The sequence below is a fragment of the Heloderma suspectum genome, chromosome 2 (genome assembly GCF_057233095.1).
Source record: "Heloderma suspectum isolate Gila_16-S chromosome 2, 16-S_ref, whole genome shotgun sequence".
Classification (NCBI taxonomy): Eukaryota; Metazoa; Chordata; class Lepidosauria; order Squamata; family Helodermatidae; genus Heloderma; species Heloderma suspectum.
In genome coordinates this window covers 85172095-85233042 of record NC_139459.1, presented here as the reverse complement: position 1 = coordinate 85233042, position 60948 = coordinate 85172095, and the positions used below count along the sequence as shown (strand labels likewise).

At 43.5% G+C, this 60948-nt stretch overlaps 2 protein-coding genes and 1 long non-coding RNA gene across 12 annotated transcripts; 2 read left to right on the top strand and 1 right to left on the bottom strand.

Annotated features, from left to right (window-relative positions):
- Positions 1-1678: 1678 nt before the first annotated feature.
- LYRM7 (LYR motif containing 7) lies at positions 1679-42472 on the bottom strand. Of its 10 annotated transcripts, none has more exons than XM_084834013.1 (6): positions 42417-42472; positions 41119-41191; positions 37859-37929; positions 34880-34961; positions 29590-29743; positions 1679-3309 (listed from the first exon to the last, which is right to left on the bottom strand). In XM_084834013.1, exons 1-5 carry the CDS (start codon positions 42429-42431, stop codon positions 29679-29681), a joined length of 306 nt encoding a protein of 101 aa, XP_084690139.1. In that variant the 5' UTR covers positions 42432-42472; the 3' UTR covers positions 1679-3309; positions 29590-29678. The 10 variants fall into 10 exon arrangements, with proteins under 10 accessions (XP_084690139.1, XP_084690133.1, XP_084690137.1 ...); XM_084834007.1 differs by having other exon boundaries at positions 42133-42440; XM_084834011.1 differs by lacking the exon at positions 1679-3309 and adding an exon at positions 7517-9274 and having other exon boundaries at positions 29590-32001.
- Positions 42473-42606: 134 nt separating this feature from the next.
- On the top strand, positions 42607-46137 carry LOC146352431 (uncharacterized). The gene is made up of 3 exons (XR_014787724.1): positions 42607-42795; positions 43952-44082; positions 45129-46137. It is a non-coding gene; the product is annotated as an uncharacterized LOC146352431 (long non-coding RNA).
- A 3768-nt stretch (positions 46138-49905) lies between these two features.
- On the top strand, positions 49906-58833 carry HINT1 (histidine triad nucleotide binding protein 1). The gene is made up of 3 exons (XM_084834016.1): positions 49906-50028; positions 53348-53452; positions 56223-58833. Exons 1-3 carry the CDS (start codon positions 49918-49920, stop codon positions 56385-56387), a joined length of 381 nt encoding a protein of 126 aa, XP_084690142.1. The 5' UTR covers positions 49906-49917; the 3' UTR covers positions 56388-58833.
- Positions 58834-60948: the final 2115 nt, after the last annotated feature.

The window sequence follows — 60948 nt, the reverse complement described above, 5'->3', positions numbered from 1 at the left end:
ATTAAATAAATGACTGTAACTCCCATCTCTTACAGATGAGGTGGGCATGGCAGCAAATGTAATTTGAAAAAATCTCTTCAGTTTTTACTGTACTCTCTTTATTGTATCAGCGAGCAAGCTGCAAATCCTGGCGTAAACTTGATTTACTGCCAAGGCTGCTATCAAGAGAGAAATAACTAAAAGGGTGATAGAGAGATCTCTCTCTTTATAAGGCCACAAGCTGCTAGTGGTTTAAGGCTTTACATTCCAAAAACCAGCTTTCATTTCATGCTTCCTTTGTCCAAGGAATAATAAATGGCAAAATTGTAGGCAACTGTATGCTGATGGAAGGCAGAAGTTACTGTGTTTTGGTGGCACTATCAGCTACATTCTTTATATTATTTCTTGCAGGGGTCCAGCTACAGCTGGCAGCCAGGTGCGCCAGGGAGACAACTGTGGATAAATGGTTTGTAATGATTTTTACAGCCATAAAAGCCATATTTCTTTCTAAAGTCCAGTTCCTACCCAGAGTAGAATATCTAAAAACGCAAGATACATAAAAGGTAGAGTATTAACTGAAAACTGGATTGTTCTTTAATAGAATGCTTGGATGTTAGAACTTAGAAGGGTTGGATGATCAAGAGGTGAGTCTGTATTGGCATTTTACTAGCAATTCCTCATTCCAACTGGTCCATACTATGCACCTTTTGGAGCTCAATTTTCAGTTTTGACATCCACCTCTCTGACATTGGAGCAGTTGGCCTATTTGCCATCCTCCACCTTCATCTGTTCTAGCATTAAGGATGCATAAGATTTGTCCTATCCACTACCATAAATCTAGGGAACTTTGTGTTTGTATCAAAAGCTAAAACTTGTGCATGCCCACAGATCACTAGCAGATACATCTTGCCACAGTCTGGAAGAGCTGGAAGCAAGGAAAAGCAAGGCTTTCCCATAAGTCCTGTATGATAAAATAGTTCTGTGAAGTGACCCTTTGGTTTGAACCATAAGTTAAGAGCAAAACCCGGAGCTTCTTCACACGGAGCATTTATCCTGCTGTTAAGATTGGTTACTCACAGAAGTTTGTAGGCCCTTTAGATGCCGTTGTCAACCTCCAAGGCATCTCCCACACTAAATGACCTTTATTCTGTTTTTTAAAAGATCGGAGATAATGAACTATCAAATTACAACGCTTGAGTTCCCTCATGAAAAGGGAAAAGCTGCAATAAAAGGAGCTAGACCACAGCACCATCTAGAGGCTGTATAATGAAACATATGGAAGACTCAGATAAGGGGGGAAAGGAGCGGGGAAAGGAAGCACATGGAAAGGGAGTCTGTTGCGATCCTGCATTTAGAACAGAAGCAGAAAGCCCCGTTTTAAATGTGGGATTTTAGGCTGGTGTAGAGATGCTCCCAAAATTAGCTGCTCCATGTTTTTGCTCTTAAGGAGATGTAGACACGGGGAGATGTTTGCAGGGTAAAATTAGGAGATGAGAGGGAATGCTTAAACATTCCTGTTACAATTTTCCCCTGCAAATGTCTCAGTTTTAATGTCCCACCACCAGTAGCAGCCATGCTTCAAAACCAGCAGTAAGCTCAGCTGGGTGGGGAAATGCGCCTTCTGCCCCATTGTTCATGTTAACTCAGCAAATGTAGATTTGAGAACATGCATTGACCATAAAGTGGTTTGTTTTGTTTTGCGTTGTTTATTTGTACATGCATTGACCATAAAGTGGTTTGTTTTGTTTTGCGTTGTTTATTTGTACATGCATTCATTTCTGAATTGCTTTTCAAAGGTCTCCCAAGGTGATGTTTTAAAAGTTTAAAATACCATAACACAGTGCAATTAAGAACAGGCAAAAGCAATATTTGAAAAACAGAGTGTAGTCAATACATTTATAAATACTCAAAAGCCTTGCTTGCAGAACAAAAAGGGTTTAATGGCCCACCTTAAAAACGGGTCAGTCTAATCTCCTTAGGCAGAGAGTTACACAGTTGGAGTGCCACCACAGAGAGCTGGTTCATATGACGTTGCCAGCTCACCATGGGTTATTTAGCCCACAATAGCCATTGCACATGTTGGGCAACATTTTGAATACACAACCCTGAGCGAGAGTTGTTTTGTTGTGCGAACACGGCCGCCAAGGGTTATTTGAGGGTTAAACAAAGTTTGCATAACCCTACAACAAACTGAGAGTTATGCAAGGGTTGTTTAACCCTAAAATAATCCTCAGTGGCCAGGTTCACATGGCACAACAACCCCCAAGTAGGTGTTGCATATTCAGAATGTTACCCACATGTGCCAGAGGACCCTGCAGTGTCATGCAAACCAGGTCAGAAAAGGCTCTATCCTGTGCTCCCATCAACCTATCCTTTCTTGGTGGTGTGGAATATACATACAGAAGGGCCTCCAGAATGGATTTTAAGTACTAGTTCCACTTAAACTTGTAGGCCTTTTGCTTGCCTTTCTAGCAGCTGTCAATCTCTTCGTTTTGACCCCATGTTGCATCCCATAGCAGTACTTCCCTCTTCACTCCAGTTTGACTCCTGACTCGCCTTATGTACTCCAACACTGATTCTTTGTCTAACAGCGCCCCTTATACTAGGCTGTTTAACACACGGCCTGAATCTGAGAAGTCAATTTGACACAAAGACAATCCATATTCTATTAAATATAAAGTCTGTGCCATGTCCAAGGAAGTCTTGTAGTCAATTTTGCCAAACCTTCTAGCATGTGATTAGATTTAAGCATCTATCATTTCACTTAGGGGCTTATGTAGACATTTATCAGGCAGCAAGGACCCAAAAGAACTGCTTCTCAGAATTTCTGAAAAGCAAGAACAGAAACAGAGTTGTTCTATTGTTCTTGCTGGGGCTTTCCTGCCACTTCCCTTGGTAGAACACTGAAAAAGAGAGGGTTCCGAAAGGAATTAAGCCCACTTAGAATAAACATGGATTGCTTTCGGCTATCATGTGTAAGTAATCAACAAGAGAGGCACTTCTTTTCTTCTTCATTGCAACAGAAACCCAAAAATGCAATAGGACCAGGAGAAAGTTTGTTTGCACAATATCCTTCCAGATGAGTTTAATCAAAATAAACAAATAAAGAAAATACTGAATTTGCTGAAGAACATTTTGACCTGCTTAAATGATGGAAGATTCTGATCATAGGTCTCCCACAGCACGTCTAGTTACGCCCCTAGGTTATGTCCAGTCCAGCAATTTTCTTCATTGCTGCCCAGCAGTAGTTTCTGTTTCTTCTTCTGTTTCCTATTCATACATGTGTCTTCTTTCCAGAAGCCTTTGGGTTCTTATTCCTTTCCTGCAATGCTGAATTTGTACAATTACAGTTATATGCCAACACATTTGATGCACTGTGCCAAAAATTGTGCCCTCGTGTGTGTGCGCGGGGGCGGTGGGGGGACTGATAAGGGATCATGAAGTAGCTCTTCAGCAATAGGTTTGGTTTCTCAGCTCGAAATGAGAACAAAATTGACTGAAGAAACTAGCAGGAGTTTTTTTTTTAATGGGTTACCACTGTGATGGCACAAATACATCTTTTAAAATAAATAAAAAGATACATGATGAAGGGGAGGGCTGGGCTAATGGATGAAAAGGGGACAGCGTGGGACTTTTGTCCAGAACAATCACAGGAAATGGTCAAGAAGCAACAGTAAGAATCGGACATGGAACAACCGATTGGTTCAAAATTGGGAAAGGAGTACGACAAGGCTGCATATTGTCGCCCTGTTTATTTAACTTTGCATATAAGCAAAGTCATGAGTACATCATGGGAAACGCCAGGTTGGATGAATCACAGGTCGGAATTAAGATTGCCGGGAGAATTATTAACAACCTCAGATACGCAGATGATACCACCCTAATGGCAGAAAGCAAAGAGGATCTAAAGAGCCTCTTGTTGAGGGTGAAAGAGGAGAGTGCAAAAGCTGGTTTGAAACTCAACATTACAAAAACGAAGATCATGGCATCTGGCCCCATCACTTCCTGGCATATAGAAGGGGAAGAAATGGAAGCAGTGACAGATTTTATTTTCTTGGGCTCCAAGATCACCGCAGACAGTGACTGTAGCCATGAAATTAAAAGACACGTGCTCCTTGGGAGGAAAGCTATGGCAAACCTAGACAGCATAGTAAGAAGCAGAGACATCACCTTGCCGACAAAGGTCCGTATAATCAAAGCTATGGTTTTCCCAGTAGCAACATATGGCTGTGAGAGCTGGGCTGTAAGGAAGGCTGAGCACCGAAGAATTGATGCCTTCAAACTATGGTGCTGGAGAAGACATGAATCCCCTGGACTGCAAAGAGGTCAAATCAGTCAATCCTAAAGGAAATCAACCCTGAGTGCTCATTGGAAGGACAGATACTGAAGCTGAAGCTCAAATATTTTGGCCACCTAATGTGAAAACTCACTGGAAAAGACCCTGATGCTGGGAAAGACTGAAGGCAAAAGAAGAAGGGGACGGCAGAGGATGAGATGGCTAGATAGCATCACCGATGCAATGAATATGAACTTGAGCACGCTCCGGGAGTGAGCGGAGGACAGGAAGGCCTGGTGTGCTATGGTCCATGGGGTCACGAAGAGTCGGACACGACTTAACGACTGAACAACAACAACAACACCCCAATTCTCTGTGTGGTGAGAAGTGCCAGGGGTGCAATGCTTACTTGGGTTTTGGTTTTCTTTGGAATGAGGTTACTGGCAGCTTACTGGCATTTTGTTATACTTGCATCTATTTACAAATATACAGATTGAGCATGGGTAGAGGTAGAGCATTAAACAGTCTGACACATGTATCAAAGTTCATTGCTTCCACATCTGATGTATAAGGGAACAGTCAGCATCCTAAGATGCTTTCAGAGCCATCTCAGCACTCTCTGCCGCTCAATCTGTATTTTTCAAAAAATGCCAGCCTAAGTTTTTATATGCACACAACTTGATATCATCCCCAGTGAAAGGTGTGGGGAAGTTAAGCCGTTTTCCATAACAGTCCCTGGCTATTTCCTTGTCATTCAAAGGAAGATGGTCTAACACTTAGTCTCCATGGGCCAAACTAAACGTTTTGCTAATCACACATAGTGTAGCGTTTCCCTTACTCTTGTGTGTGTGGCCCTGATATAGATCAGGACCATGATGCTGGGGGGGGGACACCTTCCCCCACAGACTCATTTCTCCCCTGAAATTCCCCCTCCCCCATGGAAGGGTTTAAAAAGGAAAAAGAATCCACTGATTCAATGACAATCTATCACCTTTGTTTACCTAATAATACAATGTTCCTGGCAGACTTGTTCAACCAGTTTTGACTGCTTTAGCCAGCTCTTTTTACAAACGTGGAGTTGGAAGGGATCTCTGGAAAGATCATCCAGCTCAACCCCCAATCTTTTAAGATTATGTTGGGCTTTTAAGAAATTATGGGTGTGGAATGCTAAACAGGAAGAAAAGGTGCCCTATGATAGGATACAGCGTGGATCGTATCTCCTACTTGTGCCATTTTTAGTAGCAGATGGTGCAGAAAATTGCGAGGGTTATTAGTATATGAAAGCATCTCTTTATACTAGGTAGCTATAGCCAGTAAGAAAGAGTATTCCTTGTACCATCAACCTTATACTAGCCAACATGCGTTTCCGTAAGTGTACACTGATTCAAGATTACTGAATATTTTTACAGTATACCTTGAGCCTATTCTCCCACTTTTACCAGTGATTTCACCATGTTTCTAATGACACAAGAGTGCAATAGAAATCACTAGTACATGGGGATAATCAGCTATCACAGCTCACAAAGTTTGCAGGAGACAGCCAGCACAGATAAAAGATAGAGAAATGCACTAGGGCTGGGTGACTCAAGGTATGTAGACCACATCCAGCCCACTGGGAACCCTCTTCCCAGTCCCAACTCTTCTCAGTTGCTGGTTGTCTGTGAGGGGGTTGTTGCACACCGGCAGCTCAGGACTGTATGGGTTGGGCTACACTACATGAAAATAGTGCAAGACATCACCAGATAGCCATCATGCTAGGCAGATGGTCCTTTTGAGCATGATGTGCCACTTACGAATTGCTGCCCCCCCCCCCCCAGGAAGTGTATCACCAGAACAAAGACAAAGGGGGGCACTGATTTGCATAAAATGTGCATATGCTAATTTGTATGTATAAGATACACATTTAGAAATAAATATAATTTAAGTAGAAATACTGTACACCTTGCTATAGTGTGGAAGACTGTGATCAGGTGACCTGTGTGCCTTGCTCAGTCTGCTGTCCAAGTGCTGTTGAGAGGCAACTTCAGGGCCCAGCTATTCCTCCTGATGGTTCTTTATCTTTGTACCAGACTTGGACTGGACAGCCCTTCAAATAAACACCTTCAAAACGAGAACAGTCCTCTGGCAACCCTTCTAAAAGAGGACTCATGGTCAACCTAGATGGGTTGTAGTCTGCTAATCTGTGACTAGAAGTCTGATATCAGCTTGGGAACAGATTCATAGCTTGGGGACAGATTCATATACATATAGACCAGTGGATCGTGGAGGCACAGAAGGTGAAGTAATAAAAATAGCAGATGAAAAGGGGGCAGGGGACTGAGGTAGGTGGAAGAAGCTTGGCTGGGTAGAGATCTGATGGCTTCACAGGTGGAAGGAAACTGGGTAAGCAGGAAGAGTTGGAGTAGTAGAACTATGAACACCAACTAAGTTTTGGAAAAAGGCATGCCACCTGCATAAACAGATCAGTAGAACTGTGAAGGAGGCCACTATATAAACAAAGTATCTAGCAGACAAACTAGATGTTATCTTGGTGAGTAAGCTCCCAATCCCATGTTTGCAGGTAATGAGGAATGGGGGGAGGGGGATTTCTAGAGGAGAATCAGTGGACAGGAGAACAGATTCCAACCACCACCACCAATGTCAGCTGCTGTTCTCCTGCAATGGTTTCTCATCTGCTCTGATTATTTTCTCATTTGACCTCAGTTCTGTTTCAAAGCTCAACATTTTAAAATGGTGGGGGCGGCGGTGGGGGCACTGCAGAAAATAATTGCTGGACAGGAGAAGAGTCATGAACTCCCTCTCAGTCACTGGTTTTCCCTTGCAAATCCCAACCCACCTACCCTATATGAGGAAAAGTGGGATTGGGGTATATCCCTTATAATGTCTAGTTTAGTCCCAAGACCAAATTTGCCAGAGAAGTAAATTAAGAAGCCCCAAAAAAAGAAAAAGCTTGTCACACCCTCTGCTGAAGCTGAGCAAGTCAGACTAGTGCAGCCTTTCCCAACCTGGTGCCCTCCAGATGTGTTGGACTATAACTCCCATCATCCTCAGCCAGCTGGCTGGGGTGATGGGCATTGTAGACCAACACATCTGGAGGATGCCATGTTAGGAAAGGCTGGACAAGAAAGTTGAAAGAGAATACAGCCTCTTTTCTATGCATTATACCTCATCACTTGCCAGAAACTTTTTATTATGTAAAAATACCTTCTCTGCCACATATAATCTGAAATTGTTGAATAAAAGACTAACAAAGCTATTTTTAATGTTACATTCATATGGTTTAATAGTATGAATGCATTCAGGACTGCCTTAGGAAAAATAAACCCATATCCGGAAACACAGCGGCTAATCGTTCGTGCCAGTTGCTGACTGAGCAAAGTTGGCTTGGAGGAGTCAAAGCTAATCAGCTAATCACATACATGCCTAAAGCTTTCCAACATTTGTATCTTTAGTACTGGAGCATATACTCTACTATATCATTATGATGAAGGCGGAAGATTAATTGTGGCAGTCCTCTAGGGGAAATCCTTTGTAGCTGTAACATGGAAATTCATCCTTAATGCTGGGTTTCAGTGGATCAGCATGTGCGCCCTTGGGCAAGCCATACAGCCCTCCTGACCTTTTATCTGGAGGGTGGGCGATCTTGTAGCCCTCCATATGTCATTGCACTGCACCTCCCATCATTCCTGACCATTGGTCATGCTGGCTGGGGCTGATGGGGGTTGGCAGTCCAGCAACATCTGGAGGGCCATAGCATGTAGTGTTAGAAGGCCCAGCTTCTGCCTCCTACTGTAAAGCAACAGAATGGTTCTCCTGCTTACAGACATTGGGCAGGATCTAGGCTTAGGATTTATTAATTTATTATTTAGTTACTTCATTTGTGCCCTGCCTTGCACTCAAGGTGGCTTACAGAAACACTTAAAATTGATTGAAACAATAAATACATTAAAAATACAATTAAAAAACATAACAATTGCAGAAAACAAATATTAAAAACAGCACCCAACCCAACAAATCCACTTACAGGCTAAAGTCCATCTTAAATAAAATGGTCTTTGCCTGCTGGCAGAAGGACGAGAGAGAGAGAGCGCAAACCCAGCCTCCCTTGGGAGGGAATTTCACAGCCTGGGAGCAGCCACTGAAAAGGCCCTCTCTTGGGTCACCAGCAAACACGCCTCCGAAGGTGGTGGTCTCAGAGGAAGGGTATCTCCAGAATATCTTAAGAACTGGGAAGGCTCATATAGTAGAAGGCAGTCTTTCATGTAGCCAGATCCCAAGCTGTTGTAACAAGGGAGTTGCACGCTCTCTGCAGCCAGTCCCAGTCAACAGTCTGGATGCATCTTTCTGGACCAGCTGAAGTTTCTGAACAGTGCTTGAAGGCAGCCCCATGTAGAGCATGTTACTGTAGTCCAAATGGGATGTAACTAAGGCATGTGTGACTGTGGCCAGATCAGAGGTCTCTAGGACCGGTCACAGTTGGCCTGCTAGCTCAGCTCTGCAAACACACTCCTGGCCGCTGCTGAAACCTGGGCATTCAGATTCAGAGCCAAGTCCAAGAGTACACACCCAGACTGCAATCCTGCATCTTCAGGGTTGTATTAAATGTTAGACCTACATAGAGTAGACCCATTGAAATGAAAAAGACATAAAATTAGACTAACATTGGATACAATCCTTAGTCATAGAACAAGTCATGATTATCTTAAGTCCAGTTCATTTGAATGTGTCTGTTCTAAGTATGGCTACATCTTGAACTGACCCTATGGGCAGATGGCTCTGGCCCACTCACCTCTGGCTTCAGCTCCACCCAAAGGCTGCATGCGGCCCCCAAGAAATTATTCCCAAGGGAATGAGGGCCTTGACAGAAAAAAGTTTTCCCACTCCAGTATACAAGGTCAAATCAATAGTCCATCTAGCTTTGCATTCTGACAGAGTCCAAATTCCTCAGGGAAACAGAAGGTGAGCATCCCAAGTAGTCTCAAATCTGACTTTGACGATATTACATCAACGTGGACACATCTGACAGTAAGAAAAAATGGACTAAATGAGTATAAGATTAAGATTCGAGAAATATTTTTTTCCAGTCACCAGTAGACATAGGAGACAATCTTTTGCTGAAAAAAATCTGCAGGCTTTTTTCTTTAGTAAGTATGTATTTATATGTTATTTTTAGGAATAAAATAGGTTTTATATGTTTTTTAAAAAATAATGGTATGCATGTATTAGCCCTTATGGCAATTGGTATTGCAGTAATGTTTTAACTATGTGCTGTGCTATTTGTAAATTTTATTATCATTTATGTTACAGCTCCCTGAAGAAGGCCAAAATTAAAAAAGGCCAAAACATGTTGGGCTTTGTACAATAAATTTTATGTTGCATCCTGAGAACCCGTTTCACTTCTTTGTCATCAAATTCCTCAGGGAACTCTAATTTTTACTATATAGTTTGAATTGTCTCATTTTCCCAGCAAAGTTACCTAGAGATTTAAAACCATAATTTTAGTTTTAATTTCCCCCCTTTCCTTACCTTGAAGAGGAGCACTGATAATGGTCACAATAATAATAATGAATATCTAAGCAACCATGTCTGTTTAATTACACTGGCATTAAAACTAAATTACTTATTAGCACCTACATGTGGGGACTATGGTTCCATAAACAAACACACAAAACAGGCTTATTAAATTTGCAGCCAGCTGCTTTCTTTACGTCAAGGAAGCCATCCTTGCAGTATTGTTTCTGACTCATCGTATGCATACAGCTCCAAATACAGCTTTTATGTGCCCATGAAAGGGCCTTCATTGGGTGTGTGGGTGAGCATTTCATGTAAGGAGAAAAGCTGTGACATTCAAAGAGTATGTTTTTACAGATTTGGTTGTTAAGAGAATCGAAGGCCTTGTGACAGGGCAGCCAGGATTGCTCCACAAAGGCAGGGGACTGGTTCCTGTGTGATTGAAATGAAGGTGAAGGCAAGTGGAGGTCCTATCAGGCAGGGTGGAATTTGCTTGTTTGTTTGTTTAATCTATGTTTAAACTGCCTTTCCGGATAACATCATCATCCAAAGGTATTTTGCAAGAGTCAATAAAACAGCAAACACCACAAAAACAACAGCATTAAACAATTAAAGAACCAATATATCAGATTAAACAATCAGAAAAAATAATGGCAGCAAATAAAAGCAACATTAAGATAGTGGTAGTGCAGCAGTTCAATCAGTTACAGCAGTCTTGCTTAATGAGGTTACCTCCAGATGTTTTGAACGTCAACTCCCCTAAGCCCCTTCCAAATTGGCCAATAGCCAGGAATTCTGGGAGTTGTAGTCCAAAACGTTTGGCAGGCACTAGGCTAAAGATGGCTGAATTACAGCAACACAAAGCATACAAAAGCTGACTGAAACAGAAAGGTCTTTAGACCCCATTTAACCATGAGGATCTTCTAAGGGCATCTCTACACCGGCCTAAATCCTGTATTTAAAGCGGGGCTTTCTGCTTCTGTTTTAAATGCAGGATCACAATGACTCCCTTTTTCACCCGCTTCCTTTTCCCCTTCCTTTTCTCCCCTCCTCCTTCCCATATCTGACTCTTCCATGATCTTTCATTGATCTCACTCCTCTTCTTGCCGCTTTTACCCTTTTCTTGCCACTTTTACGCTTTTCACAGAGGAAACTGAAGTGGAACACAACAGGATAATTTGATAGCTCATTATCTGCAATCTGTTTAAACACCCAACGAAGGGCATTTAGTGCAGGAGACGCCCTGGAGAGCGTCATGTAAAGAGCCCACAAACTTCCGTGAAGGAGCAATCTCAATTGCAGGATAAAAGCTCAGTGTGAAGAAGCCCTAAGAGGCTGTCCAGACTGGAATTGGAGACATGCTGGCTGGGACTGCTGGTAGCTAGACTCTGCAGCATCTGCAGGACACCAGGTTGGGGAAGGCTGGTGTATGCGATCAATTTTCATATAACTGTCGCAGTACACATCACTGGTAGCTGGAACTCAATGTGGGTAGTAAGTCCAACCTGAGTGTTTTTTGTTGTGGCTATGGGATTTTAAAAAACTGTTTTCATAAGACTTAAAATTTCTCTCCTGAGTCTTAATGTACACTGAGCAGGATAACAGTAGCACATGAAATGATTAAGAGTCAACTAGGATCCTATGTTCTTTTCATTTTTAATTCCAGTAACTTCATTATCACACTGTTGTGGTCCATGTTAGTTAATCTTGTCTCAATATTATCCTCACTTAGTCTGGAACTAACATTAAAATATACTAGTAGAAGCCCAATATCACCTATAACAGGCCCATGTGCCAAATCCAGCCTTCTGGGGGTCACAGTCTGGCCCTCTGGGGTTCCTCAGATGGCCTTGCCCCCTTTCCCCTGCCTGTCAATCATTTGGCGGTTCCTCTCCCCCCTGCCCCATCCTAAGACATTGAGATGCCTTTCCTAAGGCGTAGTTACTGTCAGTAAGAGCTTTAAACTGAAACATGCTGGTGATTTTTGTATTCTGGCCCTCCCCCTTTTCCTTTGGCTCCACCCACCATCGGAATGCAGCCTCTGAGAGCTTCTCAGAAATTGAATTCGGCCCTCAGGCTGAAAGAGGTTCAACGCTCCTAACCTACAAGCATACACTGAAAAAGAGTATACATTTTAAAAAGGCAGGGGTGGCACTCTCCCCAAGGCAGTCACATAGTGGCCTGCTTCATCTCTGTGGCTGGGTGGCTGCTGGTGTGCAGCCAGGCATGTGTGCATCTCCTATCAGCCTTAAATTGTGCAGAACTGGGGCCTGTGCTACATTTCAGATGAGCACAACTACAAAAAAGCATTTCTTTCATCCAAAGGACCTTACAGAAATGGAACAAAATGGAAGTACGACAGTGAAATAATTTGTACAGAACTTGCCAACCAATTTTATATATCTGGAGGTAAGTAGACCGTATTATTACAGCATCATCTTATGCATGTTTACTTTGAGGTCCTTCTATGTTCAGTGGGGCTTTCTCCCAGGCAACCGTGGATGGCTGCTGCTTTGAAATCCAATCCTATGCACACCGAAGCAGCGCCGGCCCGAGACATTTTGCAGTCTGAGGCAGAGGTCAAGATGGCACTCCCACCCCCGCCACACACACACACTGTATTCCACATACAAAAGCTGAATGGAATGGCAGGTGAATCTTACTTCAACACTGCCAGTGGGATAGGGCTCTCCTCTACCACCTCACCTGAGGGCCACATGCTAGTTTCGATGGTGCAGGACAGGCTGTGTGGGTAGTAAGAGAGGGGAAAGGCCAGGGAGCTCAGGAAGAATGTGGTGGTGGTGGTGGGGTCTGCACTTCAGCTCCTTCCATACATTCAAGAACTTCAGACTTTCCGCCAAATGTATGGATGTCAGAAGGGCAGAGCCAGTGTGGGTGGTGACACTGTGGACTGGGCCAGTGGTGCAGCTCTGCTGCTCCCCCCTCTGAACTTTTATGAATGTGAGGGCTTTCCTTGCGCAGGGAGCTTTACATGATAATAAAGCCATTGGGTCATATCCAACAGGGGCTGTGTGCACAGCACCAGCACAAGCGAAAATGTTTGTTTCTGGACGGGGCAGGTTGCGCTGCTTCCAGAAATGAGCGTTTTCACTCATGTCGGCACTTGCACATGGAACCGCTATATCTTGGTTGCGTGTGGTAGGGCCCGTGCAGACCAGGGCTGGCAGGTTGGCCGTGTGTGCATGGCCCCTACTGTATACTACCCATTGAAATCAGAGAGCCTTCGTATTTGCCAGCCTGTGGTAACTAGAAAACATTGTTCTATGCATGTTTACTAGGATGTTTAGGATTGCACAGCATGTTTTGATTGTGTGTGATATGATGCTCATAACTACTAAAGGTATATTCCAAGATTAATTTGTAACCTAAGACCGTTAACATCTCTATGTAATTTGCTGGAGTATGATGATTCTGCTGAGCACCTAATTGCAGCAGCTTTTAGCGAGCAATTTATATATCAAGAGTTCCTACTGTGCAGTGCAAAAAGATTAACACAGTATGCAGTCCCCACAGGCAAATCCTTCCCCATCAATATGGGTAAGCATTGAACATGCTGCTGCTTGTCTATGAAGGGCTTTGTAAAATGACCATGGCAGCTCTTGTTAACGTGTGACAAGAGGAACGTATCTGCAAAGGGTGTCTTTTTCTTCTTACAGCAGTAATGCCTTTTGTAAAAGAAAAAGATGGCACCAAGGCCATGGAAACAAAACACAAGAAAAAATATAGCCATTAGAACCAAATAAAAGTAATTCTGGTGCTAAGGATTCTCTCTCCCTGCCCCGCCCCCACTCCAAATTAAGCAGTTTTGTGAGATGCTGTGGGGTGGGGGATTCTACCGCAAGATTTAGAGAATCATTCAGCCCCCCTGCCCTCAAGGCAGTCTGAGAGAACGAAGACCTGAAATTAATCTAGTACACAAAGCAATGGGTTTTGGGTTTTTTTGGACAAACAACAACATTATCAGGTGAAATCTGAATTTCATCTGCCTTCCCAAGCCAAGCATGAGATACATTTTTAAAAAATGCAATACAATTTCCAGTTTATACTTAACTATTAAGCCAGAGATAAAAGGACATTAAATAATACAATAACCGATGACAGTATCATTTTCTGTTTCACTGTTTAAAAGAGGAACAACATCTCCAGTTTTTGGTGCATGGTCTAATAAATTGGTATTCATTAATGAGTCCCCTTGCATTTTTATCTTGGGTTCAATGATCACAGATGGATTTCATTTTGCAATAGAATGTGTCTTCCCTTGAGGCTGAATCACACAAGGTTCAGGCTACAATCTCCTACTTAAGTATATCATATAAACTAATAACTAAGTTAGTTCTCCAAGGGTCAATCCTTATGTCACCAAAACACTGATGCATAAAGAATAAGAGAGAAATGTCAGCAGGCTTGGCGGAACTCCAAGGTATATAGGAGTACCAACAAAAACCAACCCTTTAGGGGGAAAAAAAGCCCTAAATACCCCAATGAGGACTGAGCATGGTCAATACACACAGAATGTTGGCTGGCTATTGGAGGGGGAAACCTAAAATGATGGGCAGAGGGGAAATGGAGTCTCCTGGAAGAGGGCATTGCTTTCTGGCTGAAAACCTGAACAGAAGAGCTCTGCACCGCAACAGCTTGTTGCAGATCCAAATCGAATATATCAGACACCTCTTCATTTAGATATGTTAATTTATATATTTTTAAAATCCCTATATGCCTGCATTTAAATTGGCTCCTATATGGCAAACTTGATGGGCAAAACGCCGCTTGAGTTTCGTATCATTAAATAGCAGAAGAGAAGCTCCAGCCTGGATATTTATTCTGAAGACTTATTACCTGCCTTTTGCTTAACTCAAAACAGAATTTCTCCCTTAACTTGCCGTGTTGGTTTTCCAGAGTCTGAGGGCAGAATTTGCCACTGAACAGCTGTCAAGTGGATTGGGGCATGTCAGTGTGATGACTGCAAGTGAAGATATAGCAATGGGAGGGGATGCTGAACAAGACTAGCCACTTTGTTGTTGTTGTTCAGTCGTTAAGTCATGTCCGACTCTTTCTGACCCCATGGACCATAGCACGCCAGGCCTTCCTGTCCTCCGCTCTCTCCCGGAGTGTGCTCAAGTTCATATTCACTAGCCACTTAGGCATGGCTGAAAAAAGGACACAGATTTGCATATGCTAATTATACGTGAAGACGTAAATGTAGAAACAATTATTATAATTTAAACAAATATAATACATCAGACCATGGGGGGAAGACTGTGACCTGGTGACCTGTGTGTTTGTTATCCAGCTGCTAACTGTTGATAGGCAACTTCAGGGCACCTATTCTTCATCTTTAAACTGGAGTTGGACTGGCCAGCCTTTCAAAATAGATGACACCTTCAAACAGAGGACTGTCCTCTTCAAAGTAGGCCTCCAGGATCATGCTCAGATATTAGTTGGCTGTGCATGCACACACATGTGCAACATCGCATGCCTCAGTCTCTGAAAATGATCACTATGTCTTAGTCTACATGTGGCATAAATTTGGTGGCTCTAAAGCAGGGGTCCCCAACCCCCGGGCCATGGACTGGTACCAGTCCGTGGCCTGTTAGGGATCGGGCCGCAGTAGGGGTGTGGGAACTCCCCCTTACCTTGGGTCCACGGGGGGGGGAGGCGATCCATCCCTCCCCCCCCCGCCGGCTCCAGCCCTGTTTTTTGCAGTAATAGCCTATTACTGCAAAGAACAGGGACGTAAACGGCGTCCACTACGCGGACACCATTTGTGTCCTAGCGGCCAGAAGTCCTCCCCCGGCTGGAGCTGTCCAGCAGCTCTGCGGCAAGTCCAGGGCCAGCGAGGATTCCGGGGGGGGGGGGGGGAGGACGGATCGCCCTCCCCCCCACGGACCCAAGGTAAGGGGGGTTCCCACACCCCTACTGCGGTCCGGTCCCATCCCCCCCCCCAGTCTGTGGAAAAATGGTCTTCCACGGACCGGTCCCTCGTCCCAAAAAGGTTGGGGACCGCTGCTCTAAAGTAATGGAGGTTTGCAAGATCGGGACCAAACTTCATACCAACCCTCCCCTAGTAAGAAGGCACCCAATCCACCATCAAAACCCTGCATGACTACTCACCAAGGAGCAAAATCCCAACTGCACCCCAAAGGGGGTAGTGGCTATAAAGCCTTGGAGGTTGTAGTGCACAAGTGCTGTAGCACCTTTTCATTATAGCACTATAGCAAATGAGTGCTACAGCTCTGTATGACGTTTGGTCCCGATCCTGCAGACTTTGGGCATTTCTAAGCCTAAAATCCTGCATTTAAAACGGGGCTCTGCTTCCATTTTTAATGCAGGATCCTGACTGCCTTTACATGCGCTCCCCTTCCCCCCTCCCCTTCCCCCCGCCTTCTCCCCGTATCTGAGTCTTCCATTATCTTTCACTGATCTTGCTCCTTTTCTTCCTGCTTTAACTCTTTTGACAGAGGAAACTGAAGAGGAACATAACAGGGTAAGTTGATAGGTCATTATGTGATCTATTTAAAAACGGAACAAAGGGCCAGAGGGTCAAGGCAAGGTCACTGTGTCATGTGAAGAGCCCACAAACTTCTGTGAAGGAGCAATCTCAATCTTAAGATAAAAGCCTGGTGTAAAGGAGCCCTTAAGGTGTTCCCAACTTGCATTTCCCCCCATAAACACTACTGAAATAGCCCGTGTAGGCTATTTCCTTCAACACAGAGAACATCTGCAGGAGCAGAGACGCAGCAAGCTGAACCACTCTTGCAGCATAACTCTGTAGGTGATCAAAATAACTCATGGTGCCCGCCAGACGACACGATAACCCACAGTGGGTTAAATAACCCCTACTACAGACCGTGGGTTATTTTGGACAAATAAGCCATAGTGGATTTTAAAACTCCCGACAGATGACACAATAACCCACAATGGTTTAAATAAACTGAACCCAGTCACAGACTGCTAAAATTCTCCTCCATATTATTTTCTGAAGTGGAAAGATGGGTTTTCTGGTCAAGTACCTTTTTAAAGGTTCCTTTAAAAAACAAAACAAACCCACATTCTACAATGTGAGAAAACGTTATGCAAACTTCACTTTTTTGAATTTGCATCCGGTCTAATTAATGCCTAAAATGCCCTCCCATCAGGTTTTTGTTGAACTGTACCCTATAGTACGCCCTTCATGGATCACTGCCTTGTTGTGGCGAAGGGGCTTGCGTAACTCAGTGAAGCCATAAGCTATGCCGTGCAGGGCCACCCAAGACGGACAGCTCATGGCAGAGAGTTCTGACAAAATGTGGTCCACTGGAGAAGGAAATGGCAACCCACTCCAGTATTCTTGCCAAGAAAACCCCATGGAACGTATCACAAGGCTAAAAGAGATGACGCCGGAAGATGAGCCCCTCGGGTCAGAAGGTGTCCAATATACTACTGGGGAAGAGCAGAGGGAATTTCCAAGTAGCGCCAGAAAGAGTGAAGTGGCTGGGCCAAAGCCAAAAGGACACTCAGCTGTGGATGTGTCTGGTGGTGAAAAGAAAGTCCGATGCTGTAAAGAACAATATTGTTTAGGAACCTGGAATGTAAGATCAATGAATCAAGGTAAGCTGGAGGTGGTCAAACATGAGATGGCAAGATTGAACATCGACATCTTGGGAATCAGCTAACTAAAATGGACAAGCATGGGTTAATTTAATTCAGGTGACCATTATATCTACTACTGTGGGCAAGAATCCCTTAGAAGAAATGGAGTAGCACTCATAGTCAACAAAAGGGTGGGAAAAGCAGTACTGGGATACAATCTAAAAAACGATAGAATGATCTCAGTACGAATCCAAGGCACCATTCAACATCACAGTAATTCAAGTCTATGCCCCAACCACTGATGCCGAAGAAGCTGAGGTTGATCGGTTCTATGAAGACCTGCAACACCTTCTAGAACTAACACCAAAAAAAGATGTCCTTTTCATCATAGGGGATTGGAATGCTAAAGTAGGAAGTCAAGAAATCACCGGGATAACAGGCAAGCATGGCCTTGGTGTACAAAATGAAGCAGGACAAAAGCTAATAGAGTTTTGCCAAGAGAACACGCTGATCATAGCAAACACTCTTTTCCAACAGCACAAGAGGCGACTCTACACATGGACATCACCACATGGTCAATATTGAAATCAGATTGATTATGTACTTTGCAGCCAAAGATGGAGAAGCTCCATACAGTCAGTAAAAACAAGACCTGGAGCTGACTGTGGCTCAGATCATGAGCTGCTTCTTGCAAAATTCTGGCTTAAATTGAAGAACGTAGGGAAAACCACTAAACCATTCAGGTATGACCTAAATCATATCCCTGATGAATATACAGTGGAGGTGAGGAATAGATTTCAGGGATTAGACCTGATAGACAGAGTGCCTGAGGAACTATGGACGGAGGTCCGTAACATTGTTCAGGAGGCAGCAAAGAAATCCATCCCAAAGAAAAAGAAATGCAAGAAAGCAAAGTGGCTGTCTGATGAAGCTTTACAAGTAGCTGAGGAAAGAAGGGAAGCGAAAAGCAAGGGAGAAAGGGGAAGATATACCCAACTGAATGCAGATTTCCAGAGAATAGCAAGGAGAGACAAGGCCTTCTTAAATGAACAATGCAAAGAAATCGAGGAAAACAGTAGAATGGGAAAGACTAGAGATCTTTTCAAGAAAATCGGAGATCTCAAGGGAACATTTTGTGCAAAGACGGGCATGATAAAGGACAAAGAAGGCAGGGACCTAACAGAAGCAAATGAGATTAAGAAGAGGTGGAAAGAATACACAGAAGAACTATACAGGAAAGATCTTAACGTCCCTGACAGCCATGATAGTGCGGTCACTGAACTTGAGCCGGACATCCTAGAGAGTGAAGTCAAGTGGGTCTTAGGAAGCATTACTAACAACAAAGCTAGTGGAGATGACAGTCTTCCAGCTGAGCTATTTAAGATCCTAAAAGATGATGCTCTTAAAGTGCTGCATTCAATATGCCAACAAATTTGGAACACTCAGCAATGGCCGCAGGACTGGAAAAGGTCAGTCTACATTCCAATTGCAAAGAAGGGCAATGCCAAAGAGTGTTCGAGCTACCGTACAATTGCGCTCATTTCACATGCCAGCAAGGTGATGCTCAAAATCCTACAAGCTAGGCTTCAGCAGCATGTGAACCAAGAACTACTGGAAGTACAAGCTGGGTTTCGAAGAGGCAGAGGAACTAGAGATCAAATCGCCAACATTCGCTGGATCATGGAGAAAGCAAGAGAATTCCAGAAAAACATCTATTTCTGCTTCACTGACTACGCTAAAGCCTTTGGTTGTGCGGATCACAACACAACCCTGGCAAATTCTTAAAGAGACGGGAGTACCAGACCACCTTACCTGTCTCCTGAGAAACCTGTACGAGGGTCAAGAAGCAACAGTAAGAACCAGACATGGAACAACCGAGTGGTTCAAAATTGGGAAAGGAGTACAACAAGGCTGCATATTGTCACCCTGCTTATTTAACTTATATGCAGAGTACATCATGAGAAATGCCAGGTTGGATGAATCACAGGTCGGAATTAAGATTGCCAGGGGAATTATCAACAACCTCAGATACGCAGACGATACCACCCTAATGGCAGAAAGCAAAGAGGATCTAAAGAGCCTCTTGTTGAGGGTGAATGTGGAGAGTGCAAAAGCTGGTTTGAAACTCAACATTAGAAAAACTAAGATCATGGCATCTGGCCCCATCACTTCCTGGCATATAGAAGGGGATGAAATGGAAGCAGTGACAGATTTTATTTTCTTGGGCTCCAAGATCACCGCAGACAGTGACTGTAGCCATGAAATTAAAGGACGCTTGCTCCTTGGGAGGAAAGCTATGGCAAACCTAGACAGCATAGTAAGAAGCAGAGACATCACCTTGCCGACAAAGGTTCATATAATCAAAGCTATGGTTTTCCCAGTAGTAACGTATGGCTGTGAGAGCTGGACTGTAAGGAAGGCCGAGCACCGAAGAATTGATGCCTTCGAACTGTGGTGCTGGAGAAGACTCTTACGAGTCCCCTGGACTGCAAGGAGGTCAAATCAGTCAATCCTAAAGAAGATCAACCCTGACTGCTCATTGGAAGGACAGATACTGAAGCCGAAGCTCAAATATTTTGGCCACCTAATGCGAAGAGAAAACTCCCTGGAAAAGACCTTGATGCTGGGAAAGATTGAAGGCAAAAGAAGAAGGGGACGACAGAGGATGACATGGCTAGATAGCATCACTGATGCAATAAATATGAATTTGAACACACTCCGGGAGAGAGCGGAGGACAGGAAGGCCTGGTGTGCTATGGTCCATGGGGTCACGAAGAGTCGGACACGACTTAACGACTGAACAACAACAACCCTGTAGTACAGAAAGACATGCACATAATGGTTAGGAGAGAGTAGGAAGGGTTTAGGTATGCATACATGCCAAAACATTCAGTTTAAGGAGCTGCTGCTTTCGCTACAATTATTTCTCTAGAACTATCTCTCAGAGAATATAACTTCATCAGTTTTAGTCCACTGTACAAAACAAGCAAAATATTCTTCTGAACTGATTCACTGAGAAACAAAAGGTGGGTGCATTCTCTTGGTACAGGAAGCAATTAAAACCTCCTCCATTTCCTTTAGTTGTTTTTCTCTGTCAGCTGGCCTTGTGTAAGTTTCATACAGCCAACTACCCTGGATCCCAACTTTACCTCAGATGGACCCTGGGAAAATTGTGGAAAGGCCACTTGCCAGAAAAGATGAAACAAGGACAGATAATGTAGTTTGCATACTGAAGGCAAGACAGAAAGCTTTCTGGAAAAAAAGGGGTGTGGTAAAATACTTAAGGTCAGGAATTGAGAAAACAGGATCAGCCCAAGGTTTCTGGCTGCCCTTGTTTAACGTCTTGTACCCTCCTGCATCTCACTGTAAGATGATCAACTTAACAAAAACACATTGCATGATCAATAGTTGACTTGTGTTACTATTTTTTCCTTATTTTTAATGTCTGTTGCTGCTTTATTTCCTCCTCTTTACAACTTTGTCTATGTCCTGGTATTTGGAGTGGGGTGGGGTCATAAAGCTTTTAATCACATCTCCTGGAATACGGGGATATTGCCAAAGCTTGCTCAGTGTGTCTCCTCCAAAGGTGCAGGAAACAAATCTTTCTCCAAGAGATTTACATAGCTGAAACAGCTGCCCCTGGAATTCGGGCAAACTAGGCAGTTGCTAGACTTATCTACTAATAATGAACTCATTCACCCAATTTGCATGATTAAACAGCCCATGGTCTGTTAAGCATGAGTTGTTTGGGAGTGTGTGGGAGTGAGCGAGCATGCTGGTTCCTGTGCGTTCACCACTTCTGGTGTGTTACCTCATCCCTGTGTTGTTCTCTGTGATGTGTAAACCCACAACCCTGGGTTGTTGAGGGAAAAAAGACAACCCAGAATTAGAATCCATGGTTTGTCATTGTGTTATAATTCTGCGTTAAGAACATAAGAAGAGCCATGCTGGATCAGAGCAGGGTCCATCTAGCCCAGTATTCTGTTCACACAGTGGCCAACCAACTGCCTGTGGGAAACCCACAAGCAGTTTCTTTCTCAGCAACCCAGTTCCAGGTTTGCACGGCACAGAGTGCAACCTAAGAATGGGGCATCTATATGTTGTTTAGTGCACCAGAAGCAGGCGAGTGGGTGGGAGCCAGCATGCTCACTTGCTCCAGCATGTTCCCAAACAAACCATGGTTAACAACCCATTGCATGTTTAGTCGTGCGAACCAGTGGATTCGCTGAGTGTGGATCTTTATGTAGCCCAAATTGCACCATCCATGCACAAGAGGGAGGTATAAGCGGGAGAATGGCAGTTTGCAGAAGTACAAAAAACCTTTAGGGGGAAAACCCTAAGGTGGAAACACCTTTTTAAGGTTTTTTCCCTAAAGTCGTCCCCCCCCCCCGACAGTTGAGCATGCTCAGTAAAATTGGGTCATGGTGGTGGTGTGGAATATCCTGAAAGAAGGCATGGCAGGCTAGAACTCTGAACAGGAGAACTCTACATTGCAACATTTTGTTGCTGGTCCAGCTTGTTTGCTTCTGTGGCTAGACCAGTCTTGGGAGATGTTATCCGACTCCTCTTTAAAATACTAAAAGAAACCATTTCCATCTAACTTATTTCGACTAATTTGGAGACCGAGGACGACCACCAATACAAAAACATGCAAAATAAACTCTGAGTGTGTTTGAACACTGTCTACAGTTCCTGAAGCAATTTCATCTGGCCCTTGACAAGCCAATGTTAATGCAGCACAGTGCAAAGTTTATCAGTAGTTTAGCTTAGAAAGAAAACAAGTTGGTTTGCAAAAGTTGTAAAAGGCAGAGATGTTCAATCCCTTTGGGCTTTTGTGGTCCCACAGAGATGCCTGCAAGTATGCACTACATAATCACAAATCTCTTACTGCTATGTGGTGTTGACTATTATATGGCTTGACCATCCGTGAAGGGATCAGTAGTTTAAGTAGCAAAATACATATGTAACCTTAGACCGTTGTCTGAAAAACTGAGTAGCCCCTGGGAATTGGTCTCCTATGAGTATGTTAAGAATCATTCTAGTTGCATTGTAAGTCTCTACCATACTTATGGCTACCTAAAGAGTTAAGCTATTTTTATGGCAGCATCCAGCTCCATTGTATGCATGAAGTGTGTGTACATACACACACACACACACACACACACAGGTGTGGGTGTATAATAAACAGGGGAGGATATGCCCAGTTAACTGGGTGTGAACTAGAGCACAGCAATACAAAACACACCCTGATTGCTGGGGCGCTGATCTGATCATGAGAACAATTCATAACCAAATAGGAGACCATTAATGTTTTGCAATGAGATCCAGTCACAATCCCTGTCCAGTCCTTGAGAAATATAATCAAGGTTGCTTATCAGTTCCAATTTTGTGAGATCTTGCTACAATTGTGTTTGACATTTGTCTGTTTCTTTCAACAGCCATAAATCAGAATCCAATCAACTTTTGTTATCAGCTCATGACAGATGGTAGGCAATTCAAAATAAAAATTTATCATTATTGGGCTAGGTAGGCATGCGTTTTTATTACATTGCTAGAGATGTAAGTACAGTCTAGGATTCAGTATTATGGGTTGTTGCTGTGCTCTCAGATACTGCTGAATGACATAAGAGGAAGCTTGTTCTTGCTGGCATGTTTTGAAGTCAGTCAGAGGTTACAGATGAACATTCACCGCCGAACACAATGATGGTCCATTGAAGGCTAGAAGTGTATAATTAATCCTTACTCTGATTTTTCTCTTGCCTCCAAAATCCTTTCCATTTTCCCTTTTAGTTAATGAAGGTAGTTAGTTCAATCATTTAGTATTATTATTAACAAATGTTTATATAGCAATATAAAAAGGAATCTTAAGGTGATATTGATATTAAATATTTGTACGTCTGCTTAGTTATAGTAAAACCATTCCTACTGTAAGCAAAGCATCTGCCTGAGCTCTCTCATGCAAGCTACAATGTTGCTTTCTTGATCAAAACCCTCAAGCCTAGTCAATAGTTGTTTTTGCAATCAGTGGCCCTTTCAACACTTTCTTTTGTTCTGATCCTAGTAAACTACACTATAGAAAAGCTAACTTAGACACTCCAAAGTCCATTATCATATGTTGGGAAGGGTCCCTTCTGTACTGTAGCCCAATCTCTGGTGTACCCTTACTCCAGCCCTCCAGATGTGCTGGGAGTTGTCATTCAATAGATCTGGAGGGCACCTGGTTGGGGAAAGCTGCCTTACTCTAAGACAGTTTCTCTTACACCTAGCACCCAGTGAACGGTATTTTTGCCGGATTAAAGTTGGAAGCAAACCTTATGTTTGCAAGACACATACACAGGCCAGTCCTCCTCCTTGGAATGGCAGGACAGCCCAGTTAATAGAAGTAGCCCCATTTTAGACTGACAAGCAAGGTACAATGAACTTGTGGAGCAAGGGGAAGGCTCATATCAAGAGGCCATCCTTATGTTCAGCCAAATTTCCGCACAGAATATCCATGTGACAACTTCTCCATGTACAAGTTCTTTTGCGCAAGCAGAGATCCTGTTCCGGAGGGTTCACGATCACATACACAGAGCCTAATCACGTACAAGCTGTACACACAGAGGCTCAGTGCTAAGTTCAGCTGGCTGGAGGTCAGGGCAGAGTAGGGCCTGTCACCATGATCCTGCCCCCTGACCACAATCAGGGTTAGTTGTAGGCAAACGGGTGCCCCCCAGACATTTTTGGACTACAACTCACATCAGCCCCAACCAACATGGCCAATGGGTATTATGGGAACTGTCATCCAAAATGACTGGAGGGCACCAGGTTGCCTACCACTCTGTAGCATTTATTATTATTTCATTTCTATACCGCCCAACAGCCGAAGCTCTCTGGGTGGTTCACAAAAATTAAAACCAAAGAGCGCACAATAAAACAATACAAAGTATATAAGACATTAAAACCACAGTAAACAATACAACCAACAGGATGATTGTCTCCAGTAGTGGTGTGGATGGGGCCATGCTTTTTTGATAGCAGATATGCTTCTGGAATTTCCCCATGGACCAAAACAGACATTATTTTAAATGTGTGACTAGCAGCTATGCCTTTCCCATTTTTATTCTAGAGTAGACAGAGGGCTCCCAGTTCAGACTGGGACCCTAGCATGAAAGGGGGGGTAGCAGGCCTTTTAAGATTTGCACTAGGCCCTTTGCACCTAGTCTAGAGTAAAAATGAAAAGGCAACATCACTGCTAGAAACACATTTAAAGTCTGTTTGGCCCTATGTCTCTCATCTGTAGTGTAAACTGCATCAGGGAATCCCATGTTTCCTTATTTACTCCATCCCTTGGGATGTCACTGCCCATATATTAGCAAAGCAGGGGTCAACGGGACAAATCAATGCTGCCTAAGGTCTCCTAACTCCAAGGGGAACCACAGTGGCTTCACTTTTCAAGGCACACTTCAGCCCTCTTGTTGCGCATTAACAGGCAACACTGCTGTTTTGGGGACTAGGAGCCATCACGTGTCATATCACGTGAGACTGCTGTCACCAGCCCTGCTGTTACCAGCCCTGCTGTTAGACGTACATGGGTACACAGTTGCAAAAGACCACAAGCAGCTACCCTTCCACTTGCGAGACCCAAAAGGGAGGGTCGGAGAGGAGTTTGGGGTGAAGCTTCCATAGAATTATCCACACTCAGCAATGTTAGGAAGGAAGGGGACAGATACCCTCTGAAAATTAAGAAGCAGCATGATGACAATGCTTTATTTTGTGGTCTCTGGTTTGGTCTTGTTTTCCTGTTCTCTGAATGTTAATGTTCTCATCCTCATTCATGTTCTCATTTGTTTTGCATTACTGTGAGTGTCACAGCTCTGTTTTCTTTGGTCAACTGCCCACTTTGAAGCAATGACTGCAGAGAGGCTCACACATACTTAACCTCAGCCTTCCCCAACCCATAGCTCTCCAGATGTGTTGACTGGCTGCGAGATGTTGGGAGCTGTAGTCCAACACATCTGGAGGGTACCAAGTTAGGTAATGCAAGGCACTCTTCTCTTTGGGCTTCTAAAATCAAGCTTGAAATCTTGAGGAAGAACTCCATAGAGGATTAGATACTAGAACTAAACACCCAACCATTTTATGCCAGTAAAAAAGGGAACACTTGCAAGAGCCTCTCCAGATGAGAACAAGACTTGTTTTTCCTTCTCCAAGTATATTCTTGCTCAGGACATCATTTAACCCCGGCTTTAGTCAGATGGTAGCTGCATAACACAGTCAGCATTTGAAATTGTGCAAGGGGAAACGACCGTCTGACAAGGTTTCTGTTTGTCTCAGACATTCTCTGCTATGTGGAAGGGTGCTGCTTTTTCTTCTTTCCAATTCATTCGAATTTCATGCACCATATATGAACCACAAGAATTGACTCCAGGCTACAGATTGGCCAGCAAGATGCAAATGAAACAAGATGAAATGCAGAAAATATCCATGAGAACAAAAATAAAGCGATCAAAAACAGTGCTGTCTTATTAGATTTGCTCTCTCCTTTATTTATTTATTTCATTTCTATACCGCCCAATAGCCGAAGCTCTCTGGGCGGTTCACAAAGAGGTTCTCCTCTGTGTGTGCACACGCGTGCAATATGAATGTCTTGACTATAGTATTTAACACCCCAGATTATGCCTGTTAAAGGGGACCTCAAAACCTCTTCCCCACCACTGCAGGTCTAGTATACAAAGAGCATGTAAGAGAAGGTACAGGAGTCACTGAAGCAAGGCTGCTTCCGAGGACCATCTTCCACCAAGAAGAATTTCCTTTCACAGTACATCAGTGAGTCCACCCATTTATAGCACAATCCTATGCCTGTCTAAGAAGCAAGTCCCGCAGAGTTCAATGGGCCTTCCTTCCAGGTGAGTATAGAATTGCAGCCTTTGTGACTGTTCCTTCTGGGCTGATTTCAAGGTCACATTTCCTGATTTTGGTTGTGAAAATGCATGTAGGGAAATGGCCACTGTAATCTCAGAAAAGCCAGAAGTGAAGATGAGAGTGAACTGCAGTGAAGGTCTCAAGAATTTTGGAAGACACACACTGGGCTTAAACTAGCACTCAACTAGTGGCGCTTTTCCGGTCAGTCCTACCAATGCTGCCTTCAGCCTAGCGAGCCAGTGTGGTATAGTAGTTATGTTGGACATGGAGTGGGGAACCCCAGGTTCAAATCCCCACTTGGCCATGAAGCTCACTGACCGACCTTGGGCCAGTCACCAACCCTCAACCCAACCTACCTCACAGGGTTGTTGTGAGGATGAAAATAGAGATGACCATGTATGGTGAAAAGATGGGATGTGAATGGAATAGGAATATATTTTCCCTCCAATTGCTTCTAGTGCAGATTTTAGAGTGGGAAATATTCCCGAGCCATTTCCACAACATATCCAGTTCTAAATGAGTGTTAGAAAATGGATCTAACTAGTGCTGGAAGATCCAGTGTGAAGCATATGCCTATCCAGGGTGCTTTAGCAGCACGACATCAGTGCTGGTAACTCCACTGGGCCACAGGAAGTATTGTAGCTCAGTGGTAAAGCACAAGCTTTGCCTGCAGACACCCCAGACTCAATCCCCAGCACCTTCAGATAGGGCCGGGAGAGACTCTGGACTGAAATGCTGGAGGCAATACTGAGCAAGATGGACCAATGGTTTGACTCAGTGTAAGACAGCTAATGTGGAACATTGGCCGTTACGACACATTCATGGCTAGACCAGTTCTGACCATTTCCTACTTTTGTAGGCTTGCAGGTTACAATCCTAAAGCTCAGCGTACAGAGAGGAGAGAACAAGTTCAGAAAGGAAACGGCATACAGCCAAATGGTGAATCAATTTGATTTCAAGACACTAATTGCTTCAAGCTTGAGGGGCATCATAATCCACACCCCAGTACAGGGGTGGGCAACTTGTGACTTCCCAGACGTTTTGGCCTAAAATTCCCATCAGCCCTAGCCAATGGTGAGGGGAGTTGTAGGCAAAAACATGTGGAGGGACACAGTCGGACACGACTGAACAACAACAACTGTTAAGTGCTTTGAGAGCACTTTGGGGTCAAAAAGCAAGATATAAATATAACTTCAGAAATACAGTTAATAAAAAATGATGGTCTATTTCCCCTATTTACTAAAAATATATAGATCCCAATTACTATCGGATGCAAGGACTACTATACATGGGTCACAAGCCTCAGAAATTCTCCTGAGTGTCTCCCACTGAAATACATGTCATCTGTGCAAAAGTGTATTCATGCATGTGTACAGTTTCCATTCTTTTTAATGGGATTTTTGCAGGAGAAATTTCCTATGTATTGTGGCCATAGCAGATAAAGGTTACACAAATATTTAATTGCAATCATGACATTGCATTTCCCATTCATCATAACAGAGTGAACTGTTTTTATGCTAAGAACCAGGAAACCTTTTGGAAAGAGTTGTCTCATGCAGGGAAAGGCAAGGACTCTGCTCTTCCTGTAAAGGTTGGTTGGCCTTTTTTTAGTTTTCCAGTGTCAATATTTTTCCCATTTTTTTACAAAGGAAGTGTAAGGAACTGCCAGTACTTGAAATTAAATTGCCTTATTTACAGATCTAATATGATGCAAACCATTACAGTTAAGCTCTGTGAGGCTGACGCCAATTCAGCATTTTAGAGGCGGGAAATTGCAGGAATGAAAACATATACCTGTAGGAGTCATATTTTAAAAGGTGTAGCAATATTCATCCTCTGAACCAAGACAAAAGGGAAGTCTAAGGCTGCAATCCTATACACACTTACCTGGGAGTAAGTCTCTTTCAGCTCAGTGGGACTTACCTCTGAGTAGACATGCATAGGATTGCATTGTTCATTGATATTAAATCAGAATTGGGTAACCTGTGGCTTATCAAAGAAAAAAACATATTTGGCAGGTGCTATTAACGGATAAGACTCCATTAAATTTGCTTGAAAGCATAAGCAAAGATGGTAATTGTTTTTTAAGTTTATATTCCCTCTTTTAAAAGAATCAAGAGAATGGAATGGAGAGAACTTCATTAAAGCTGCATTCTTATTTGCACTTACTTGGGAGTAAGCTTTAGTGAACACAGATGGAGTAAATTCTATTTAATAAAGCATGTATAAAACACCTTTTGAATTAAAGGCAGCTTATTTCTGAATACAAAATACATATAGGATGCAGTTGTGAACTCATTTTAAAGCCTGCTTCCTTAATTTAAATAAAGAGCACCATCTGCTGTGGGCATCTCTAGGTTTTGTAAACAATTCTTGCTCAAACACCTTTGTGGACAGATACTAAAACTTTCAATCCAAAGAGCGTATTAAAGGGAAAAAGTAGGTTTAGGCTGCAATGCTATACATACTTACCTGGGCGTTAGCCACATTAAACTTAATGGCACCTTACACAGAATTGTACTGTTAGTAAAAATAATTGAGCAACGTCATCAACTCAGGGTCAAAACTAAATTTTAAAAGGTAGTACGAATACAGACGGTTTTAAAGTGGGGCAGGCCAGTGGTAGATCGGAGTGCACAGGTAGATCTGAGTGACTGGTAGAATATCTCAAAGGGTTTCTGACTCTCAATAGCTTAAAAATTGCAAGTAAAAAATGAAAAAATATATCTGCCATGGCTGACCTTGAGTATCAGCTGGTTGCTTTTGACCACGTCTTTGCGCAGCTCTACTGTCCAGTTTTAGAGTTTGGTATTAGAATCCCTGATCTGTAGTAATGCAGATATAGATTTGTACTTGTATATGCAGTGGTGGTAGGTAAGTAGATGCCACAAGCTTGAGGTTTTTGCCCACCTCTGTTTTAAAGTTCCGGCAGCACCTTAACTATAAAGAAAGGCATTTTTCTGAGGAAGGATGCAGGTTGGTAGCCCTATATTCCTGATGTGAATGGATGAAATTAATGCAATCAAATTATTCAACAGAATTAGGAGTCAGACAAAAATATATATTGTTTAATATACACTGGAATCAGAAGTCCTGCTTGCAGTTTCCTGGTCAACAGCTCTTTGGCCACTGTGCGAACAGAATGCTGGACTAGATAGACCCTTGGTCTGATCCAGCATGGCTCTTCTTATGTTCTTACAAGTACACATGCTAGATCAGCCTTCACTCTCTGATAGGTATTTTTCATTTCTATAGCATGGTCTCGTTCTTCTCTCATTCTCACAACCAACATGTGAACAGGTCAAACACTCCATTTTACAGAAAGATACCTGAAGCTGGCAAGAAGTTAATTGCTCAAAGGCCATCACCGGGTAATCAGAGTAGTTTCAGTCCCAAACACTGACCAGAAGCAATGGATCTAGAATATCAATTTCCTCCAGGAGGGCTTGAAGCTGCCAGCCACCACCTGCTCTAGAACCTGACCTAGGAAAAACACATTAGAAACTTACTCCTAGTTATGTCATTCACAAGGATCTAGTGAGGGCTTCTTTAACAGAGCTCTAAACAGAACTTCATTTACTATTCAAGGGCATTTGGAAATGCCAGATCCAGTACAGAATGCAAGGGCAAACATTTTGAGCTGGTTTCATGGATCATGTGGCTCCTGTTTTATAGCATCTTCACCGGCCACTAGTCCATTTCTGGGTATAATTCAAAGGCATGCCTAAAGGACTGCCTCCTCCTGCCCATCCACTGAGTTCGGTGGGATAAGCCCTTCTGTGTGTCTACTCACTATCTGAAGCAGCCTTCCTCAGCCTGGTGCCCTCCAGATCTTTTGGGCTTTAACTTCCAGAATTCCTGACTATGGGCCATGCTGGCTGGAGGTAATGTGAGTTAAAGTCCCAAACATTTGGAAGGCACCAGGTTGGGGAAGATTAATCTGAAGTATGGTTGGAAAAAGCCTTCTACATTGCAGCACATAGCAGGTGGGACTCCCTGCCCAGGGAAATCCATCTGGCTTGCCCAAGATCAGTCTTCCAATGCTGGCTAAAGACATTGTTTTGGCCTGACCATTGACAATTTGCATTTAAACACAACAACTAAGTTTTATCCTTTGGGTTATTTTTAATTAACTGTAGCTGCCTTAAGCACCCTGTGGTTAAGTGAAAGGCAGGAGAGAAAGCCCTATAATAAATAAACACCTATGGAGAAAGTGCCCTCATTTAAGGAAGCAGGAATAATCTTCTGGACCTGGGCCAATCCCCTGCAGCAGACAACCACAAGCCAAGGCTAGCATTAATAAAGCAGGCACAAAATGGCACAGGCATCACCAAGAAGCACCCTGTCCACATTCTCAGATACAATAAATAAATAAATAATTTTATTCATACCCCATGCTTCTGCTCATTGGGAACTCAGCGCAGCTTCACAACACAGGAAATACGGAACAAACATATATTAAAACGCAAAAACATGCACACATTAAAAACACCTGCCAACAATTTAAATACTTCCCAAGAAACCTGGTAAGAATAGGACCTGGATGCTTCTAATATAGACAACCTAAAATACGGATATGAGATATTTTATCCACAAAAAACCAAAACAAACCCCACCACCCTTGCAACTGGCACCAAATGTACCAGCCTCTCCATCATGAAGGGACCCAGATATTCACAACCGTCACACAGTTCTAAATACCTCAGTGTGCCTCCCAGGCTCCAGCACACTGTTGTTGTTTGCCTTAGGAGTGGAACTGACTAAACCAGAATTTTCTTGAGACGTGGTTCAGTCAGTCAATCAACTGCACCATTCTAGTCACTGTATTAGGAATAAAGGTTTTTCATCCTGCTCTAAGGATCTCTCCTTCTCCATTATATTTACACAGTTATCAAGACACTGTTGCATGATAAGCATTAATACCACAGGGACAAGTCACTCTTGTACCTATACAGAAAATATCAAATATACTCAGGCTTAGCTTCAATGTTATGATGAGACGGGCGGGGGGGGGGGGGGAGAAACTGACATAGCAATCCTATACCCATTTACCTGTGAGGAAGTCCCATTGAATTAAATGGAATTTACTTCTGAGTAAACATGTATGTTACATACTTCTAACAACAGTCCATTCCTCAAGCATAAAGCCTTAAAATAATGTATATAAACCTGGTTTTAATTATATGACTTTGTGTACCTTTTAATATTGACAGAAAAACCCAAAGTTTGATAATTTATTTGGACGTTTCTGCCACTCTTTTCCCAAACCCCCAGGCCCAATTATATTTTAAAATCCAACCCCCACTCCCAAATATTGAAATATTTTTAAACTCTGAACTAAAGGTTACCAATTGATTGGCATGTTTTGGTGATGGTGGGGAAAGTATATATGTTTGTTGCACATATGAAAAATGTATCTTTTCCAATGGAGTAATGAAAGTTATGGAAAGGCTTGAAAGTAGTTTTGACTCACTCAAAATACATAAAACCAAATTAACTTCCAGTATCCACCAACAATACTGAGTATTTTCTGCTTTTAGTCTGAAGACGAATACAATAAATATTTGTTTTTAAAAGGCTTTGTTTAGGGTGATATTACAGGAAATCTTAGTTTGCAAAGGAATCACATGGCATCGTTAACAATTGACATGGCATTTTATTGCCTCCAATTCATGACTTCTGTTTTGGTGTGTCGCAGAAAGACATGTTCTCCAGCAGCATCTCTTTTCTTGGGATAAGCACTGGAAGAGAGGAACACTTCCTGTAAGATTTTACATGATTTTTATAAAGAGAGATCAGCTGTTTTTCTACACATCTTTTAAAATTTCCTGTCCACTGGAAAGAGCAGTTCTTTACATTTTGGACACTGTAATAGTGAGTGTTTTTGGGCAAGACTTTTTATTGTGCAATCACCCTGCCTCGAGGGAGGGGCCATAGCTCAGTGGTAGAGCCCATGCTTGGCATGCAGAAGGTCCCAGGTTCAATCCCCAGCATCTCCAGGTAGGGCTAGGAAAGAATCCTGCCTGAAACCCTGGAGAGCCACTGCTGCCAGTCAGTGCTGCCAATACTGAACTAGATGGACCAAAGTTCTGCTGTAATACAGCAGTTTCCTGTGTTCCATTTACAGGTCCAGATGTTCTTGACTTCCACTTGTAACCCTGCAGTGTTTCCCACAACTTCTTTTGTCTTTCTTCTTATGACAGAAAATCCACAAAGGAGGGAAAGGCAGAATTGTTGCACAATGTCTTTTAATTGATAGTGTTAGGAGTCCTCCATCTGGAAGTACCCAACATAATTAGCAAGGACTTTAGCAATTTGTTACTGTTGCGGCACTATGCTATTTCTTGCTGTCCAGTGAGAGAAAAACAATTTTTAATATTAGTGAACAACTGCCTTCAATTAATATAGCTTCATTCTATAGTGAGGGTTACTGCCTTACTTACCTGTCTGTGTAAGTTTTCTTAACTTATACAGCCAGTATCAGAGCAGCCAGTTAGGTTCTGTTTGACTGTGCTGTTCCTTATCAGTCTTTCTCTCTACCCAAGTTCTGACCATCTGGCATCTTAAGCAACCAATGCTCCTCAAGGCTGTCAGATTAGTTTCTGTAGCCCTACTTAAAAGCCTAGAGACAAAACCTGCAATCCTATCATACACTCTCTGTATTAGCACTAGTCTTGGAGTGGAAGGGCAGCTTGTACAAATCAAAAGGCCCAGAAATCTGTTAAGCTCAAGGTATCAGGAGATGGGACCACAGAGCGGATACCTTGCATGCAGATGGTTGCAGCTGGAATCCCAGCTATCACTAGGTAAGAAAGGATCAGTTAGCAGATGATGGAGGAAAACGTCAGCCTGATGCCAATTCTATATGACACACACTCTACATTTGCTCTTCACATGGTGGGTTGTAACACATGCTGAGCTGAGATGCACCAGGGATTCCACCACTACTCTCCATCTACTTAAAAAAAAAAGTTTAGGGTGGTGGTGTGCTTAAAAAAAGAAGGGAAGGAAGAAAACAGAGAAAGATATAGGGAAGGAAAAAGATGGCATATTTGGTACAGTGGAGGAGTAGCCAGTTGAGAGGGGGATGGCCCTTACATCTGATTAAACACATGTAGGATTGTGCTGCACATCTCCAACAGCAATGCTGACAATTCATTTTAAGCAAACACTGCTGGATGACAACTTGAATGGGTAAATCCTGACAATTTACTTGTAGAACTAGAGTCACGTTGTGCCCACTGGGACCAGGCCAAGGACAAGATTACTTGCAGTGCTGCCAAGCTTCATGGGCCCCTAAGCACACAAAAAAATCTTCCGCTCTGTTGCTTCTTTTCCTTCCTCTTTCCAGCTGCCAGAAGAAGCCAATGTTGTCATTTCTGCCTAAGAAGGAAGCAGCTTAAAAATAAGTATATTTCTTGCAAAAAGGGATGGGAGGAATGGGACACAGGCCATAGTTCAGTGTTAAGAGCATAGTCTTTGCATGCAACAAGTCCCAGGAGCCCAGGCTCAATTCCTAGCATCTCCAGGCAGGGCTGGGAAAAACTCCTGCCTGAAACCCTGGAAAGCTGCTGCCCGTCAGCGTAGAGTACTGAGCTAACAAGTGGTGTAGCTTTCTATGTATCAAGGCTACGTACACAACCCATGTACTGGTGCAATGCTGCCCTTCTCTTTAAGCACACTTGCTTCTACTCAGCAAGACTTGCAACCTCAGAACTGGAGTTTGAGATATGGGTGGCTCAGTTTTGTCCTATTTGCCAGAATTAATTTGAAATACTATTGGAAGTCTCCAAGTGAGCAACTACAATCTGAATCGATGCTCATTTAGGATGAAGTGGATTGTTTAATGTCAACCATGGTAATACCTTATACTTTAAAATATGGATTGTTACATATCCCACATGGCTCAGAAAGTATAGGCTACAGATGTACGTATAGCAAATATGCACATACTTCTTTTATTGGGCAACTTTCAGATTCATATATCTAATGAACCCATGAGATACAATATTACAGAAAAGATATTCATGGGAATAGTAGAACTGCCAAAATTAAGAAGACTAGAAATATCCTACCCTCAAAAACAAAAAATAAGTTTTGAGGTGTGCATATAGAAGGAATACTAATTACAGATGGAACTAGAGATAATGAAACAAATTTTGTGGAAGTGAAACAACAAAACTGAGTTATATTGGCACATCTCCCATGAATTTCAAATCTATTCAGTACTGTCCAAAACTAGATGGACTACCAAACCAGTATTGCTTTTCTGAGCCACTGATGGCTCAGCTCGCTGGTCCCAAATTAACCTGGCACCTGGAAGAGCACCTAATAATCAGAACCAAAAACAAAGATGAAGGAAAACACTATAAATCTGAAATCTGGTTTACACTGCAATCCTATGCGTCTCTACTCAGAAGTAAATCTCACTGAGTTCAATGGGATTCACTCCATGGTAAGAGTGTTTAGGACTGCTGCCCTAATGCCATAGTTATAAATGCATGTACCTGTATGTACCAATGACTCACAAGTAGCATATGGTGAACAAACCTTGCATTATTCAGTGTTAAGCAGATATGTAGCATTTACAACTTTCCAAAATGAAGTTTCTTTACTTACAGAGTCTGTTGGAGTCCACATGAACACCCTGAATGACAGATTTTCTGAGTATAACTTCTACATCTGAACCTATTTTTATAAGCTGTACAGAAAAAAATAAAACAAAATTGACTGAATGGCACAGAATTATTCTTGAAGACATTCTCTGTGTTTGTTGAATATCATGAAAGTACCAGTTACCTTAACAATTCTATAGGACCCTTCATCTTTGAAATATTCAAAGGGTGTTACTTTCGGTACTGAAAGGACTACGGTTAGATCCCACATGTCAAAATACAGAATATTGCTTTTCCAGAATTGGAAAGAGAAATTCAGGCAGCTCCTTAGGGGCAAAGCTTTGACTATAGACCATAACATTCATTCCAGGGCAGACAAATCCCAGCTATTCATCTATTTCAGTTCAATCCCTTCATAATCTACTGGAATTCCCAAAGTGCCAACAGATTTTTTTTTAATGGCAGCTCTCTCTTTCTTTCTTGTGAAAGTAGGCCTGACTAGCCATTGTAAGTAGTTTGGTTCAGGCGAGGTGCCTGATGGGATTGAGAGAGAGAGAGCGTGTGTGTGATCATGGGAAGGTAATTGTAACTTGCTCATAAGCAAGAAATTCTTATCCACCAAAGTAACTCATCCCTAAAGATAAGAAGGCCGCTGTGCTGATAAGACTGTTACTGAGTAGTAATTGGTTTCTGAGCATGTGTAGTGTATTTTCTTTGTTCTTCAATTTTCAGTCTGAATAAATACATCCTGTTTCTTTTATTAGGGAGAGACACAGTTTCGTCTGTCTCTGTAATGACTATGTGATATATAATTTTATATTCTTGGTATACATTTTTATCCATGACTCTGTAGCCATAAAGGGAGATCTGCTATGTTTCATCAGGCACCGATGACCATGTACTTTCGATGTTTATTAAAAACTTACTTGTTTACCCTGGTTTTTCCCAACCATTAACTTGTTTCTAATGTTGTTGTGCTTTTATAACTGTGTAATTGTTTTGTGTTATGTTGTAAACCGCTTCAGGATTTTTAAAATGGGAAGTGGTATATAAATATTCTAAATAAAGGAAGACGTTCATGCCTCACTCACTGCTAGAAAAGTAAGCCAACCACCACACTATGGGCAGGATGCAATTCCAAAGCTACTGCCCACTTGCCTGACAGAAAGTCCTCATAAACTGCTGGCCAGCATATTCAATACTGAGGTCGGTGACAGAAATATGCAATTTGGTACAGGGCCACAGTATAATTGGCTTACTTTAACACAATAAAATTGAGTTATTTTAATTTCAGATGGCCAGTTTTAATTTTATTAAGCTTGTGAAAATTATAGATTTAGTAGACATGTTGTCCTTCTAGTGTGAATAGCTACCTGTAAATATGGGGGGAGGGGAAACAGATTTGGCTAATATATTGACTGAAATAATTCACAAAATAATTCCTTGAAAAGACTAGCGAGAGTTTTCTTTTTACCATTTTCCAATCTTTTAACCCTTTTTCAAAGCCTATATGGAGTAGAGGCTTAACTTATTTTAAAAAAAATTAAAAACAGATTTTAAGACTCAAATGCACCCTCAGAGGCTGAATTTGAGCCAAGTTGCACCCACCAGGCTGGAAAGAACAAACATCAGTGCTTAAGCAAGAGCGAGAGGAAGTTACAATATAAGTAACATGATCTTCTCTACTGTGCCAGTTTCTGCAAGCAGACTCTTACACCAAAGATTTGTCCAATGAAAGAGATTACTTTACCTATCTTGTGTGTGTGTGTGTGCTTGTCCTAGTGCTTGTCCTAGTTTTACATGCAAATTACTGCAGAGGCAGATTTAGGTTACTTTATTCTCCTCAATAGACCCTTTAGAAATGCCATTCTGCCTAAGCCCTCTCCTTTCTGAACTCCCAGAATTGGTGTACATTTATGAACAGCAGCATTTGTAAGGAAAGAATTCAATGAACGGGGAAGCTTTTCTGAAAGGGAATAACAAAGAAGCTGTTTTCACTTAGGTGGCAAAACAGAAAACCTATAGTGCATGTTGCATAGCCATAAGGACAATCCAAACGTCTAAGTGATTTAGGGTGCAATCCAATGCATGTTTAGACAGAAAAAAGTCCCACAACTCTCACTATTCCCCAGCAATTTTTTTCCCCTATTCAACTGTCCTTTGTTCTGATAGCAAGAGACATTAGTATCAACAATGAGCCAAATAGAGGAAGAGTTCCAATGTATCCCCTTTCTAGATGACTGAAAATGAAGTCCTTTCTGGTCCTCACACCAAGAGGACTGCTTCAAGGGGTAGTTCCCAGAAGAGAAAGAAAAATAAGCAAGCTGTCTCTGCTAAACAGAGCCTACTGCCTCTCTTAAAGGCAGAAGGACAACTGGGATCCTGTTTAGTTATTTATCTGATGCATTTCTTAGCCATGTTTCCCGGCTGCAGTCTTCCCAAGGTGTTGCCTGCTCCTAACCCATTTTAATCATTGTTTTGGAATATCTTCCTCTTTCAAGCTGAACCAAGAACAACCACCACAGTGAAATGTGTGCCCAGGCTCCGACTTTTAAAGGTACTGGTTTGGATCCAGACTTAGTCGTACTTCAATCAATGGGACTTCAGATATTCAGGACTAACTTAAGTTGCACTGATGTCCCAGCGGGCCTACTTTAAGTATGACTACGTCTGGATCCAACCCATGGTTTCCAACATGTATGTTCAGGCCACATCGATCCTGCAGATGTAACTTGCTTTAAATCAGTTTCACTTCAACAGCCTCCCCCTCACCGGGGGTAGGGGTGGGACACTGTAATTGTACAAAGGAATCGTAGTTTTACAGGAATTATATTTTTAAAAAGGTACCCAGAAATCTTTCTAGACGTCCCTGGCCTCCTCCCAACTCCCAAGGTTCTTTGGGGAAAAAGGACCTGTGATAGTTAAACCAGTTTAAGCTAGCAATGAGCCCTTTCCTCAGTGGCAAGGAGTCCTATGAAAATACCTCAGCTATTCTTTCAGAAGAAGTTTCATCTTTATTATTTCTGAATTCTTCATTTATCTTAAGTCTTGCAGCTGGATAAAGGGAGAGAGAGGGTGGAGTTAATATCTCTCTTTATGTTGGCCAATAAAGCAGATAAAGTAGACTCTACAAACAGCATGCAAACCTATAGCAAATAACTGCAGCCACTAACCTGATTACCAAAACACACGCACATTACAATTTCATAATTCTATTAACAGAGCCATAACTGCATGGACTAGGATTAGGATAAAAATTATAGAGCTTGTTTCCCCAACGACCTAATTACAATAAATGGTACTATGACCCATTTCTAAATGCTTCTCCAGAGAGTACCATTTTAAGTCTAGTAACAGATTTCACTACATTTCATGAAACTAAGGGCACGATCCTATGCATGTTTAGACAGGAAAAAAAAGTCCTACAACTACTAGAATTCCCCAGTATAGCATAGCTGGCTGGGGAATGCTGGGAGTTGTAGGACTTTTTTCCTGCCTAAACATGCACAGGAGTGCACCCTAAATTACAGTTTTGCAACATGCTGAACAAGTTGAACATAAACCATTCTATACAGCATAACATTAGAATAAATCATAGATGGTGTATGACCTTTGTAGAACCAGGAACTAGAACAAGAACCTGCTTAGTTTAAATGAGTGTTTGTAGTATAAATCAGTTTAAGAGCACGTGCTGTTTTGGCTCCAGCACAACCCATTTTAAACTGACAAAATGTTGGGGACAAGAACTGTGTATAAAGTATCAGTTAGACAGCAAGTCAATATAAAAAATTACCCTAAAATACCACCCAGTCCTCTCTGATACTAGTACTAACTTAAATAAAAATGCTTTATAAAGCTTCTACAAGATATTTGTAGGGCAAGGTTTCAGAGGACTACAGCTCCACACCTGTTTAAGAGTTATTAACACTGCCTCACTATATGCCTGTATAAATGATACTAAAATCATGCTGTGACATAATGTAGCTAAGAAGGGTTTCATCAGCAGAATAGTTTCACAAAATATAGGGGAGAAGACAGTCTTTTTAGTAGTAAGGCCCCAAATCCTCTAAAGTATGGGTAGGCTACCTTGTGCCCTCCATATATTTTGGACTATGACTCCCATAACCCCTTACCATTAGCCATGGTGGCTGGAACTGATTGGAGTTGTAATCCAAAACATCTGGAAGGGACCAGGTTGCCCACCTCTGCTCTAGAGCTTTTAAAGTTAAGAACAGCATGTTGAATTAAATCTGTGCAGAGCACTCCAAGGCGAGCTTAGATTGAATGTTAGTGTGATATGTTGCAGAAAATGCACTCAGAAGACAGGGTAGCATTTTCTCTTCCATTTTTCCCCCTCAGGACCTGCATTTTAAAAATGCATGCAAACCTGGTGTCAACAGTTACAGAAGCCCCTTTCACAGTAAAGACTGGCACTTTCCCAGTCAGCTTGCAGAGTTCTGTCAAATGCAGCAAAGCAGACAAGCATGAGAGCTGAAAACATCTCAAGGCCTATGATTATTAAGATGTGTATACTGAAAAGCAAGATTGCAGGTATGTGTCTGATTGTCCCCCAGCTAGCACACCTACAGCATTACCAAGTACTAGGTGCTATGACCTTTATGGATTGTAATGACGACATGACTGAATGGCCTCCCCCAGTCTCATTCTGCTTTGTAACTTTTAATGTGTTTTTTTTTCGAAACACACACAACAACAACAATTTGGGGGGAGCTCAACACTCCCCTTCTATATTACTCATGTCTTGAAGAACAGGGAAACAGCAGTCATGAAGCACTTTAAAAAAGGGCAAATAGCTTTATAGCAACATACTGCCATATTGATGACCTTTAGTTGCCATATTTTTCTTTTAGTTATTTGGAAGTTCCACATTCATGGTCTCCAGCACAGGAGTACACATCTCCCACTTTTTAAAAAAGCCAGAAAGAAAATTCCCCACTGTGCATTACTCAGGGGACAGGATACTGTGATATGTGGTGCTGGGTTGGGGAAGTATAGCGCTAAGAATAATATTTGGATTCTGTGTCAATTAGAAAGGCCCATGGAGTTCTCTCACTGAAGCAACATCTCGCTTCCTTCTTTCAAAACATCCTAAGTATTTTTCAAATATCCATAGCGAGGGTGGAAAATCCCAGGTGCAGAACACACATGACGATGGCACCTGTTGAAATGGTTTCCTAGCCCTAATCCATAGGCATCTAGGGGTGGGAGAACCTGAATGCCTTTCTTTCCTCATGTTTGAAACTCAATCAGCCTCTTGTACAACAGAAGAGCTACTTTAGAACACATAGTTTTACCATATAATGACTAGTACTGGCATGTCATTATGTTTGAGCCTCACGTACTCCAAGTTCCTCAGCAAGGTCAATTATTTTGTGAACGTGCTGTGTGTGCCTCAAGCAATTCCCTTAACACTGCAGCAATTTATATTCCTGTGAATTTTAAATTTGATGTGCTCCTCCATTTTATTTTCTTTACTCAAACTGGCTTCATTGACACTCTTCTCTTAAAACATGCAATCCCCACCATATATCAGCAACATCTATCAGGTTATGATCGCAAAGAGTTTTCCTCAGTCAGATGGGAAGGGTAACAGACTGAACAAGGGGCCATAGCTCAGTGGTACAGCAACTGCTTTGCATGCAAAAGGTCCCAGGTTCAATCCCCGGCACCTCCAGGTAGGGCTAGGAAAGAATCTTGCCTGAAACCCTGGAGAGTTGCTGCCAGTCAATGGTCTGACTTAGTATAAGGCAGCTTTCTATGACCCTAAAGCATAACCTGGCCAAGCTCAAGCTGGCACAAAAGCAATTCGGGTCAGACTGAACTTGTGAAAGGTAGAGATGCCTATCACCGGCCTTGTATTTAAGTATTCTTCCGGTAGCCATGCAAGATTGCAGGCTGCTGGAAGAGGGGAGGAACATTTGGTCCCTCCTCCACACCCAGCAGAGAAATGCAGTGGGCTTCTGAAGGAAGGACAGAGGTCTCTGCACCTCCTCTGCTATACCCCAGAATAATTTAATGTGTAGGCTAGAAACTTTTGTGGCCTTGTTTATCACTCTAGCCAAGATGCTGCAAGCCTACCAAAAAAAACAACAGGGGGGGAAGGGTGTGGCTATGTTAGTCTGTTGTAGCAAAGCCCACAAAGGTTTATACTATAACAGATGTGTTAATCTTTAACTGTTTCTTTTTTTATCTTTCTTTAACTGAGAAAAAAAGAATATTTACCTTCTAGGGCTCTGGAGTCATTTTTGAAAACTTGTTGTCTTGTCCTGTGCAAAGATTTGAAAAGTTTCAAGATCTGTAAATGCAAGAGAAGAGTTTTATGTTGTCAGTAGCAGAACTTAATTTGTTTTATTTATTACAATACTATACTGCCGAATAGCCAAAGCTTTCTGCACAGTTCACAAAACTAAACTTAAAACTATACAATATAACAACAAAGAAAAACATAATATAAAATCACACTAACGACCGGGTTTGCATGATCACTGCAGACCACCGTGGCTTATTTAAGTCCTGGTGCATTGTGGTGCGTACCGGTGGCCATTTTGAATATTCAAGCTGCACCAGAAGGTCACTGTGGCTTATTGTATTGTGTGAATGCGGCGAGGGTGGCTTATGCAAGGGCTAAACAGGTTGGCTGCTTTAAACATACTTACAGGCAAAGTGCATGCATGTTATAAAACCCACCCACAAACATTCAGTCGGGCTTACTCCTGCATTTAAGCGTGCATGAGACTGAAGTCTTAGGCTTCCCTCCTAGGCATGCTTGGAAAGGTTCCTCCTGTGCAAGCACCGGGTCATTACTGACCCCTACAGGGACACCGCTTGCGCTGGCATTTTCATGGCAGACTATAGCGGGGGTTGCCATTGCCTTCCCCAGTCGTGACTACCTTTCCCCCAGCAAGCTGGGCCCTCATTTTACCGACCTCGGAAGGAAGGAGGGCTGAGTCGACCTGAGCCGGCTACCCGAGACCCAGCTTCCGCTGGGATCGAACTCAGGTCATGGGGAGAGTTTCGGTTGCAATACTGCCGCCTACCACTCTGCTCCACACGAGGCTCTTGTGCATGCTTACCTGGGTGTAAAAGCACCACTGAACTGAGGGGAACTGATGTTAAAGCACGCACAGGATTGTGCTTTTACACGTGCAGTGACCTTGCAAATAATTTGTTGCCGCTTTCATCTGATGGCAGCAAATGAAAGGGAGAATCGTAGGCCACAACCCTACGCACACTTACGTGGGAGTAAGTCCCACTGAACTCAACAGGATGCACTTCCGCGCAGGTATGCATAGGATCGCACTGCTAGATACTCTGCTCGCCAGTGCTTTACTGAAACACTAGAAGGTCCCGATGCTCAAAGCCCATCTCCAGATTCATACCCCGAGGACCATCTGGCCGACCGCGTACCTCCCCTAAGGGTAGCGCGGCTACTCCTGCCACTCCCCACTCCTAAGCACCATGCCGGGTTTTCTTCTCCCCCTACCCCGCGTTTGCGCAGGCGCACAGAACCAACCACTGACCTCCCGGCTTCTCATCTCAACAACAGTTCCCCTCGAGAACAGCACACCCTTCGAGAAGAGGCGGAGCCACGCCCGCTATTGCACGCCCGCTATTGGCTCCACACGAGCCAATAGAAAATCTCGCCCTGAGGACAACAACAAATCGGCGTCCCTCTCCCTTTCCCTCCTCCTCAGGAGCGTAGAGCTCGCTAGTCTTACGAAGATACCGAGCCGTGTGTCTCGAGAGCCATAGAGACAGAAAGGTAGAGTCACGCACAGCGCCCGGATCACGGGGGTGGCTCACTTTACTCTGCGTGAGGGATAAAATCGCAACGTGCCTGCGTGAATGGAGCCCGAAGCACTCGCCTTCAACCGAGCGTAAAATTCGGGTTGGGAAAAGGTGTGTGCATGGGGATGGATCGGTTTTACTATGCTGTGGTGTGTTTCGTATGGGGTATTTTATTTACTGGAAGTCTAATGCAGCCACCAGCAGCAAGTGGGAACAGAACTGCTACTGCAGTGTATTAAAGCAAACCCCCTTTAACCTCCCTGGGTGTTATACAAAAGGCGTATTATTTATTAACGCATTTTTACCCCGGAGGAGCTTATAAAGACCAACAGTAAGAGAAAAGACCAACTCCCTGCCTTCAGGCGTACAGCCTAGAAGACACGACCCTAAGGAGGGGAGCGGGGAGGAGCAAAGCCAACCATTAGCAACCCGAAGGACATAATAACACTGGACTACACTGCAGGGCTGCCAGGCGCTCTGCTCTTTCAGCTACAGCCCCGCCTTCCGCCCTAACTTGCAATGCGACGGGGATAATGCGGGAGTGGTTGTTTGCATTGGCATCGGCAGAGCGATGGGTGAAATGCTTAAATCCCACACAATAAATACACGATTTCCCCTGAAAGAACACAAGAGTTAAGAAGAACATGAGCGCCTGTCTTTGTTTCTGCATTTTGAAGTTGGGGAGCGGGTGGGGACACACGGTGGAGTCCCATCATAGCTACGCAAATATCTTGGTTTCCTCCGTCTTTTAACAGCAGGTCACTGTCACTTCCGCCTCGAGGGAGACAAGACAAGAAAAAGAAACCCGGGAGCCCGGCTTCGTCCACTGGCATTGTCAGTCCTCCCCGTTTTAAGTCTATGGGAGCTCACCCTAACTGCAGGGATAACAGGCTCTTTAAACCTTTCCGTGCAGTTCAATGAACAAATAGACCATATTGCTATAGACATAAGAAAACTTTTCACTGGCATTTCCTTTCAATACAGACCAGATTTCCTGGTTATTTTTGACGAGTATGTTTTAAGGCAAAACTGACGGCCACTCACAGAAATCAGTGTAAATACATTTTTATTCCAGCTATCGTCCGTCACAGAATTCAAGATAGCATACATTAAATACAAGCAGAAGCAAAGAGGGAGGTCCATGCTCTTTCAAATTCAAGTCTTCCTTTATATTTTTGAAGCGTCTTTCTTTTAATTAAAATTATCTTGGTTCTTACACTGGGGGTGGAGAAACAAAGCATCCAATATTATTTCCAAAACACTGCAGATGTTGTCGTCGTCGTCATGTCGTGTCCAGACCAAACGCCGCTCCGCCAAAATGTAGCCACCGCCACACCACCGAGCTGCGGTTCGATCAGGTGGTAGAAGGATTACCTGGCGCAATGCACCGTTACCAGGGTACGCCCGATTGTACAACAATCTTCGAGGAGGCTCCTTCCGTGTACTTCACTGCAGTTGTTAGCACAGACACATGTAACCTTCCATTGGCTTTTTTAAAGGAAAGCATCCTAGGGAGGTTACAAGTTTAAGGGCGCAATCCTATGCAGTTTTAGATGGAAAAAGGCCTACAACTCCCAGCATGTCCCATGGCTGGGGCATGCTGGGAGTTGTAGGCCTTTTCCCCCATCTAAAACTGCATAAGATCGCACCTTGAGGGTACAATCCTGACAGTGGGATTTACTTCTGGGTAGACATGCATAGGATTGTTCTGTAAGTGTAGGGGGCTTAATCCTTTCCACTCCTGCTGTCTTTCTGCTGAAAATTTCATTGATTATATTCATATATGAAATCTCCCAGAAAAGCAGGTGACGGGATGATTTTGAACAGGGAAATGGTTGCAGGTGAAAGGTTTAAGTCATGGTATCCAACCTCCTTCAGCCCCAGGGCCAAATTCCATTTTGTAGAAGCTCTTGTGGGGGGCTCATTTTAGTAGCGGGTGGGGCCGAAGGCAAAAGGGGCAGGGCCAAGTATACCCCAAGTAACAGCCTATTTTAGCTTAAAGCTCTTAGCACCAGCAACCATGCCATAGGAGAGGCATTTCAACCTTTTAGAAGGGGAAGAAAAACTGCACAAAAGCCGGGAACTCCCCCCCCCCAACCATCAGTGATTGGGAGAAAAGGGGTGGGCTCAGGGAAGGGGCTGAGGCCTTCTGAAGAACCCCAGAGGGCTGGATTTGGTGTGAGGTTCTGCACCCTGGTCTAAATAGTGCTGCTTCTACCCTCTGACCCATCCCGAGATTTTTCTCTCCCTCAATTTACATTCCCCTGCAGCTGCTTTTGGCCTTTGTTGTTTCTTTCGACTTTGGGAGAAAATTACATATAACTCCTTATAATGTCTAGTTTGGCCATGAACCAATGGCTTTCATCTCGTCTTATGGCAGCAAGCTCCATAAATTACGTATTGTGTGAAGAAAAGCTTTCTTTTATCTTTCCTAAATGTATTAGGCTCTGTTGCACATGATTTGGAACCATGATTTCATAGGATTTGACATAACACAGTGGATAAATGAGTGAAGAATTCACCTAGCAGCAGACAAAAGTAAAGAACTTTTCAGCCTCCTAGTGGAGAATTTAATCCTACAACCCACATAAGGAAAGCAAGTGCTCTGCATCTACAGGTAGGAACAATTTCAAATGAAGATGCAGCATCACTTCCGTTATCACACACATTGCATGAGGACTAGAATGCACACTTCCATTACACACAGGGGATGTTAAGAAGAATGACCACGATAAAGTAAATCTACTATTCATCGGAGAGAGGTCCTCTGCCTGCACCTCAAGATGCTTCCAGCCTTCAACTGACTTTGGGCCGCTCTCCCTGTTTCTGACTGGCCAAAATTGCTTCTTTTATTCCTTCACACTCACACCAGATTGTGAGTGTGAGTGGTATGTATTTATAAAATCAGTGCATGGCACTTCCTACACACTAAAGTTTGAACATTTGAGAGATGGCAAACCCAAAACTGGCTCAAAAGGCTGTATACACCCCACCCCACCCCTGCGAGTAGCTGTTTGCAATCCAAATCAAGTTCATGATGAGCCCTTTTTTGGTGTATATCAAGAGCAGCAGCTCCATAATGCCCTGTGTTGAAATCTGCTGTGGCGTAGAGAGATTCCAGAAATCAGGAAGTGATGGAAATAAAAGTGGGCACTTTAGACTCCGATGGAGCAAATAACAGTAATGGAAATTGTCTTGCGCTATATGAGGGAAGCACCTGGGCAAGGACTTCCAAAAACACAGGGTTTCACTTCAAGAGCTGTGAGGAAAGGGAAATTTGTCCCCCCCGCCCCAATCTTAGGGCTCCTTCACACTGAGCTTTTATCCTGCAATTGAGATTGCCCCTTCACAGACATTTGTGGCTATTTACATGACGCCATGATCATTCAAGGTGTCTCCTGCACTAAATGCCCTTTGTCCCATTTTGAAATAAATCAGAGATAATGAGCTATCAAATTACCCTGTTGTGTTCTGCTTGAGTTCCTTCTGTGAAAAGAGGAAAAGCGGCAAGAGGAGCAAGATCAATGAAAGATATGGAAGACTCAGATACAGGGAGAAGGAGGGGGAAAGGGGAGGGGGGAAAGGAAGCGGGTGAAAAAGGGGGTTGTTGTGATCCTGCATTTAAAACGGAAGCAGAAAGCCCGGTTTTAAATGCAGGATTTTAGGCTGGTGTAGAAATGCCCCAAGTTCTAGCAGCTTAGTCCCACTCATGTGGCTTGAAGGTCTTCACTGTGATCTGCTGCCTGGTAGGTGGTGGCCGAAGGATGACACTAGGGAAGACCAAGCACAAGGACATGAAACAATGCCTGAATAATCTTGGCACCTTCTGGAAACTATGCCTCCCCGCCCTTACAATCCCTAAATGCCGCTTTATTGTGAGATTATTTTGTAAGACAGGTTCAGAGTCACTTGGGGCTATAAAGCGGGATATAAGCATTCAAAATAATAATAATGTACATTGGAGTTCATTCTAATGAAGGATCCAGCTGGAAGGAAATAGGTCCTTGTAGGATTCCTGTATTAGTAGTTTTATTTTGTTGTATTATGATTTGAGCATTTCTACTCTATCTGTAAACCACTCTGAGCATCCTAATTTTCCCTGTTCACCTTCCATTTCTTTTCAGAGCTTATAAAGTCCAACTTTTAAAACAAACTTTTAAAACAAATGTTGAGGGGTGGCGGGGAGGGGTAGTCTGTTCTGCCACAGACTCCGGGGGGGGCGCATTCTAAAGAATCTGGCCTCATTGGAGTCCATGGTGGATTTCTCAGCCATCACTACCACCTAGAGAACGGCCACCACTGCCCACTCGCCTGTCTCAGAACCTAGAGGGAGAGCGTAGGTGTGCAAGTGGGCAGAGTCAGATGGTTGTGCAAGGAGCAACCGGCCCATTTTCTTGTCATGTGCATTCTCCCTCTCTGGGTGGAGCAGCACTGGGGTTCTGTTATCATAGAATCAAAGGATTGAAAGGGGCCTACAAGACCATTGAGTCCAACCCCCTATTCAATGCAAGAAGCCTGATTCCCAGGCGGCCTCCCATCCAAGTACTAACCAGGGCTGACCCTGCTTAGCTTCTGAGATCAGACGAGATCGGGCACATCGGTGAGCTCAATCTCCTCTACTGCTTTTCCCACAGCAGTGGGAAGGCGCAGCCAAGTAGAGGGGATGTTAGTTTCCACTCCTTCCCTGTGGATGGGCGTAGTGGACCCAATTATCCTCATCACACTATCCAAAGAAGGAAGGTGGACAGGTAAAAGGAGGCAGTGCCTGCTCCTCTCATCTGCCTCCATTTTCCCTCTGGGCAGTGCAGATTGTATCCAATCTTCCATGCCAAGGTGCCTACACGGACAGCACAGGCAAGTGAGAGGAGGAGGCTGCCCCTGCATGGTTGTTCCTCCCCAGGGGTGTGGCAGGAAGGATTGGACAAGTTATGGCTGCTAGGAGTGGCCACTGATGCTTCTGATTGCTCAACTGTCCACTCTTTCTGGAAGGTGCTACCAGCCTGATCACTCCTCATTGGTGGTATATTGTGGTAAATTGGAAACAGTAAGAGGGGAAGGAATATGTCCCAAAACAGAAGATAAAATATTCTCAGGTACCTGAAAAATGTTTATTACACCTAATGTGTTTCCGAAAGGACTTTTCTTCCTTGGGGGCCACTTTTCTCCAAATGTGTCACAGCCATGCTTCTTCTGTTTTAAAATGCCCCAGCAGGGCCAGCCAGAGTGAGCAAGTGAGAGGAAGCTGCTACCACCTCTACTTGGCTTGCTCAGTGGTGGCCCCAGACTTCTGGAACTCCCTCCCCAGTGAGACACGCATGGCCTCATCACTGCTGGCCTTTGAAAAAACAGCAGCTGGTAAGACACATCTATTCCAGTCAGCATTTGGTTCTTCAAAAACAGTTGCTGCTGCTGCTGTTACTGCTGTGTGGGTTGAATTGTGATTGATATGCTCATGTTTTTGTAATATTAGGCTTCAGCAGTATGCGAACCGAGAACTACCGGAAGTACAAGCTGGGTTTCGAAGAGGCAGAGGAACTAGAGATCAAATCGCCAGCATTCGCTGCATCATGGAGAAAGCAAGAGAATTCCAGAAAAACGTCTATTTCTGCTTCATTGACTACACTAAAGCCTTTGATTGTGTGGATCACAACAAACTGTGGCAAATTCTTAACGTGATGGGAGTACCAGACCACCTTAGCTGTCTCCTGAGAAACCTGTACGAGGGTCAAGAAGCAACAGTAAGAACCAGAGATGGAACAACCGATTGGTTCAAAATTGGGAAAGGAGTACGACAAGGCTGCATATTGTCACCCTGCTTATTTAACTTATATGCAGAGTACATCATGAGAAATGCCGGGTTGGATGAATCAGAGGTCGGAATTAAGATTGCCGGGAGAATTATCAACAACCTCCGATATGCAGACGATACCACCCTAATGGCAGAAAGCGAAGAGGATCTAAAGATCCTCTTGTTGAGGGTGAAAGTGGAGAGTGCAAAAGCTGGTTTGAAACTCAACATTAAAAAAACTAAGATCATGGCATCTGGCCCCATCACTTCCTGGCATATAGAAGGGGAAGAAATGGAAGCAGTGACAGATTTTACTTTCTTGGGCTCCAAGATCACCGCAGACGGTGACTGTAGCCATGAAATTAAAAGACGCTTGCTCCTTGGGAGGAAAGCTATGGCAAACCTAGACAGCATAGTAAGAAGCAGAGACATCACCTTGCCGACAAAGGTCCGTCTAATCAAAGCTATGGTTTTCCCAGTAGTGATGTATGGCTGTGAGAGCTGGACTATAAGGAAGGCTGAGCGCCGAAGAATTGATGCTTTCGAACTGTGGTGCTGGAGAAGACTCTTACGAGTGCCCTGGACTGCAAGGAGGTCAAATCAGTCCATCCTAAAGGAAATCAACCCTGAGTGCTCATTGGAAGGACTGATAATGAAGCTGAAGCTCCAATATTTTGGCCACCTAATGCGAAGAGAAAACTCCCTGGAAAAGACCCTGATGCTGGGAAAGACTGAAGGCCAAAGGAGAAGGGGACGGCAGAGGATGAGATGGCTAGATAGCATCACGGATGCAATGAATATGAACTTGAGCACGCTCCGGGAGAGAGCGCAGGACAGGAAGGCCTGGCGTGCAATGGTCCATGGGGTCACGAAGAGTCGGACACGGCTGAACGACTGAACAACAACAACAAAATGGGAGGAAAGAGAAATACTCCACCCTATCCCCTTGCCGCGGCCCCACTTATGCTGTTGGCTGCAGTTTAGAAAAGAAAGAAAAAAGAGGTTTGCTATTTGGAAAGGGACGGGTTAAACTGATAGAGTTCATTACTAGATGGGATGAACAACAGACCACAGGAAGGAAATGGCTAGACTAATTCAATACAAGCCGTAATATGAACAACGCTGCAGTACTTTACAGCAACTCGTCGCGCCTTCAACACCTCCCTTCCCCATTCTTCGGCCAACAAATTTGCAACCTCCGCTTCTGCTTTATTATCCTCCCCCCTAGCCGGCTTGGTTGGAGAGAGACGGGAAGAGAATGACTGACAAGAGGGGGCGCCAATAAGGCAGACCGTTATACGAAGGAGGCGCGCAGAGAGAGCCGTCGAGTCATTCGCTCACCCCCGAAAGACGCCATTGGTCAAAGGGCCGGGGGCGGGACCGCGGGGGGGGTAGGTCGCGCGTCGGGGCGGGTAGCGCAGGCGGCTCTCCTCAGGCAGGGAGCGATGGCCGATGAGATCAGCAAGGCGCAGGTGGCCCAGCCGGGCGGGGACACCATCTTCGGGAAGATCATCCGCAAAGAGATCCCCGCCAAGATCATCTTCGAGGACGAGAAGGTGGGGGAAGCCGGGGGAAGCTCGGCGCCTGCCCGCCTGCCGACCAAAAGGCGCGTGGGCGCTTGCCGCCCTGCAGAGGAGCGACCCTGGGTGGCTCAGCGAGAGCCCTGGCTGGTGGAGGCCAATGGGCGGGCAGTGTGGCCCTCTGGATTTGTGGCCTACAACTCCCATGATCCCTCCTCATTGGCTACACTGGCTAGGGCTGATGGGAGCTGTAGGCCAAAATGTCCGGAGGGCCGCACTTCTCCCAGCCCAGCGCTCTCCCCTATTGCAGATGGCTCTGGGAAGCCACATCGGCCGTCCCGTGTTGCTACCTTCCGAGCACTCGCGGCTATACTGCCGCTGTAGTTGGAGGCTCTGTTGAGCTACCGTGGCTTATCGTTGATGGACTTAAGGCGCAATCCTATGCATGTTTAGACCAAAAAAAGTCCTACAACTACCAGCATTCCTCAGCCTGCCATGTAGGATCTTTTTCTAACTAAACATGCGTAGGATTGCGCTGCTAACCTCCAAGAATTTGTCTACGTCAGCCTTCCCCAATCTGGCGCCCTCCAGATGTGTTGGACAACAACTCCCATCACCCCCAGCCAGCTCATGGTAGTTGCAGTCCAACACATTTGGAGGGCGCCAGATTGGGGAGTTTGACCATTTGTTCCTCCTTTCTCGCTCCTTCTCCCCAAAGTAAGAGGAAGGAAAATTTGCCCTACAGCTAACGGGCCCTTTTTTCAGCATCTTGAATAAGTTGAAAATGAAACTTTCTCCAACCCCCTGGGTCATAAAAGAAAATGTGTTGCTTTATGGTGCAAAGAAATGGTGTGTCCTTTCTTTCATTCAAATTGCTTCAGAATAAAAGGCAGCACTTCTTTCCTATTTGGCTAATTGGTGTGTGTGATCTGCTGAGGACCAAACTGAAGGGCAGCCTCCATTGGCTCCCGTTCTTCCTCGATTCAGAACTAGGAAAGAGTTTCATTCATTCATTTCATTTCATTTCATTTATTATATGTCTGTACCGCCCCATAGCTGAAGCTTTCTGGGGGGTTCACAAAACTTTCACTTTCTTCCTGTTTTAAACAATTGGGGCTGTGTCATCCTTATTTTATTCTGACTTCCTGGTTTGGGTTAAAAAAAAAAAGATATTTGACTGCATAGAACAAATTGGTGAGGTGCAAGGAAGTAGAAAACTTTATTTTTGACACTTCTACTGCCTGGAATGTAATGTAATGATTAGTTCTGTATAAGGTAGGTTAGCTTCTACATTCTGGTTTTCTGTGAAGTCATATTATCTCTCTGTTTTACATGGAGAAGTATGTTTCGTGCACCCTTTCTCTCTTCTACCCACATCCCTGTCTACGATACCAAGGCAGCAAACTGCCTTTTAAAACAGATAGTAAGGTCATAAAAAAACTGAAACAATAAAATTCTGAAACAGGCTCAGCTAGCCACAAATAAAATAAATGAGTTCACCAGACCAGTAACTTCGACAGTAATCTTGTACCTGCTTACCTGAGATTAATAGTGATTGAGTGCAGTGGGACTTACTTCTGAGTAGACATGTATAGCTTGCATGTAAATGTGTTGCGCCTCCCCCACCCCCTTCTTTGGGCATATATTCTGATTTATTGCTGTTCTGTTTTGGTTCAACACTCTTCAAAGGTTTTTCAAGCTTTGGCAAACCACAATCTGAACGTGTGTTGGAATGTAGTCATGAGAAAAAGGATCCCATTCTTCCTGCCAGCTGTAATGGTAGTAACTAACTGTCTGAAAGACTAGAAACCAGATCCCAAAATAGCCTGTAATATATCTGGAGCTCAAGTGGTTATGTCATCATAATTACCTTACAAAGTCTGTTCTAAGCAAAGTTTGAAACTTCCTTATAGGTTCTAAGAGTTCTTCAGCTGCCTATACTGGAACCCCCCACCCCACCCCTAGAAATAGCAACAAAACCCTATACATTATTCAGAAGTATGGCTCATTGAGTTCAATGGGGTTTCCTCCCAGGACAGCAGGTATAGGATTGTAGCTTTAGCCATCTTTATGTTGGTTGTTGCTCTGTCTCAGTGATGTGGAAGTGGCTGCTTGTGCACAAAACAATAAGCCAGAATTTTGGAGAATCCCAACTTCTCTTTGGCAAATGTTGCCTGATCCCTCCTGCATGGCTTCTCCCACCAGCTCAAGTCCCAATGCCTCTTATCCCTGCTGTGATCTCCAGTCTGAGACCAGAGCTAGCAGTGGGGATGTGGGGCAGCCTGGGTGGTAGAACTCGCCCGTGTGGGGTTGGGGAAGCAGATGCTCTTCCCCGTATGTGAGCAGGTCCTAACCCCTGCAGCCCATCATCCCTGCTGCTTGCTCTGATTTGAGATTGGAAATAGCAGTGCGGGGTGGGTGGCATGGTAGGACTTGGGCACGCCAGGGAGAGCAGCCCAGGCCGCCCTGCATCTCTGCTGCTAGCTCCGACTTCAGACTGGAGATTGTAGCGGGGGGCGGGGGAGCCTGGCCTTTCTCTGTGCCTCCTTCCAGCCCCCAGAAAAAGGGTGATGTCAGAGGGTGGGGGGGCACCCCCCCAGTTCTCTATCCCTGAGCGAAACAAATCAGGAACGCACCAGCTGGAAAAAGCATTACATCTGACTCTTAACTTCTTGCTTGTCGCTTCCAAACAAGCCAGGAGTCATAAACCAAGAATAAGCCCTGGTTTGTGATTCTGGATTGTTGAAAAACTAAGGATCGTGTGTGCGCGGGTGCGCGCTGCCCATTAGGTTGTACTTTGGTTTCCCCAAGCATACTGGTACTTCCCTCTTGTTTCTCAGTCACCTCATTTTGGCTACAGTCTTTTTGGCATTCACCATCTGAGTTCAGCACTAGAAGGAATGGGTTGTGTCCAACGTTAACTGTATGTAGAGTAGACTCATTCATTTCAGTATGTCTGCTCTGTGTAGGACTAACATTGGATACCATCCAATGACATCATGTTAGAGATATAAGGTACCTTAATAGAACTGAATTCTTAAAAATAATAAAACAAATTGTATTTACCTTGGTCTGTAAACCCATATATTATTCAAGTTTTGCTTGAATTGATAACCACTACTTCAAAAGACAAGCACTACTGCCTCATGAAAGGACTTCAGCCGCTCAAGTGAGTTCTTGTGTGGGGGTCAGAATGAGCCCCAAACAATGAATTCCAGTGTACAGAGCTTTATTGTAAAGAGTAGTTTAGGGTAGTGTGGTGAAATCAAGATTGGTTGAAAAACTTCCTGTGTGTTTTATTTTTGGATTTTAAAAGAACAATTACTAAAAACGATGACTTTCCCCCCTCCCTCAGTGCCTTGCGTTCCATGACATTTCTCCACAAGCTCCAACGCATTTCCTAGTGGTCCCCAAGAAGCCTATTGCTCAGTTATCTCAAGTGCAAGATTCTGATGAAGCTGTAAGTATTACAAAAGGATTTTTTTAATTGTGTAAGTACTGTTCGTCTTCTCAATAAAGACCAGAGTAAGTTATTATTGCTATTATCTGCTATTAACTCACTTCCAAACAAGCTTTTCAAACCATTTCAGGACTCAAACCTTTCATGACTTTCCCCCTGGATACATTAAGAAGTATAGGCCAATCTTTTGAAAGGCATTTATGTTTCAGGTAAGATTAAAAACAGAGGCTTCTTCTCTGTTGGCTGCTGTTCTGACTGAGTAGTTTGGCTGCCATTGTGCTCTGATTTCATAGTTTTGGTAGGCAAAGACCCAACTATGTTCAGCACAGAATCCAAGCCATACTGGAAGACAAAGTAATACTGCCTTTCACGTTTGGGTCTCTATAGCTCGTAGGTGGACTTACTAGCAAAGCTGTGAAGTCCAATCATTACAATTTCTTACTTCCATGCAAGGATTTTTAGGTCTACAATTTAAATGAGCTGCCAGTTGTGTTTAGCTGCTTCATAGGTATATAGTTATATATACCATTTAAGCAGTTTTTAAACATTTTACAGTACAATCCTACACATGTTTACTGGGGATGACATTTCACTTTCAATAGGGCTTACTCCAAAGTAAGCATACATAGCATTAAAGCCTAAGATTCTAGCACAGTAGCAGCCATGGTTAATTATTTCCTAATTTCTGCATGCCTTCTCACTTTCTCCAAACCTCTGTCATGAGCAGCTTTTAAAAGAAAACAAATCTTAAGAGCCCAGAGAGCGAGCAAGCACTGCTGTTGTAACTTTTAGCACAGGTTGCCAAAGTCTAATGTTAGACCAGAAAGTTTGGTCTGATACTTATACTCTTTCCCTTTCTTCTGAGCTAATCTTCCATGCAAATAATTAAAGATAGCTGATAGTTAAATGGGCCTGAAAGAAATCCTCTTGTGTTTTCCTTTTACCAGGACCTTGCTGTCCCATATTTGTGTATGAAATGCCAGGGGAGTGCTTGTCAGCAAGCATGCTTCATTGAGGAGCTGGATGCCTCCTCATCCTCGTGTTCTCTGGGATTCATGAAGTGCTCAGATTGACAGGGATCTCCCTAAGGGGGAAAATCTCTCACTCCTGGCATGTTGTTAAGGGGAATTGTCAATACCTGTTCATGTTGAAAGTGTGTGTGGCTGCATCACACAATGCAGTCTTGTGCATTTTATTAGGTGTGTTCCATTGTGCCTCATGTTTGAGACAGTGCTGCAACCCAGACCATAGTGTTGTTGCAATCATAACAAAAGTATAACTCCTTTGTTTCCTCTTATTTTTATCCATTTAGTTCTGGAACAGTTATATAGTGAACCAATTCTGATGCAAATACCACTCATGGGATCACTTCAGATGTTAGATCAGTCAGAAATTATCCTTGGATGTGCCTTGAAACTTGCTGGAACCTTAAACCCATTTTGAGGATTTCACTGATCTAGGTTAAATAGGTCAGGAATTGCAGTCACTTTCAGCACGTTTACCTTAATGCCCACTTTGAGTTAAATAAGCCAGAAGAATGCTAAAAGATTGCATTCTGACCTTGTTCTGTGGCCCTCAAATTTGAAATGTAAAATCCATTTCTTAGGCTGCAATCCTGTATACACCTACTTGGGAGTAAGCCCCATTGAATTCAATAGGATGTATTTTGGGGTAGACATTTATAGGATGTTAAATATTATAAGACAAAGATATTTCACTGTATGATAAGCAATGCTCTCATAAAGCAAGTCAGGTTAGCACACAGTGAAATGACAGTCGCCCTGACACATGAGTAACTGGTTTTTCCTTCTACCTTTTGACAACTGAATACTTTTGGATCCCTAATACAGTAATTCTGTGCACACTTGGAAAAGTGGGTCATAAGTTATATAAATCATGATGGTTTAACAAAACATTCACTTTTTTATGTGAGATGCTAAAATTCATTTGTATGACCTGTGTTACCAAGTTTGATATTAATGGAGCTGCTTTTACGTGGTTGTAGAATATGAGGTCTGTGTTAAAATGTATATTACTTTTGGCTCAGAAACAAAAATATATACAAAAGTGTATAAAAAAAAACACTTGGGAGCACCAAATGTTTTATTACACTTGTCCAAAATTTACATGGGATGTGAAATAAAGACATTCATATTAAAAATTCCTCTAGCAATAACAAGAATGCTTAATAATTGTTGGCAACAGCTAAAGCCCACATTCCAGCAACAAAAAATAGTACAGGAGAAAGGAATATTTTTTGATGTAATTCAAATTCCTCCATCGCGTGGGTGTTTGGAAGAGTGTCCTCCACTTTGGCTCTTGTGCCAGAAACTAATAGAAAATAGTAGTGCGCTAATGTTGCACTACTGCTATCGTAAATGAAATGCCATTGATGTTAGCACTAGCATAAACTAGCCCAAGCACACTTGCTGGTGTGATGGGTTCCCTGAGAAAACTCGGCATGCCAGCTAGTACTATTCGTGTTGCAGTAGGGATAGTTAGAACGACGTCATTTATGTTAGTGGTAGTGCAGCACTGAATACTCAGTGTGATTGTTTTAAAAAAAAGCATTGCTGTAGTATTACTTTTGGATACACAGTAACGGCTTAGATCATTAACTAGGGGACAAAGAGCTCTTGAGCGCTTGTATATGTACGCTGACGTGTCTAAAAATTCAGCCAGATGTTGTGGCCGTGAGGTCTACAGCTTAGACTCAGTTGTGTCTTTGCCTTAATGACTTAGGATGGTGTTGTTGTTTTTTCCTTTTCAGCTCCTTGGACACTTAATAATTGTCGGCAAGAAATGTGCAACTGAATTAGGCTTGACCAGGGGATACCGAATGGTGGTGAATGAAGGGCCAGATGGTGGTCAGTCTGTCTACCATGTACACCTGCATGTCCTTGGTGGTCGTCAGTTGGGTTGGCCTCCAGGTTAAGGACTATGTGGAGGGATAAAAGAGCACTGCCCTCAAACCATCACTTGAATCCGATTGACACATGTTGTGAAAAATCCAACCACTATGAATAAACTCCAGTCACTTAACCTTGTGGAGAACAATAAACGTTTATGCAAGCCTTGTCCAATAAAGTTACAAGCATGTTGGATCCCCACTTTTTTTCTTCTTTCAGGTTATTTAATAGTTCCTTCACTGAGCTTGAATATATTTGTATTTCACTGATCTCCGTAGAACTCAAGTTGGCATGCATAGGATTCCTGGATCGTCTCCCATCCTGGCACTGACCAGATCCAGACCTGCTTAGTTTCAGCATGATTGCAGCTTTGTATATGTTCAGACTAGGGGCTGCAGTGGCTTAGTAGTTAAGACACTGAATTGCAGACCGGAAGGTCGGCAGGACAGCAGTTTGAGACCAGAGTGCTGCGTGACAGAGTGAGCTCCCATCTTCAGTCCAAGCTTCTGCCAACCTAGCAGTTCGAAAGCAAGAAATTGCAAGTAGATAAATAGGTACCGCCTCGGCGGGAAAGGTAACAGCGTTCCGTGCACCTCGGTGTTCAGTCATGCCGGCCACATGACCACGGAAGCGTCTTCGGACAGCGCTGGCTCTTGGGCTTAGAAATAGGGATGAGCACCACACCCTAGAGTCGGACATGACTGGCTGGGGACACCTTTTTTTACCTTTTATATGTTCAGACTATAGCCCTACTGCAGCAAAAGCCATTAAGCTCCCCCCTGTTCCATTTATGTGCTATATTTTTCTTTCCTCACAACGACATGAAGTGGGTGGATGTGCACCTTACAAGTGAGGTGCTAAATTGCAAGAAGCAGTGACTTGCTCAGGATCCATCTGTGGTTGAATGGTTTTATTCCACCAGTGGAAGTGAAATCCACTGGTGGAACAGATTTTTCCTTCCCCCCACATGCCCCCAGATCTGCTCTAGAGGGTTGGGAGACACTCCAGAGCAGATGTTGGGCATGTGTGTGGGGCTGCAGGGGGGAGGAGAGGACGGGGAAGTCCAATTGTGTAAGTGGACTTCTGCTCATGGGAGATCCAACCTACTGAATGCAATAAGGGAATAGGGAACTGAATTCTGGCCCTAAATTGGAGTCATAGGCTTTCCTGAAGCCATCACTGCTAGCTGAAGCTGTGTGAGAGCTAGGGACCTCTTCAAGTAGCATTTTTTTTCCAATGGCTTAAGGAAAACTTTCCACTTTGTGGCTGATGAATGCTTGGTTGCAGTGCGGAGAACAAATTGTGGTGGGGGAAATGGGGAGTCATGTAGGAAGATGCTAGGGAAATCTGGCAAAACAGCCCTTGAGCAAGGCCTTTATAGCCTGCACCACCAACTATGAGGACAGTAATTTTAGTCCTAGAGATTTTGATGGGGCAGGTTGGACTGTTAGCAAATAAGAATTATAACAATCCAATAGGTTTGACTGGATGAAAAAATCCTTCCTTTTATCCTATTGCTTTCCCTTGTCCTGCTGACACAATCCTATTCCTCTGAAACTGAACAGCTTCCATATATAACGGCAATAGTTGCCATGCTTACAAGCTCCCTTTTAAGCAGCTGCTGGAACTCTAGGATGAAACGAGAGGAGCAGAGTCAATCCAGGAGCAAATGGAAGAAGTGATTGTCATGGAATCTCTGCTGTTGGGAGCCTTAATGGGAGGGTTTGACTGCTGCTGCGCCAGGCCTTGGGAGGTGAATCTGCGGTAGGGCCAGCTGCTATGGATGAAACCTCAGAGGGTGGGAAGAGAGCCAGTTCAAGCTGAAGCAGAACCGAGTCACCAAAGCTGGCTTTGCACTCGGGACTTGAGAGAGGGGCTTCTCAACTGCCTCGAGTCACAACGTCTCTGTGTTTAAGAAAACAACCGCTGTGCATAGCTCTGCAGTTCTCAGGATTCTCAAGACAAGCAAAAACCACACAAACACAGTTCCTGAAATGGCCCTGTGATGACATGGTATTTCATTTTATTGTTTAGCTGCATATTTGAATGTTTATTTGCATACTTTACGTACTTTGACATCATTTCGCCTACAGGCAATGGTAATGGGCGGGGTGTGTGTGTGTGTGTGAGAGAGAATGTCTAGTTTTGAATGGCATCTCCTGATTGGCTGTTCTGTTTTCAGTTGGGAGAAAGAAGAAATAACGGCCTCTTTCTTTTCCCTGGGGGAGTAGATAAGGACTGGCTTTTGGGGGAGTAGGGTTAGGGTAATTGGGCTCTAGCTTAGGGGGATGGTTAGATTCCCCTGGGAGGGGGAGGGAGGTGTATTTTAGTTTAAAGTATTAATATTAGAAGTGATTGAGTAGGTAAGGAAATAATACTAATTTGAAACCTCAATTTAACAATAAGGAACTCGAGCTGTATTGAAACACCCCAAACCTTGTAAATAAAGTTTTATTTTTTCTTGGTTCTTTTAAACTGCGCCATTCTCTGTCTCTGCCTTTACCAACAACGGGTTAAATGAAATTACAGAAGAAATAAGCCAAGTACCAAAAATCTACACCCATACACATAAAGGAATTCAAGGTTCTTCATAAAGAGGAGGGTACTGACTGTCAAAATAAAAGTATATAAAAAGTTGAAGTTGATGTATAGTTTTCGCTCACACTTGCTCTAAGATTACCTCGGGGGGGGGGGGAGGTAGAGTTTGTACCTTGTGGTGTATAAATATGAAAAGGAAGTAGTTTTGATAAAATAACCATGGTGGGAAAAGAGAGATGTCACAGGCCTGTTTATTGGGGGCTTTCCAGCTTTGCCTTCAGTTGTCTGTCTTCATTGTAAGAAATGTATTTCATTCTTGGAGCAGACTGATTTCTCCTTGTTTCCCGCACCCCCTCCCTGCCATAAGAGCTTTGTTAATTTTCTGCTATCTGAGAAGAACTGGATTCAAGTACACACTTGTATTTTCATGGAGTCTGATACATCTTAAATGACTTATGGCACAATCCTGTGGCCGCTAGACAGTGGCTAGACAGCTATAGGATTGGTTGGTTCCCAGAGAACTGCCTCCCTGCCCCATAGGCAGCGTGGATCCTCCCGTGCTCTGCGCTCGTAAGAGCAGCATGGAGCCGGGGAAAGGGGGCATTCCTGGGGATGGGGCGTTTGCAAATGCCAGTATGACACCTCCTATGTGTCATCTGGCCTCCCCACCCCGTGCTCTGATGTCAGCACATCTGAGTTCAGAGGCGGCCAACTATCCCCATAGGATTGTTCCCTTAGGGTACAATCCTATGAATGTTTAGACAGAAAAAAGTTCTACAATTCCCAGCATTCCTCAACCAGCAGTGCTGGCTGGGAAGTGCTGGGAGTTGGAGGACTTGTTTCCATCTAAACAGGCATAGGATTGTGCCCTTAAGAACAGTGACAAAGGCATTTTCTTTGAACTTTTTGAAGGGGCAGCTGTGACCCACTTAATAAAATGTATCCTGTTCTAACGCATTGGCAAATATTAATTTCTGGTTCTTTGGCAGGGCTTAGTATTTTGTCCTAGACAAGACTTTGGAACTGTAGAGCAAGAAAGCAAACTGTAAAATCCCTTCTGGAAGGTGCTTAGAGCCCAGGTTGTGGCAAGCCAGCTCCACCTCCACTGTCTTGAAAGGGATTTGGAGCTCCCGTCTGTGCAGCAAGGATACACCATTTCTAGTTATGGTAAATAAGTGTGCCTTAGAACAGTCACGAATCTGACTAGAGGAGCGGAGCGGGGTGGGGTGGAAGGTTGGGCACACCTTAACTTAGTTCCAAATGGTGGCCAAGGCCAAGAGCGTGATGTACTGATGAACTGCTTGGGAACATCATAGTGCTAACAAATTTGACTGGTATGAAAGTTGTCCAGGAAATCCAACATTGTCACATTTAACTTCAAAAGAGAAAACATCTTCTAAAAAGTGTTTGTGTGTGTAGGTGGGGTGTGTGTGAGTTAGATAAAATGAAGTTGAAAGGGATATGCTCTCTTCAGGATGCTTGAGTGTTGGCATGATAATGGGAGCTCAGAGGGATCTCTACCTCAGTCTGGTAAAGGTACAAACGAGGCCAAGAGGATGCCAACATGGTTAACTAGCAGAGTCAATGAAGTTCTAAAAGGCAAGAAGATGTAATTTAAGAAGTGAAAATGAGGAGACCAAAAAGGAGCACAAATGGGCAAAACAAATGTAAGTGGCAATGAAGCAGGCACAATAGAATTTGAGGAGCTAAGAACATTAAATAATAAAAATGTCGACATCAGAACCAGGGGACTGGCCAGGGATTGTGACATCACAAAGGTATGCAAGCATTAGCGAAGGAATGCTGAACCAATATTTTGCATCAGGATTCACTGCAGAAGACAATGGACAGATACTGATGCCTGATCAGTAACAGGAAGTGGAATGTAGTAATAGAAAGTTATGGCTGTGTTAGCTAGGTATGATGGGAGTTGTAGTCCAACTGGAAGGTGCTAGGTTGGGGAAGACTGGTGTAGACAATACTGAGATGAGCAAATGATCTGACTTGCTATTTAAGCCATGTTCCTATGTAATGCTATGACCAGTGAAG

What these genes read in the sequence shown, in the direction of transcription:
- LYRM7 (XM_084834005.1), bottom strand. An exon ending in CTTCTGAAAGAATAGCTGAG is followed by an intron (nt 34,962 to 37,858) that starts GTATTTTCATAG and finishes TTTTCTGTACAG; the next exon opens with CTTATAAAAATAGGTTCAGA. An exon ending in TGTGGACTCCAACAGACTCT is followed by an intron (nt 33,644 to 34,879) that starts GTAAGTAAAGAA and finishes CTTCCTTCTTAG; the next exon opens with GCAGAAATGACAACATTGGC.
- HINT1 (XM_084834016.1), top strand. Translation starts at nt 49,918, where the DNA reads ATGGCCGATGAGATCAGCAAGGCGCAGGTGGCCCAGCCGGGCGGGGAC. An exon ending in TCATCTTCGAGGACGAGAAG is followed by an intron (nt 50,029 to 53,347) that starts GTGGGGGAAGCC and finishes CCCCTCCCTCAG; the next exon opens with TGCCTTGCGTTCCATGACAT. An exon ending in TGCAAGATTCTGATGAAGCT is followed by an intron (nt 53,453 to 56,222) that starts GTAAGTATTACA and finishes TTTCCTTTTCAG; the next exon opens with CTCCTTGGACACTTAATAAT.